The sequence below is a fragment of the Mustelus asterias genome, chromosome 9 (assembly GCF_964213995.1).
Source record: "Mustelus asterias chromosome 9, sMusAst1.hap1.1, whole genome shotgun sequence".
Taxonomy (NCBI): domain Eukaryota; kingdom Metazoa; phylum Chordata; class Chondrichthyes; order Carcharhiniformes; family Triakidae; genus Mustelus; species Mustelus asterias.
In genome coordinates this window covers 97,094,569-97,166,657 of record NC_135809.1, presented here as the reverse complement: position 1 = coordinate 97,166,657, position 72,089 = coordinate 97,094,569, and the positions used below count along the sequence as shown (strand labels likewise).

General features: G+C 43.4%; 2 protein-coding genes across 2 annotated transcripts; both read left to right on the top strand.

The window, feature by feature from the left end:
• Nucleotides 1-36,705: 36,705 nt before the first annotated feature.
• LOC144498856 (ferritin light chain) lies at nucleotides 36,706-50,144 on the top strand. Its single transcript, XM_078220625.1, has 3 exons — nucleotides 36,706-37,156; nucleotides 46,028-46,174; nucleotides 47,942-50,144. Exons 1-3 carry the CDS (start codon nucleotides 36,989-36,991, stop codon nucleotides 48,239-48,241), a joined length of 615 nt encoding a protein of 204 aa, XP_078076751.1. The 5' UTR covers nucleotides 36,706-36,988; the 3' UTR covers nucleotides 48,242-50,144.
• A 1,523-nt stretch (nucleotides 50,145-51,667) lies between these two features.
• myod1 (myogenic differentiation 1) lies at nucleotides 51,668-55,417 on the top strand. The gene is made up of 3 exons (XM_078220624.1): nucleotides 51,668-53,673; nucleotides 54,095-54,170; nucleotides 54,692-55,417. The coding sequence occupies exons 1-3, from the start codon at nucleotides 53,164-53,166 to the stop codon at nucleotides 54,931-54,933; spliced, it is 828 nt and encodes a 275-aa protein (XP_078076750.1). The 5' UTR covers nucleotides 51,668-53,163; the 3' UTR covers nucleotides 54,934-55,417.
• Nucleotides 55,418-72,089: the final 16,672 nt, after the last annotated feature.

Here is a 72,089-nt window from a genome sequence, read left to right as displayed (position 1 = left end):
TGACCTTGACCATTGAAGTCAGACCATCGCCTGAGGACTGAACTCCTACCCTTTGTACCACAACCATTCACCCTGTGTTAGATGAATGGATTGTTAACCTTGATATCAAACTATAACTGCTTCCTCAACCATATGAATAATGTAAAAAGTTTAAAGAGCACACACTGACACAATTCATTTTACATTTAGCCCTTGTTTGGCTTACCAAGGTGGCATTTAAAATATTGAAAAAATATTGAAAGTTATGGAACAGATATAAAAAATGCAATTAAAAGCAATGTAGCCATATCCTGGCACAGAAAAACACAGAAAATATCAATAAAAATTTGAAATAGAGGAAGTCATGAGGCTATGAGGAGCAAATGGGATCAAGTTTGAATTTTAAAAAATTAATTTACAGAATGTGAGTATTCTTGGCTAGGCTGGCATTTGTTGTTCATCCCTAACTGTCCTACATTTCAAAGGAGATTTGAGTGTCAACCACATTGCTTTGCCTCCGGAGCCACATGTAGACCAGACTAGGTAAGAATGGCAGATTTCCTTCCCTAAAGGGCATTAGTGAACCAAATGGGATTTTACAACAATCGACAATGGTTTCATGGTCATCATTTTTATTGAATTCAAATTTCAGTATCTACCGTGGTGGGATTTGAACCTGGATGCACAGAACTTATCCTGGATCTCTGGATTATGAGTCTAGTGATAATACTGCCTCCCCAATTCAAGTGATTGATCATTCCCGCATTGTGAAGATTCTCTTTGTGGTCGATTGATTATTGTTGCAAGGAGGCTCAATTTCTTTTCACACTAAAAAATAAATTGCCAATAAATTGACATCGAGGGGAGCCCAGGCTTTGCCACCTGTGAGCCGGTACACCTGCTCTCACATAGTGTACCGGCCTATCAATGTTCCATGGAACATGACACCCTCCCCTATCTCCAGCAACAGGGTCTTTATATGGACAGACAGAGGCTTTGTGTCAAAGAAGGTCCGTCCAAAATTATCAGAGATAACTGTGATCTTGCATATTTGAGTGCCGGCTTAAATTGGAAACATGCTGCCAGACTATCACCAGCCTTACAGGAAGAGTGTAGAAGCGTTGCACTTTTTGGTACAATATAATGTGAATAATTCCATGCCCTTTCCTGCTCTTAAAAACAATAACCATCCGGTATTTGGAATCAAGCAACATAAATAAATAAACAGAACTGGAAATTTTGTGCTAAAAATTCAAATGTTTGGACGATTTGAATAAAGTAATTTAAATTTAAGAGAACTACACTCCACTGCACTGTAGGCGCAGTTACCATTGCCATCAATGTTTAGTAATTACTGATGATGTATCATGCTTTCTTTTGCTTTATATTTCTGGCTTCCGTTTTAATTTATAACATTTTTTAAACCTTATAGTGACGGTTCCTAATGTCTTTATGGGACGAATTTTCTAGCACAAGTTCCAGGGCAATTCAGGGCCTGAATCTGTCCGAAAGCTTCTGAATATTGTGACAACCAGCCATTTGAAAACTGTATTTGTTTGAAATAAACAGGCAACTCTAACTGTCCTTTGCTCATGGCTCGTACCTCACTTGGTAAACCCGCCACAAAGTGAGCTTCGGTGTGCTGCTAAGCCATACACTTCCAGGTCAAATAAGCAATATGTGCTGAGCAGCCCTCAGCCAAAGCGGCAGTGCAGCCATTACAACTTGACGATGATGATCAACCAGCCTGACTAAACTCACTGCCTGGATTCAAATGTGAAGAAGGGTCATGTGACTGAGGAACCAGCGTGCAACTGCCAGGGATTGCTTGGGAACATGCAATCACCTCAGGACAGCAGAGGAGAAAACCTGGGAATAGGAGAGCGAAACAGTTAGTTTTATTTTGAAGACTTTCAAGATGACTGGAATGACTTATTAATCAATGGCTTATTGAACGAAAGTTCATATTCAAAGTCCTTTTTATTCAAATCAATATTAATTTGTAAACAGAATAATGCATGGCAAATGCGAATTAGCTGCTGGGTCATGACCTCTGATATAAGGACACCCGGAGGCGAGCTATGAAGATAGAGGACATTGACACTGAGAAATGGAAGAGAGTGGCTGACAGCCGTGACCTCTGAAAACTGATTGTTTGGAAGGGCAATCGAAGAGGAAAGCAGAAACAAAAAGATCAAATAGCCATGAAGGGGGCCCAGAGAAATCAGATGCCAGTGGATCATGCACCTTCTCAGCCCACTCTCTTCCTCTGCAGCAACTGTGACAGAGACTGCCATGCCAGAGTGGGGCTCCTGAGTCACACCAGGTAACGTTTAACATGAAGTTCACCACCTTGGCTCAAATTATCATCTTATAAAATGAAAGGCAATATACTTTCCGCACCAATTTGATAGTCTGTGAAAGAGGAGGACTTGTGAAATCCATCGATAGATTTTGCAATATTTTACATTGATTTCAAAAGGAATTGATAAATTCAGCAGGTCCCCGGATCTCCCTGGAACTTCACAAATTCCCTGTCACAAACAAAAAGAAAAATTATTATATTATACCAAATAACATCCCTGCCATTCCAGGGAAAAGCTGTAGAGTGGTAATTTATGATTCATTATGGCACCAGGGGCAGCACGACAGCACAGTGGTTAGCACTGCTGCCTCACAGTGCCAGGGACCCAGATTCGATTCACATCTTGGGTCACTGTTTGTGCGGAGTTTGCACATTCTCCTCGTTTCTGTGTGGGTTTCCTTCAGGTGCTCCAGCTTCCTCCCACAGTCTGAAAGACATGCTGGTTCGGTGTATTGCCATGCTAAATTCTCCCTCAGTGTATCCGAACAGGCGCCGGAATTTGGCGAGTTTTCACAGTAACTTCATTGCAGTGTCAATGTAAGCCTACTTGTGACACTAATAAATAAACTTCAAAACTTTATAAACTTTAAACTTTAAAATATGCTCTAACTATGTATTTGCTGATCATTGAGGAATTATTGAACAGTGACTGAGGTCACAACTTGTCGCAAGAGGGCGGGAATCCAGTCAAGGACAGTTCGGCGCAGTGATGGGGTTGAGAACGGGAAAGAAGGAGCTTGTCCAGTTTGAGAGGGCAAAGAAGGCAATTCAGTGAGAGGCATTTGAGGTAGAAAGTAAATGAGAGAAGAGAGATATAAAAACACGTAATGGTGGGACAGAGACATTTGGGGAGATTATTTGCTTTGATAAAATTAATTTGAAAAGCTGCCAATTAAAACCTCCATATTATGAAATGCATAAATAAATGAAAATATCGACTTTGCTTTTTTAAAAACGAATATTCTTACATTTCAAATATTGTCAAGGAAGCCCACCTCAGAAATGACCACCTCTCCCGGCCAACCCGGTCCAGACCAGATAAATAGTAACGCTGCAGTGTTTCAGTTTCACCAAGAAATATATGCAAAGACTGGAACTGGGTGAGAAAAATGGACAAGATGTCCATTTAAGTGAAACCGATTGGAGCATTTATAAAAGTAAAGCAAGTTCTGCCAAGATCAGTGAAACCATAAACAATTAGTATCTCTTTTGGAAAGATAACTTAGCCCATTTTCAAATCAAAATAAAACTGGAGAGATTAGGAGCTGAATTTTAACAAGCAGGAGCAAATGGGTTTGGGAACAAGGGAAAGATAAAAGGATGGAGATGGGCAGTGTCTCAAGATGCCATCTCCAACCTGCTGCTTTCCCCTTTGACTGTAGCATTTAAGAACATAAGAACTAGAAGCAGGAGTAGGCCATCTGGGCCCTCGAGCCTGCTCTGCCATTTTTGTGGATTCAGCTCCACTTACCCGCTCGCTCACCCTAACCCTTAATTCCTTTACTGTTCAAAAATTTATCTATCCTTGCCTTCAAAACATTCAATGAGGTAGCCTCAACTGCTTCACTGGGCAGGGAATTCCACAGATTCACAACCCTATGGGTGAAGAAGTTTCTCCTCAATTCAGTCCTAAATCTGTTCCCCCTTATTTTGAGGCCATGCCTCCTAGTTCTAGTTTCACCTGCCAGTGGAAACAACTTCCCTGCTTCTATCTTATTTATTCCCTTCATAATCTTATATGTTTCTACATGATCTCCCCTCGTTCTTCTGAATTCCAATGAGTACAGCCCCAGTCTACTCAGTTTCTCCTCATAAGCCAACCCTCTGAACTCTACCTAGTGAATCTCCTCTGTACCCCCGCCAGTGCCAGTATATCCTTTCTCAAGTAAGGAGACCAAAGCTGTACACTGTACTCCAGGTGTGGCCTCACCAGCATCTTATACAGTTGCAACATAACCTCGCTGTTTTTAAACTCCATCCCTCTCGCAGACTGCATGCATGTTACCAATCAGAAAAGGTGGATTGTCAATTTCAATATGTTAAATGCTCAGTTACAGAAAGATTAACATGGCTTTGAATTAACCATGGGTGCGAAGGCTTCCTTGACTTCCTGGAACTCTCCAATGAAAGGAGGGCAAGTACACGCTGGCAATTGAGGGAGTCGAAGACATGACAGGAAAATATGCCGATAAATGCTGAAAACTTGCAGCTGTTTTTTTGCCTGATTGTGTGAAAAGCTTTGTTCACAGTACTTGTGCTGAGAGGTTACTTTCACAACTTCTGTACAGTTGATCTCCACAATGCTGCTTTACTTTCAGCCTCAGATGAGGACCTGGATGACCAGCAGCATCTACAATGCCAGCAGGAGCGACAGGAAGAACACCAGCAGGAGCACCAACATCAATAGGAGCAGCACTAGCCCCAGATGAAGAAATAACAGCTGGCTCCTCACAAGAACTAGTGCTCCACAGTAGAGAGGGGGGTGAGCAGGTGGTTGCTGTTCAGTGGAGGCCATTCTCTTGGCAGGGGCTCCTAAACGATGGGTCATGACTCCACAACGTGTTACAGAGGTCAACATTTGGAGTTACAAGCTGCCGCTCATCTGGAAAGCAATGGCAACTGTGGAGAGGAGACTGCTCCGTCTGGAGGCTCTGGTGGAATAGCCCTGGACCCACTGGATCAATGCCAAATACAGCAAGGCGTGGACAGTGAGCTCCCAGTGCCCTTGAACCTCAGAAAACATTTTTAGCGGTGAGTTAAAATGTGCAGCTGGAGAAAAGCGAGCGTAACTCAGTTACAGACTGAGTGCAGGCAAAACTGGGAGGTTATGCAGCTGAGCTAGGAAGATGCATGATGGATTCAAACTTGATTGTGTTTTTGCTCCTGTCTGCCTGTTGGACAGGCTCCTTACCCCAGGATAGAGGCTCTGCTTCAGAAGCACTGGCAACTAGACCATTGGTGGGGCAAGGGGAGAGGGGCTGGAAAGTGTATTTGTCCTTCCCTAATCTCTTCTCGTCTTGAAGCATGTTTACCAGTGGACCGCTTTAAAGAAACCCAACTAATGAAGCCCAACCAATAAACCCAGGAGCAATACAATTATCGGTATATGATAACCAGATGTGTCACTGACTAAACCATCACTATTCTGAAGATGTTCCAATGTCTAGACTGATCTGGAGGCTTCCTTTGATAAGCATCAGCCAAAAGCTCGTGGTGGACTAAGCTCTGCAGAACACAGCCCAGCAGTAAGTTTTTGTGTAGTATAAAGTGTCAACAGATGGGATATGCTGAAGTATGACGTAGATGATGATGTGCCACTGACATCAACACTCTTCATCAACAGCCACCCAAGATTCAACATCTGGCTGAGCAGAGTTTGGATCATCATTCACCCAGATTCGGCACTGCTTTCTCCATCATCTGTGTTCTCTTGTGATGTGTCAGGGCAAAGCCAACTATCAGTCACTTGGTAGTAAACAACTTGAGTATTGCTGAAAAAGAGGCATGCTGTCAAATCTTTTCATTTGCACTCATCAGGACAGATTTACAAGATTAACAAATCTCAAAGTTATACTTCATGAGAAGAGGGTGCTGATTGGTTGACAAGTGCACTCTGAATATTAAAGATGTTGCCATGGAGAATGCACCAAGGAACAGTTAACTGCCAAGTTTTTGTTTAAATTCAAACCTGGCAAGCATTCTTGCCACATTCTTAGGTCCTGATCAGCGCAAGATGAAAAACTTCGATAGTATGTCTCTTTTTTTCAGCAAAAGCTAACTATCTTCCTCACTGGTGCCACTGAAATATGAGTATCTGGGTTAGTGCACAGTTTACTAAGTCCTGGGATGATGCACCTTAGAACAAAGTGACCTCCAATGATTTGTTTCATTCTCATGCAGTACCTCTTGCAAGGCGCTTGATGGTCCTGTGGGGATTAAAGAGATGGATTAAGATGGTCAAGGGGAAAATGTTATTATTGATCATTGTGCACATGTTCATACCTCACTCACTGTTTATAGCAATTCCACATGAGTGACTGCATTGGGCCATATGGCTGTCTGATATTTAATTCTGTCCCAATCCCTCCACATCCAGCAGCAAAGCTGCTAGTAATGTCCAGCACCACTTCCTCTACAGCTGCCAACTGCAGGATGTTTGGAGTGCCACCTTCAATTCTTTGCCCTTCTCGTATTCTGTGCTCTTTTCTCCCGCGAGGAAAAATAGAGTGAGGGTAATGGTATGTGCTGAACAGATGGATGGAGAGAAATTATTGCGGGACATTGTAAGCAATAGGCATTAAGATGAGGAGGAGTGTCAGTGGAGGTAGACAGATAAGGGTGTGAGGAAATGCACAGTCTGAGAAGGATGGGTTCTCCTGCAAGGTAACAGAGTGTGTGCTGAAGTAGGCTTCTCATGGAAGAGTGAGGGGATTCGCACAAAGCACACAGCAGGATATCATTAAATATGCTGCTGTACTTACCTTTCCTGCTCTGTTTATATCATTAAACCACTTTCTGTATTAAATCCAGGAGAGTGATACTGCACTCTCCCTTCTCTTCTGCTCTATTAGCTTCATGTGTACATTGGTTTCAGTAACAGGTTTCTTTCTCCCTTCCTGCAGGCCTATATCCTTCCTGGGGGCCTATATCCTTCCTGGGAGCCTATATCCTTCATGCAGGCCTATATCCTTCCTGGGAGCCTATATCCTTCATGCAGGCCTATATCCGTCCTGGGAGCCTATATCTGTCCTGGGAGCCTATATCCGTCCTGGGAGCCTATATTCGTCCTGGGAGCCTATATCCGTCCTGGGAGCCTATATTCGTCCTGGGGGCCTATATTCGTCCTGGGAGCCTATATCCTCCCTGGGGGCCTATATCCTTCCTGGGGGCCTATACCCTTCTGGCGGACCTATATCCTTCATGCAGGCCTATATCCTTCCTGGGGGCCTACATCCTTCCTGGGGGCCTACATCCCTCCCGGGGGCCCACATCCCTCCCGGGGGCCCACATCCCTCCCGGGGGCCTACATCCCTCCCAGGGGCCCACATCCCTCCCGGGGGCCTACATCTCTCCCGGGGGCCTACATCCCTCCCGGGGGCCCACATCCCTCCCGGGGGCCCACATCCCTCCCGGGGGCCCACATCCCTCCTGGGGGCCTATCTCCTTCCTGCAGGATTTAATAGCCCCCAAAATCACGCCGAGGCACGTGTTACTAAATTAAAATGAAAGCTGAGGTGATTTTTAATAATGAGACTTTTTATTGAGTGGTATAGAGTGAATGTTTCCTCTTGTGGGAAAGAACATAACTGGACCCCATCATCGTTTGTCACCGTGAGGTCCAAAAGGGAATTCAGAAGAATCATTTTCATTCAAAGTGTGGTAAGAATGTGGATCTCTCAACCACAGGGAGTGGTTGAAGAGGATAGTGTGGGTGCATTTAAGGGGTGACTAAACAATCGTGTGAGAGAGATAGAATAGAGGGCTAAGATAATAGTAATAAAAGAGCAAAATGCTGCAGATGCTGGAGATCGAGCCTAACTACCACTCTACTCATCTGCCATCCTACCACCAGCCCACCTCCCATGTTACCCACCTATCAACCTACCCACCTGATATGTATCCATTCAACACATCCATCTACCCACCAACCCTACCACTATTCACTCATCCATCCACTCACTCATTCACCCATTCACTAACATTCAAACTGGAGGTGGCACAGTGGATAGCACTGCAGCCTCACAGTGCCAGGGATCCGGGTTCGATTCCCAGCTTGGGTCACTGTCTGTGTGGAGTTTGCACGTTCTCCCTGTGTCTGCGTAGGTTTCCTCCAGGTGCTCTGGTTTCCTCCCACAACCTGAAAGACATGCTGGTTAGGTGCATTGGCCACGCTAAATTCTCCCTCGATGTACCCGAACAGGTGTTACAGTGTGGCGACTCGGGGAATTTCGCAGTAACTTCATTGCAGTGCTAATGTAAACCTTACTTGTGACTAATAAATAAACTTTAACTTTAAGCTTAATGTATGGCAGCTAGTGCTGTAAAAAGGAAGTGTGTCTTCTGCACTCTTCCCTTCGCTGTTCCCTGCAAGGATTCCTGTGCTGGTGGCTGCACCAGAAGTTGGAGCCTTTTAAACGTATCCAGGGAGGTGTGCAGTTTTCAGTCCAATCAGCTTCAGAAGCAACGGAATTTTAGCAGGCAGGTTGCGGACAACGTGAAACCCCATTGACTGTCAGGTGGGAATTTCCAGCTTTTGGACTAGCGCGGTTGTAGAATTCCACCCAACATTTCCAATGCTGATCAGAAGATTTAAGCCAATATGTTAATGCAGTGGCTCAATTAAAAAACTACCAACTGACTTAGTTCTGTAATAATGCACCTTTAAAGACTGAATTAGTGAACAACAAAGCATTTATTTCCAAGGATCTACAGGAGCAGCAGCGTGTCTGCAGCGAGTTCTGGAATGCTTCTGCCTAAGAGAACTCCTCCCCCTGGGCTGATTCCCCACTCTGAGTCCCGATTGGTCACCCAGGTAGGTGACTCTTACTCTGCTGTGTTCCCCTTAAACTTAATGACGTGGCTGAATTAAAAATCCACTGACTTATGTGAAATACTTACTTCCAAGTTACACTGCACTACCAAACTCCACCACTGCTCCCAGCATGTTGGGAACTTAAAGTCCACCCCTTCAACTCACCAATTTTGACCATTTTCACAATATTACAGATTTTAAAACTCCATGAGGTTTTATTTATATTATTCTTTCTTGTTCTATGTTTTATTCATCTCCAATTTTCCCCCTAACTCCCTTAGCATGCTAACTCTTTCTGGGGTACAGTTCCATGGACACCCTCTTCATTTATAAGACTGCCTTCATTTGAATTCCATCCATGTGTCATTCACAACAGTGGTCACTGGATATAAATCAGGGTCAGAAGTCTGGGAGCTTTTCCCTCTTCATACCTTAGAGGCACCTGAGGTAAACTGAGATCTCTTGTTGTCCAGTTTTACTCCCATTGAGCACTGACTTTCATTTTCCTATTAACACATCTTGCTAACTTTACTTTTGCCACTATTAGCGCTCTTGGGTCCTTAATAGCATCCTTTGCCTTATGCCCATGACACTTTTGTCAATCTCTTATTAGCTTTGATCAATCCCTGGTCTTCTATTCTGCCCTAGCTCCTCCACCCACCTCTTCACTATATAATTCTTTACATTCCTATCCCTCTTCAGTTCTGTGGAAAGGTCATGTGGACTCAAAACATTGACTGCTCCTCTCTCCACAGATGCTGCCAGACCTGCTGAGTTTATCTGGCATTTTCAGTTTTAATTTCTGATTTCCAGCATCCGCAGTAATTTGCTTTGGTATGATTTGAGATTTGTTTGTTCAGTACAGATGAGGAGGAATCAGGCATAGAAGAGACCTATGTGGCTCAGGTCTACTCTGTGAATTGTCCTTACAACTAAACCATTGAGTGAAGTCCTGCAACCATGTGTTCCACCTTGCATATCTGTATAATAGAAAGATCTTGAATTCATACAATGGGCAGAATTTTCCCGTCCTGCCTGCCACGGACAGGGGGCAGATCATGCAAAGGTCCATTAACCTCGGGCAGGATTTTCCGGTCTTGGGGTGAGTGCGGCCGGAAAATCCCTCCCCAAAGCCTTTTATGACCTTGGGACATCCCAAAGCACTTTATAGCCAATGATGTTATTCTGTAATAAAGTCACTATTACAACATAGGAAGCAACTTATTCAAATCACTGCTAAATTATTTTGAAAAACAAATGGTTTTCATAGAAACCAAGTATTATCAATAATAATGGTGAGAGTGGAGTTTAGGCTTACCAACTAGTCCACAGGTTTAGCAAGGAGTTAAACCACATATCTGCGTACAATGTAGAAGCCATTGAGGGCAAAATGACGACAATTTTTCAAAAGCCTGATTTCTTTTCCAAATGATTGAATAAAGGAGAAGTTAAACATGATTTTAGATTTTTTTAAATTATTCATTCATGGGACATGGGTGTCGCTGGCTGGCCAGCATTTATTGCCTATCCCCAGTTGCTCTGTAAGGCAGCTGAGAGTCAACCACATGTTGGCCAGACCTACGCATGGTCACATGTAAGGATGGCAGATTTCCTTCCCTAAAGGACATCAGTGAACCAGATGGGTTTTCCAACAATCAACAATGGGTTTCATGGTCATCGTAGATTCTTAATTCCCAGTTTTTAAAAAATTGAATTCAAATTCCATCATCTGCCTTGACGGGATTCAAACCTGGGCCCCCAGAATATTAGCTGAGTTTCTGGATTAATAGTCTAGCGATAATACCAGTAGGCCATCACCTCCCCTGTGTACCGGTAAAGATATTGTTTGAAGTCAGAACAAAAAGTCTGAAAGAGACAAAATATCAGACCTGAAATTTGCCGATTCCTGAAACTTGGAAATTCTCATTCACTGCATCCCTCATTTTGTGTTTACAATAACTGTGTCAAATCAATTTGGTTGAATATGATCCCTTTGCAGAAAGAGGCTGAATAAGACTTTCTTAAAATTGGTGATAGGTACTGACTCCAATTGAAGAGTGATTTGATTATTCCCTGTTGATAGAAGAGATTATTCTCACCTCATCTTTGTTCCAGTCTATAATTACATACCGTACTATTCTTTACATTCATCGCTGCTGGAGAAAGCATCAAAGTATAAAGGAGAAAGTAAACTAAAGGGATACCATCTTTTGTAAATTAAACACAGAAAAAGATGACCAAACACATAAGGCCATCATTATAAAAGCAGCTAAAGACATTGCCACCAAATGTAAAGATGGGAGGAGTGCAGGAAAGGTCAGATTGCAAGTTGCATATATTGATGCTGAGGTGTCAGGGATGAGTGAAATTGCAGACGGATTTTGAATGTAGTGGTTTGGAAGATTGGCAGCAAGTGGAGATTGTGAGGACAAAGATAATAAGAGAGTGTGTGAAATGTGTGCAGAATAGCATAGGGTAATGAAGTTTTGGATGAGTCAGAGTTATTTAGCTGGAGCCAGGAGACCAGTGAGGGGGACATTAGGGAAGTTTGGCTGGAAGTGGCAGTAAACATAGATGACAGTTTCAGTGATGGTGAAGATAATGGGGCAGGGACAACAGACACTGCAGAGGTAAAAAGAAAGTCTTACTGAGGCATAGGGTATAAATTTTGAAGCCCAGGGGCAGACTGAACACTAAACTTGTAGATAATGAGCAGCCAGAGGATGATCGGAGTCACTTGGTTGGGAGATTTATTTTTTGGAGGGGAAGGATGTTGGCAGCCAGACAAACAAGATAGCTTCAGTATATTAACCTGAAGAAAGATCTGGTTTATCCACAGAGTTTAATCTGCAGTTGGTTAATGTCTGATAGAAGAGATGAGCCTGATAGTCGCAGGGTTGGAAGATGGAGGAAAAGATACAGTGATATAATACCAAGCCCAGGGTATAGAGAGACCTTCATGGGGTGAGCAGAGGAGGGGGTTGAAGTGGTCAGGTGGATAGTCTCAATATTAAAGATAAAAAACATTCAATTGGTTCCTCCACTTTTTAAGAAAGGTGAGTGGAGGATGTTCTTCTCCATTGAAGAGTTCCTTACTTTTACTCTCCATTGACGAGTTGGATTACCTTTAACTTCTGGTTAATTCTTGAGCACTAAGAGGACGTGTGTATGGAGCAGCAACCAGGTCAGTCACGCATTCAGGCTTGCAGCTCTTGGATATAGAAGTGCAAAGTTGGAACTAAACAGCATGGTTTTGTAAGAGGGAGGTCGTGCCTTACAAATTTGGTGGAGTTTTTTGAGGAAGTGACAAAAACGGTTGACGAAGGAAGGGCCATGGATGTCGTCTATATGGATTTCAGTAAGGCATTTGACAAAGTCCCACATGGCAGGTTGGTTAAGACTCATGGGATACAAGGAGAAGTGGCTAGATGGGTGGAGAACTGGCTTGGCCATAGGAGACAGAGGGTAGCGGTCAAAGGGTCTTTTTCCGACTGGAGGTCTGTGACCAGTGGTGTTCCGCAGGGCTCTGTACTGGGACCTCTGCTATTTGTGATATGTATAAATGATTTGGAAGAAGGTGTAACTGGTGTAATCAGCAAGTTTGCGGATGACATGAAGATGGCTGGACTTGTGGATAGCGATGAGCATTGTCGGGCAATACAGCAGGATATAGATAGGCTGGAAAATTGGACGGAGAGGTGGCAGATGGAATTTAATCCGGATAAATGCGAAGTGATGCATTTTGGAAGAAATAATGTAGGGAGGAGTTATACAATAAATGGCAGAGTCATCAAGAGTATAGAAACACAGAGGGACCTAGGTGTGCAAGTCCACAAATCCTTGAAGGTGGCGACACAGGTGGAGAAGTGGTGAAGAAGGCATATGGTATGCTTGCCTCTATAGGACGGGGTATAGAGTATAAAAGCTAGAGTCTGATGATGTAGCTGTATAGAGCGCTGGTTAGGCCACATTTGGAGTACTGCGTCCAGTTCTGGTTGCCGCACTACCAGAAGGACGTGGAGGCATTAGAGTGCAGAGAAGGTTTACCAGGATATTGCCTGGTATGGAGGGTCTTAGCTATGAGGAGAGATTGGGTAAACTGGGGTTGTTCTCCCTGGAAAGCCGGAGAATGAGGGGAGATCTAATAGAGGTGTACAAGATTATGAAGGGTATAGATAGGGTGAACGGTGGGAAGCTTTTTCCCAGATAAGAAGTGACGATCACGAGGGGTCACGGGCTCAAGGTGAGAGGGGCAAAGTATAACTCAGATATTAGAGGGATGTTTTTTACACAGAGGGTGGTGAGGGCCTGGAACGTGCTGCCTAGTAGGGTGGTGGAGGCAGACACACTGACATCGTTTAAGACTTACCTGGATAGTCACATGAGCAGCCTGGGAATGGAGGGATACAAACGATTGGTCTAGTTGGACCAAGGAGCGGCACAGGCTTGGAGGGCTGAAGGGCCTGTTTCCTGTGCTGTACTGTTCTTTGTTCTTTGTATACCAGAGGCAAGGACAGGGACACCACGGGTGGTATTTAATCAGGGGAAGGGAGAGTGATCTGCCAACTGGAGAGCCAGCAGGAGCTCCATGTCACTAATTTTTGTGAAGGCCCACCCTATTAATTGCCAATCAGGAACTTATCTTGGCAGTGGCAAGCCTTGCCAGGGGTCAAGGAACCTGAGGGTGGTAGTCCCACCTGCTGAGCGCTGCCAACCAGTCAGAGGCAGGCAACTCTGCACTGCTCAGTAGCACTAGTGGGTAGTTGATGGCTGCTGCTGGTACTGCACCCACCCAAGACCCAGGTTCACTGATAGACACAGACACAGGTGGGAGGGTGGCCGTGGGGGTAGGGGTTACAGGGGAGGCCACAGAATTTGGACAAGATCCTAAAGAACTGAGGCAGCTCTAGTAACCAGCCCAACTCGGCACTCAATAGCCCATGTGCCTGCCTCCAAACTATTTCAGGAATCAGTGGGCTGGCCTCCAGCATGCAGCTGCCCGCTATTTATTTCATAACTTATTCACAAGAACACTGATGCATTGATCCCACCGCTCCTGTAAATCACTAAAGCTTCTCCATCCTGCAATGATCAGCGACATTCAACTGGCAGACCATAGCTGAGCTCTTCCCAAACTAGACAGCGAGTGTACATCTCAAACCTTCACTCATGGGGTCTTTGTGATGATGGCTTCTGTCATGATGGACGCATATAAATCCTGTTCCACATTAGATCATAAACAGTAATTAGTGGAAAGGCACAGTGGCACAGTAACTGCTGCCTCACAGTACCAGGGACCCAGGCTCAATGGGCGACTGTCTGTGTGGAGTTTGCACATTCTCCCCATGTCTGTGTGGGTTTCCTCCGGGTGCTCCGGTTTCCTCCCACTGGCTGGAATATGTGCTGGTTAGGTGCATTGGCCATGCTAAATTCTCCCTCAGTGTACCCGAACAGGTGCCGGAGTGTGGCGACAAGGGGATTTTCACAGTAACTTCATTGCAGTGTTAATGTAAGTCTATTTGTGAAACTAATAAATAAACTGAATCTATCTGTTGACCTACATACTTTGCATGTTTGTGATAATAGTGCTCTGGAATGGCTGAAGGTGGGTGTCTCATCTGTATGCACTAAATAAAGAACCTTTGAGCAAGGGTGTCAGATGGACTCTAATTTTCTGTTTCGTGTTGGGTTCAATAAATGGAGGTAGCTTCTGCTTTCAAACCTTCTACAACTGTACACATAGAGTAAACTTACAAATTTCAGGTATTCCAAAAATAGTTTAGGTTTCCCAATGCAAACAAGTTAGGTGACTCAGAGACAGAGATGTACAGAGGCACGGGGTAGCTAAGAAAAGACCAATGTCCACCTTTTAACAGAGGCAGGAAATACACAGAGGTGGGTTTGTAGAAGGAGCACAACTGTATCTTGTAGTAAGTCACAAAAAAGATGTATTGCACCACCTTTGATTGATTGTTTTTCTTAGTAGGAAATCAAAGTGTTTGACCAAACCAATGCCCTGATGTTGAATGGAAGGTATTGGATGCTACAGTAGAAGCTTGCGCTGAAATGTGTTATATTTCAGATTGTCTGCTGAATACATTGCAAATGAGTAATGCCATGCTGCATTCGACAAAATACACACATGCAGCAGTCAATTTTATTACAGAACTTTAACTAATGTATATATTAACCAATCGGATAAAGATGTGTTTGCGTTGGGGGAATCTAATCTATTCAAACCTGGAAGACCACCACGGAAGTCCACTATGTACAATATACTTACATGTTAGCTTTCCAGGATCTGATGCCTTTTGAATCAACTAACTGGTATAGCAATAGGATGCTATCAAAGGGAGCTGTAAAGAAATGTCAGACAAAATAGATCCTGACAAATGCTATGATTGCAAGCCAAAGTCTTGAAATTGTACCGTGGGATACTAAGTTCGTGAACATTAAATGGAGTTTGTATGATATTCTCATCACTGGCATTTTAAGAAATAAACAGGTTAACATCTCTGTTGAAATAGCAGAGAGAGAGATTTGTGGAAAGTCACATTAAGTGCTCATAAGCTAGCATGTTTCAAGGCCCAAGAGATCTTCCACTGGAAAGCCAAACCCAAATCAATCAACTGGCTAAATATGTGATCTATCAACCTTGGGTTAGTAGAAGATAGCTAATTCTGTGTTTAATGTTTTGTGCGCATGGAGGAAGAATACTAAGCAACAACACTCCTTTGGAGAGATTTCATGAGAATTTCATGTGACATTTTGTATTGATTCAGAATCTTGAGGTACAGCTGTAGCAAATCATTCATTTTAGTTTAACCAGCTTTCACAATGCATTTGCACTCCAGATTGGAAACTATAATGCCCAGACTATCTGATGCTTAGACCTTTTATTCAAGAAAGAAAAAGGAAAATCATTTTCTATTTCTCGTTTTTCTTAATGGAAATTAGAAATTCTAAAATCTAAAAATCAGAACGTGTTAAAGTATTTCTTTTTTTCAAAATAATAAATCAGAGTTGTCACTGGGACCGGCTCTGTGGACTTCGTGCCCTACTTAACATAAAGAAAGTTGTTCCAATTGCAGTGCTTTACATTGGTTAGTGTTTGTTTGTATTATATTCACTTTAAATTTGTGCAGACACACAAGATACAGCTGTATTAATAGCTCCATGGGTAATGTACTGTCTGGTATGGCACTCAGCCATACACACTAAGAGGCTTCCAAGCTCAATTCCTGCTCTGTGCTGAGTTAGCTCATTCAGCTGGGGTCAAAAATGGAGTACCACAATTGTTGGAGACAGGATGAAGAGGGTGAAAAAAAAAAATCAGCTAGCGTTCCAGCTCCCCATCGCCATCCAGTGCCACCTGCTCGCGAATGTAATTGTGTGAACTTTGATGTGAGGACATGATCTAGCTCCGGTTTAATAATCAATCAGCCTGCTGACATTCATTCAAATCTCACGTATGAACAATAGCTGATTGCCTCCCTCCAGTATGTTGCTCAAGCATCTGTGGAATCATAGGCAGCAAAGCCCTTGGACAGTGATGAAGAAAATGGTTTGAGGGGGTGCCAACTGTTAGGTGTCAATTGTTAGTCCTCCTGCCTCCAGTCAACAAGCCATGGATTCAAGTGCCACCCCAGAGATTTGAGTGCAACATTTTTGTTTTGCTAAACTGAGATCCCATCTGCCCTCTCAGATGCACATAAAAGATCCCATGGCATTATTTTGAAGAAGAGCGGAAGAGTTCATATTTATCCCTCAATCAAAACCACTTTTTTATTCGTTTGGCAGGAGAAGCAAGTTGAGGTTAACAGTTCATCCAACAGCTTCAGCTGACACAACGTGAATGGTTGTGATGCCACCAGGAGTGGATCGCTCAGGACAACGGTACAGTATATAGGCAAAAACCTGACTTGGATAGCCACAGTCATAGTTTGAGCTGTTGCTCATGTTTCAAGTGGCCACATCTGGCTTACCCTCGAGCAGTTGAGGGGTGTCCAGATTTTTGAAACCTGCGACTTCACCACTCAGATCAGTTACCTGATAATGGCTGGTCATGTCTGCAGTCAACCAGGAGGTGCACCAACTTGCCAACTAATACTGTCAAGAAGGCAACTTAATCCCAGTCATCAGGTTCCCAGACCAAGCGGGATGGCACAATCGTTAGCACTGCTGCCTCAGTGCCATGGACCCAGGTTCAATTCCTGGCTTGGGTCAATGTCTGTGTGGAGTTTGCACATTCTCCCCATGTCTGCATGGGGAGAATGTCTCCGGGTGCTCCGGTTTCTTCCCACAGTCTAAAGATGTGCGGGTTAGGTTGATTGGCCATGCTAAATTGCCCCTTAGTATCAGGTGGACTGGGAATGTAAATATGTGGGGTTACAGGGATAGCACCTGGGTAGGATTGTTGTCGGTGCAGGCTCGATGGGCCAAGTGGTCTCCTTATGCACTGTAGATTCTATGATTCTATAAATATCCATCAGAAAATGGATTTTATTCAGGATCAGCACCCCCAAAACAGATTAATAGGTCTTTATCACATTGCAGTTTGTGGGACCTTGCTGTGCACAGCTTGGCCACATGTTTCCTACATTACAATACTAATTAAATGGCTGTAATGCAGTTTAGGAAGATGCAACGTAAATGCAAATCTTCTTTTCTTTGTTGACTAAATGCTTGGGACCGAAACTCATGGTGCTGATCATAATTTACACTGAAATGGCCAGACCAACCTCTGAGTACAAATGATGTGTTTTGTCATCCTTCCATTTACAGAAGGTGATGGACAAACAGCAAACAAATCCATTTCAGGTGAGGTGCCTTCATAGAGCGCACCTTTGCTGATGACTTCAAAGGCAGGCTGTGCCACAAGTGCCACACATGAAGCTATCGAACATTGTTGTGGGTTGATTCTTTTTGGCATTAGCAGCGGCAAAGTATATATCAGAGGTCATAATGGAGCCTCTATGGATTGTGAGAGCGTAGGGTTGCTGCACAAGGTTTCGCTGACACATTTTATACAGCATTGACAATGCCCAAATGAAGGTCAGTGCATCACTTCCACATCTTCCAAATTATATCTTTTCCAACAGCACATTTTATATAGTGCTTCAATAACGTACCTAAATATAGTTGGATAGACTGAACCCGAAAGGTCACATTCCCCAGAGTGCAGCCAGAACATAAATACCATTGCACAATATCAGCACACGTACCAACTGCACTCTGCAATTTCATGTTCTCTATTCTCAACAAGTGCTGTTTATTGAACACATTCATCAGAATGGTTGCTTTATTTTATCAGTTTCATTTCACGTTCTTTTTACTTCCCCTTTCTCTCCTACTTTTAAATGCTTCCTCCTCACATCCTGCGGTGCATCCCAGCTGAAAGGCAGCTGATCACCAGTGCTGCTCTGGGCTAGGGCATCTCTGAGACAGGTTTGTGGTTTCATGTTCCAATCCAGTGACACTTCACTGTAGGACTGTGGGACTGCTACACGGTTGGAGATGCCATTAAACCAAATCCCTTTTTGCCCTTTCAATGGGGATATACAAGATCATAACAATGTGTTCTGGCCAATATCTATCTCCTAACAACAGCAAAAGAACAGACTGTCTAGTCATATATCTTATTGGTGTTTGTGGAACTTGCTGCACAAGGAGTGGCTGCCACATTTTATACAATACAGCAATGCCTACAGTTCCAAAAATATTTCTTTGGCTGTAAAGTCATGCAAGTTCCGACAAAGCACAAGCTGTATTATCTCCGGAGCCATTATATCATTATAATGCTTCTGACTAGGCAGGAAAAAAAAACAACCAGTGTCTCTGCTTTTGGTAACTGTCCAGCCATCCTGCCAAAAATTCACCTGTGCAAGCATGGGGTGCAAACATGCTTTATAGTCATTCACGCTGATGCCAAGACTTGCTGCCTATGTCACGTATCACATGATAGAATGGGGCCATTCAGCCCATCTTGTCTGTGCCGGGTCTCTGAAGGAGCAATTCACCTTGTGCCACTCTTTTCCCAAAAGTCCAGCAATTTTGTTCCTTTTCAGATAATGATGCAATTCCCTTTGGAAACCTTCAGCTGACACTGTCTCCATCACACCCTCAGGCAGTGCATTCCAGATCCTAACCATTCACTGCATGAAGAGCTTTTTCCTCATGTTGCCATTGCTATTTTGACAATTACCTTAAATCTCCACCCGCTACTTATCGATCCTGCCACCAATGGGGACATTTTCTCCTCATTTATTCCATCTAGACCCCTCATGATTTTGAAAAGCTCTATCAAATCTCCCCTAAAGATGTTCTCCCCCAAGGAAACAGCTCTAACTTCTCCAGTCTTTCCATATAACTTAAGTTCCTCATCCCTAAAACCATGTTCGTGAATATTTTCTGCAAATTCTCTAATGCCTCCACATTCTTTGCAAAGAATGCTTCTGACCTCTCCACCTGATCTTTTTGGGCTCCAATCTTTCTATTCTCCCCCATCCAGCTTCAGATTTCCAATCCCCCAACACCAGCCTTTGCAATCTCACCCCATTCCCCACTCCACTCAGTGGCTGTGGCCTGGTATCAAAGGCCTACCTGCTCACAAGCAGCCTCCTCAACCTGGTTGGCTGCAGCCAGGAAACAAAGGCAAAAGAATGTCAATCGTGTATTGCCATTAATTCCAACAGGCCTTAAGGAAAACCCAATTTTTACTGGTTTCCCAAATACAAGGCTGCAACTACCATGCCAGGAAACCTCTCAGTTCCCTCCCACCTCCCTATAATATACCCAGGGCCCTGATGTCTGTTGAAGCACTGTGAACATAAGGAAAGCAAAATGAAGCACTGTTGCAACCATTCTTCCTTTTCTTGTCTGCAGTGAAAGAATGTTACTGAAGGATTAATCCATGTGCAATCTGATCTGTGCTGAGGTAGTGTCACAGTTTAATATTTGGCTTACAATGCATTGGGTTAGAGTCAGCATGACACCACTGTACTCCAAAGCAGATGTAAAGAATTTCACTCACTGTTCTCATTTATTACTGAATGCTCACCATTTATTCTTGCATTGGATTTACTTACCATCGGCTGTATAAAATATATCAGAATTAATTTTTGAGCCCTGCATAATGTGGAAAACTTTGCTCTTCTGTTCTTGTAACATGAGTTTTCTTTTGAAAGGCTGAAGAATTTTAGTACTGACGAATGGAACATTTTTCCATTTCAGATTCCCAGAGCCCGCAGCCCCTACTCCCAGGTCAGGGTACAGCATGATTAGATCCAACGATGCTTCCTCAGATCACCCTCAGGTTAAGGATAATCCCCTCCCCCTCACCTCCACTAAACCATTTTCCCATTTCTGTCACGAGTGCTGAATATGTGAAGAGAATTTATTGTATGGTGTACTTGTCGCCTGACAGTGCAAAGGAGCTTCATTGACATCAATCGAGGAAATGTCAATTATCAAAGTTGTTTTTATACTCACACTTGTTTTATTTAGATTATGTGAGATCCACATCTGAGAGACAGATGCCCATGTTTACCAAATCTGTTCTTTTTTTAAACCATAATGTCAGAATCATGGCCTGGTAAACTGGTAAAGTTTTTTCAAGGATTTGCAAGTGACCAGTTTCCCAGAATTCACATAAGTGCCAGTGGAAAAGCAGGCTGGTGGCTGGGAGGAGTTACCAAGTCTCACATTACCAAGTCTCAAGCACGATACAGTCGGTAATGTGGGCTGGAGTTACAGAACCTTCTAGCACAAAACAGATCTTGTGTCCCACTTCAGTGATTGAAACAACTTTACTTCAACGCGACACAATGTCACAAGTAGGCTTACATTAAATTGCAATGAAGTTAGTGTGAAAATCCCCGAGTCACTGTACTCCAGCACCTGTTTGGGTACACTAAGAGAGAATTTAGCATGGTCAATGCACCTAACTAGCACATCTTTCGGATTGTGGGAGGAAACCATATTGGCTAGAGGAAACCCACACTGACACCGGGAGAACATGCAGACTACACACAGATAGTGACCCAAGCCAGGAATCAAACTCAGGTCCCTGGTGCTGTGAGGCAGTCGTGTTAATCACTGTGCCACCGTGCCACTCATACAGCATAATTGATTTGAACATTCACATGATTGTGAAATAGAAAAAAAATCCAGGATGGCGTTGTGTCCTGTTAAGCTTGAAAATGCTGAAGTCTGGGCACAAATTTGTTCCTGTAATTCTGAGCACTGCAGGTAGTCAAATCCCATTCTGGGGCCTAATTTGAGATAAAAGGCAGAAGGTGGGCCACACTTCGAAAGACAGAAAATCCCACACTTGATTACTTCAAGAACTGGCCTCACAAAGCTTCTGACTGCCAAGGCCAGATAGCAGATATACCACTAAACCAGAGATGGTATGCAGCACAGACAGTGGATATACATCTGAATCTGAGCATAGGCAGCAGGTATTCTCCTGCAACACAGATTGTTCACAGCATAAACAGCAGATACACAACTGAATCTGAGATGGTACACAGCACAGACAACAGGTTATATCACTGAAACAGAGATGGTTCAGTGTGCAGGCAGAAGATAAACTGCTGAACCAGAGAGGGTATACAGCATGTAAAGAATACACAAATCGTTTGGGATAATTTTCAGCCAACAATTCATCAACATAAAATATTATTTTAACCAATTTGCACTTTTACATAATGGCTGGAATTCTCCAGCTGTTCACACCCTGCCGCTGCTGCCAGCAAGAATGGAGAATTTGGCACACAGTCAGATCTCTGTTCACTGCAGCGGGACTGGAGAATCCGAGCTGCCAACGGATCCGGCCCAATGTTAGGTTTGTGTCAATCAGTGCAGTGATAAAACCAGCACAGTGTGGAAAACATATAGCTCTAGCTAGAAGACACATAACACGTATTTTGGTTTGGTTTCACCAGCATCTATTTATAAAGTAGTGACTTATCATCATCAACCAGCTTAAATGTCCTTAATAAACTTATTATGACTTTTAATACGAGAACAGTACTCTACCAGTGTGGTCTAACCAAAGTTTTATGTTCATGTCCAAATGCAGCACGACCTGGAAAATTTCCAGGCATTTTTATTGCACCAAATCAACCACACAATCACCCCAGAATTTCAGAACCAATTTACTTTCATTCCTCTGAAACAACAATTTGACTTCCACTTTTAAAATCATTCTGAAGCTTCTGCAAATTGCAACGTCATGATGAATATACAATGACGCTGTAACATTTCCGGTACATATGGGTCAGGAAGAGGAGGTCTGTTATTCAGAGAACTGCTACAGTCAAACCCAAATATTGCAAGAAAGAAAGCAAAAAGGCCACAGACTCCAACAAGAGTTATCTGAATCCAAAAAAGCTGTACCGTATTGGGGAAAATACTTTGCCATGGAGTTTAGAAATTGGACAACACAAATTTTTCAGGTAATAAATGGGCAGTGAAGGAATCAATACTTCATGAGGCATGCACGTATTCATTCCACCCCAGGTGTGTGTCATGCACCCTGGAGTCATCCAGAGCCCGTGGCCCATGCAAATTGGCAGTCTAACGGCTATTTCAGCTTCCTTTTTGATACTGCTTCACAATTAAGCAGCACACACCAAGCATCATCATGTTATATTCAGGTTGCTCACAATGAAACAATGAACTTGGATTTATTTCCTGGGGGATAGAATTGAAAAGCAAAGAAATTAGCTTGCTTAAAACCTTGGATAGATCATACATGTAGAGTATTGTGCACTGTTCTAGACTCCCCTAGCATGATCAAAACAACTTACAAAGATGAGTACAATAACTTTTTAAAAATTCATTTATAAGGACCAGCATTTATTGCTCATCCCAAATTGCCCTTGAACTGAGTGGCTTGCTAGGCTATTCAAGAGGACAGTTAATAGTCAGTCACATTGCTGTGGGTCTGGAATCACATGTAGGCCAGACCAGGTAAGGATGGCAGATTTCCTTGCGTCGAGGCCATTAGTGAAACCAATGGGTTTTTACGAGTAAACAATTGTTTCATGGTCATGATCAAACTTTTAATTCTAGATTTTTATTGAATTCAAATTGCACCATCTGCCATGGTGGGATTTGAACCTGCATCCTGAGAACATTACCCTGTATTACTGTATTATTAGTCCAGTGACAATACCAGTACATCACCACCTCCCGTAAACTCAGCAATAACCGGCTCATGGGTGCCCAATTTGGGTTTCACCAGGATCACTTAGCTCCTGACCTCATTATAGCTTTGGTTCAAACATGGACAAAAGAGCTGAACGCCAGAGGTGAGGTGAGGTGACTGCCCTTGACGTCAAGGCTCCATTTGACTGAGTGTGGCATCAAGGAGCCCTAGTAAAATTGGAGTAAATGGAAATCAGAGGGAAAATGCTTCACTGATTCAGGTTATACCTGGCACAAAGGAAGATGGTTGTGGTAGTTGGAGGTCAATCATTTCGGCTCCAGGACATCACTGCAGGATTTCCGAGGCCCAACCATCTTCAGCTGTTTCATCAATGATCTTCCTTCCATCATAAGGTTAGAAGTGGGGATGTTCACAGATGACTGCACAATATTCAGCACCATTCACAACTCCTCAGATACTGAAGCAGTTCATGTCCAAATGCACCAAGACCTGGACAAAAACCAGGCTTCGGCTGACAAGTAGTAAGTAACATTCATGCTGCACAAGTGCCAGGCAATGGCCGTCTCCAGCAAGAGAGGATCTAACCATCGGCCCTTGATATTCAATGGCATTATCATCACTGAATCCCCCACTATGAACATCCTGAGGTTACCATTGACCAGAAACTGAACTGGACTGGCCATATAAATACTATGGTTACCAGAACAGGCCAAAGGCTAGGAATCCTGCAGAGAGTAACTCACCTCCTGATTCCCCAGAGTCTGTCCACCATCTCCCAGCACCAGCTGGAATACTCTCCACTTGCCTGGATGAGTGCAGCTCCAAAAGCACTCAAGAAGTTCAACACCACCCAGGACAAAGCAGCCCACTTGATTGCTATTCTTTTCACAAACATTCAATCCCTCCACCATTGACACCGTGGCAGCCGTATGTACCATCGACAAGATGCACTACAGGAACTCACCAAGGTTCCTTAGGTAGCATCTTCCAAACTGACAACCAATACTAACTAGAAGGACAAGGGCAGCAGGTACCTGGGAACACCACCACCTGGAAGTTCCCCTCCAAGCCACCATCCTGACTTGGAAATATACAATCGTTCCTCCACTGTAGCTGGGTCAAAATCCAGGAATTCCCTCCCTTACAGCATTGTGGGTGTACCTACACCTGAGGGACTGCAGCAGTTTAAGAATGCAGCTCACCGCCACTTTCTCAAGGGCAACTAGGGATGAGCAATAAATGCTGGCCTAGCCAGTGACACCCGCATCCCACAAAATGAATTTTTAAAAACAGTGATGCACTGGGCGGATTTTTCTCCCTCTCTATGTGTTTGGCAGCGTTTCACCATTTATGGCTGCAGGATCTTACGGTCCCACTGTTGTCAATGGGGTTTCCCGTTCATCCCACGCCACCAGGAAACCTGCAGGGAGACATAAGATCCCACTGCCATGATCGGAACAAGATTTAGCCGACTCTGTTTCCGGATGAAGTCGCAGAAGGGGTAGATGTAGATGAAAAGTAGGAGGGGCCAACTGAGGGGATAACTGAGGTAATGCAGGAGTGGGGAGAGAAGCTGTTGCAAATGATACACTGGGTGGGAGTCTCCGGCCATTCACGCCAGCTTGTCCCGCTGCAGTGAATGGAGATTTGGCTGAGCGCCAAATTCTCCGTCCCTGCTGGCAGGAGCAGCGGGGCGTGAACGGCGAGAGAATTCTGGCCACTGTCTATGACAGAATAGATAAGAATGGAACTGGGTAAGTGCAGTCACACCCAGCTAGGTGATGGTGAGTTGAGGTACTATAAGAGGTTGTTGAGGCAAATAGTATAAATCGAGAGGGATAAAGGAGTGGGACATTAATCTGATAGTGATAAATGAAGAAGGGTGGGAGGAGGCTTGTGTGGAGCATAAACACCAGCATGAACCAGTTAGGTTGAATGGCCTATTTTCCTGCAACATATGACAGTAAGATGCCATAGGATGAGGAATGCAGGAAAAGAAACAAATGTCACGTGGATCTGGAATCTGATAAACTGATGTTCTTCTGAGCTTGGAGCTCAGCCACATAGCTGGATTAAACCCAAAGGACCTTCACTCTGTACCTCACACTGTCTAAGATAAAGTGAGAGATTTTGCCCTTGGCATTTGACTGTGAGTGACATTGAAGTGCTCTTGCAGAATTAAAGTCAATGGAAGTCGGGGAAAACTCTCCATTTATGGATTACCACTGAGCACAAAGAAAGATGGCTGTGGTTTTTGGAGGTCAATAGGCTCAACTGAAGAAGAGCCTTGCAGGATTTCCTCAGAGTAATGACCTAGCCCAACCATCTTCAGCTGCTTCAGCAATGAAGTCTGCCTCCAAAAAAAGGTCAGAAGTGGGATGTTTGCTGGTGATTGCATAGTGCTCAGCACCCTTCACAACTCCTCAGATACTGAAGCAGTCCACATATGCTCACATATAGCAAGAACTGGACAACACTCAGGTTTGGACTGATAAGTGGCAAGTAACATTCAGGACACACAACTGTCAGACAATGACCATCTCCAACAAGACAGAGTCTAAACATCTCAAGGACGTTACCATTGCTAAATCCCCCACCATCAACATCCTGGGCATACCATTGACCAAAAGCTTTCCTCGACCAACCATATAAATACCGTGGCTACAAGAGCAGGTTGGGAATCCTTTAGTGACCAACTCACCTTCTGATTCCCCAAAGCCTGTCCACCATCTACAAGGCACAAGTCAAGATTGTGATAGAATACTGTTTACCTGCCTAGATGAATTCAGATCCGAGATCACTCCAGAAGCTCAACAACATCCAAGATAAAGCAGACCACTTGTTTGACACACCACCCTTAATCATTCACTCCCTCCACCACCAGCACACAACACCTTTCTACAAGGTGCAGGACAGCAACTCACCAAGGCTCCTTCAATTACATTGATTTTGATATTTATTCATTTATAAAATGTGGGCATCACTGCCTACGTCAGTATTTATTGTCCATCCCTAATTGCCCTTGGGAATGTGGTGGTGAGTCACCATCTTAAACCGCTGCTGTCCATGTGGTGTACATGCACCCCCATTGGTGTTAAGAAAGGAAATCCTGGATTTTGATGCAGTTGAAGCTCAGTTTGGGTTCCACCAGCGACACGCAGTTTCTGGCTTCATTTTGACTTGCCAATTAAGGAGACGGTGCCATAGTGATAATATCACTGGGCTAATAATCCAGGGACCCAGACTAATAGTCTGGGGACATGGGTTCAAATTCCACCACAGCAGTTGGTGGAATTTAAATTCAGTTAATAAAATCTGGAATATAAAATGAATCTCATTAATGGTGACCATGAAACTATCTTTGATTGATAGGTTCACTAATGTCCTTTAGGGAAGGAAATTGCCATCCTTACCTGGCTTACCTGTGACTCCATTGCTGACTCTTAACTGTGCTCTGAAATGACCAGGCAAGCCATTCAGTTCAAGGGCAATTAGGGATGGGCCACAAATTGCCCTTGACCAAACAAATTTCAAGAACAACACAAAACGTACCAAGAGGAAAAAATGACTCACAATTCTATAGTTGGCAAATCAAAGCAGGAATTGAAAAAAGCAAAACCTGATGCACAGACACAGTTGCAAGCATATACGCTCAACTACTGAAGTTCCGCCTTTATAGCAATAGGCTGGACAAGGAGAGGGAATTTAACAAGCTGTACTGAGTATTGGATAACTATCAGTCCCTGAGGTCCACAAGTCCCCAGCAACCTCAACGGAACAACAAGAGTCATCAAGGCAACAAGGACCACAGGAATGCCATTGTCCAAACAATGAACATCACCCAGGCAAATAGCCAATGTCAACATGCATTTGTTCCAGTAAAAGATCTGCGCAGTGCAAAGACTATTAGTGGGATTCTCTGGCCCCCCCTGCAGCATGTTTCCCCACAGCAGGAAGAAGCCTGCCGTTGGCTGGCAGTAGGATGTTCTGGTCCCACTAGTGTCAATAGGATTTCCCACCCCATGCTACCTGGAAACCCACAGCTGGGGTGTGCCGTTGGCATGACCAGAAGATCTTGCTGGTGGGAAGGGCGGTATGTGTGCCCATTCATCTAGTCTATCAATATCCCTTTGTAATTCTATGCTATCATCACGGTCCACAATGCTGCTAATCTTGTGTCTTCAGCAAATTTAGATATATGACTTTCTTCGCCATTCTCCAGGTTGTTAATAAATAATGTGAACAATTGAGGCCCCAACACAGATCCTTGTGGGACACCACTGGTCACATTCCACCAATTTAAATACCTACCCACGAGTCCTATTTTCTGTCACCTACCACTCAACCAATTTCTTAGCCATGTCAGAAATTTTCCCTCAATTCTGTGGACTTCTACCTTAGTTAACAATCTCTCATGTGGGATTTTATCAAAGGCCATCTGGAAAACAAATTATATTTAAAAAGCTTTTATGGCAATAATCTCATGTTGTGGCAAGAAAATGATAGTAAATGTAACCATCTTCACTCTCATGATATGAATTTCAAATGAATTAGCGTCTATTAAACATTGTCAAGTGCCAACTATGCCAGGACTTCCCAAACTTTTTCCTGGCATGACTCCATGTTAATGCCTTTGTATGATTCCAAAATGAAAACTTCACGGGAGAATTGTTAAGTTATGGATTGGGAGTGTGGGGTGTGGTTCAGTTGTTTGGAGAGAGGTTGGCTTCAATTGTTATGGGGCCAAAGGGGTTGATCGTGCCCCACCTCTGGTAACTTCACTTCCTCACCTCCCCCTGCTTCAACCTCCCCATTGCCCTATCCTTCAACGCCATCTCTTAATTCTTCATCCCCCAATCTCTCTCTGGGAAGGAGATTGATGAAAAGGCAAGTTTTATCCGGGAAAAAAAACGATTTTCTATCTATTCACAAGGCTTTTTGCAGTAGCAGCAGCCACCAGCCTCAGAGAGCAGTCCATTAGGCCACACCCTCTAACAAAACGATTGGAGGATTTTAAAGGGAGTCTCACAATTCTCAGAAAGCAGTCTCAGCTTCACAGCAGCCATTGCTGCCTCAGAGCTCACAACACCACTGGGGTTTGGGAGATTGTGTATTATGGTATATATTTATATTATATATCTACAGATAATATTAACACCCTGACCTGCTGAGAATTTCCAGTATTTTTGTTTTTATTTCACATTTCCAGCATCTGTCGTATTTTGTCCTTGTTGTAAAATTTTGCTGTAGTGGTTAACCGATTTAATTCCAATATCATCTCTGGTTATTTACATGGCATATAATCAAGAATCAAATATGTTGCTGTAATAAGTCCCTGAAATGCGTTCAACTAGAAGATGGACAGAACGTGGGAATGGCCAATAACTTGCTTTATTTATACATCATGCTGTCTGCAGCATGCTTGGACATGGGATTGCAAGCTAGAGTTGAAATGATCTTGTTTGACTACTTGAACTCTGGCCAGTTGTCCAAGTCTAATTTTCAAGATGGTCCATTCTGTACATCTCAAAGTGACTCCATTCACTGCAATGGAACCCAGCATTTCAGAATCTGAATTTGAGAATCAATCTGGAACTCACTTAGTGCTTTCTCATTTACACAAAAGCGACATTCGTCAGTAAATTAGTCAGTCATTCAAGATTAATTCCCTAGTTGGCAGAATGTATATGTTACATTTGAAAATGATTGCAGTTGTTTTGAGATAAGCATGGGTTGTTACAAAAAGTAAAGTTTATTTATTAGTCACAAGTAAGGCTTACATTAACACTGCAATGAAGTTACTGTGAAATTCTCTTAGTCGCCATAGTCAGGCGCCTGTTCAGGTCAATGCACCTAACCAGCACGTCTTTCAGAATGTGGGAGGAAACCGGAGCACCCGGAGGAAACCCATGCAGATACAGGGAGAACATGCAAACTCCACACAGACAATGACCCAAGCGGGAATCGAACCTGGGTCTGACAATATGTTTATATTTTTTTCCTTCAAAGCGGAGGAAACATAGCAGTCAACTCACACACAGCGAGGTCACACAAACAGCAGTTTGATAATGAGCAGGTAGTCTATCTTTGTGGTGTTGATTGAGGGATAAATATTGATAAATAACTATCCTGCTGTTTGTTGAAATAGTGCTCTGGGATATTTTAACATTCACCAAGAGATGGCAAATGGGGCCTTAGTTTAACATTTCATCCAACACTGCAACGCTCTCTCAGTATTGTATTGGATTATCAGCCTTGGTTTTTAGGCTCAGGTTCTGGAGTGGGAACTTGAACGCACAACCTTCTGATTTAGAGGTAAGTGTGCTACCAATCGTACCACAATTGGCTATGAAAGTGAAGGCTCCGCCATTTCACACAAAGAAGCAGTTGCTTACCAATAGACTGATGAAGCACATTTTTGGGAAAAAGTGTAATATTAAACCCTTGTGGACGTAACAAATACTACTGTTGTGATATTTGGCATCCTGCTTTGTCTGTTTGCTTCTGTATAGTGTTTAATCCCTAAATAAATGTAATGAAGTAATTTTAGTGCATGCTACTTAGTTTTCTTTTGTCTTCTGGGGTGGTAGAAAAAGCTGGTGGATAATTTCCCAGTGTTCTGGGTCAATGACTAAAATACTATCACATACTCAATATCCTGAATGGCCTCCCACCTTCCGCTCTTCATAAACTTAATCTCCTCCAAAACGCTGCTCCCCACATCCTAACTCAGGCCAAGTCCCTGTTCACAGCCACCCTGGTGCTGCTGACATTGGCACCCAGTCCGGCAATACCACAATTTCAAAATTTTCATCCTTGCTTTCAAATTCCTCAATGGCTTTGTTCCTCCCTCTCTTGGTAACCTCCTTCAGTCTCACAATCCTTCAGGATCTCAGCAGGACACAGAATTCAGGGCCACCAGAGAGTGAGATGCGATGGACAGAGAAGTGATTTCCTGCAATTGTGGAATCTTGTGCAATCTGGATTTTAATCACTCCACCAGGGGCAGCCATGCTTTCAGTTGCCTCACCCCTAAGCCCCAAAATTCCTCTTCCCGTCTACCACTCACACCTCATTTAAGATATTATTTGAAACTTGATCCTTTGAGCACGCTTTTGGTCATCTGCCATAATTTCTCCTACTGTGGTTCTGTGCTTTTTTTTTGTTGGATAATACTTATGTGAAGTGCATTAGGATGCTTTACTGCAAGTGGACATTGTTTCTTAATGGTGAATAAAGACTTTCTTTAGTACTTTAGGGACTTGACTGCTTAGGGAAATAGTAATCCAGTTCTGAGCACAAGGAAAGTTTTCAGAAACAGATATCGAAGTGCTGTAAATGGACAGATGATTTCAAGTGCAATCCCTTCTCTGTACCGAATCCATAAGAAAGACAATAAGGGTGCCAGAATTGTCTTCAACATTCTGAACAAAGGAGGACACAATTATACACAGTTCCAAGCCTTGATGTCTCGCCATTGACCCTTATTAGAAAATTTTGATGTCCAATGTCACATTTCAGCATGCTATAACCACTTTTCACAGAAAAGATTTGAAAATATCAATTTTTTTAAATTTAAAAAGCAAAGCACACTCACAGGTTAAAGTTCCAAGATGAAAAGGCATTTTCCCCAAAGACTTAGCAGGAAGAAATTTGTTAGCTTGCTCAGTATTCAAAACAAACCACACATAGGATTGTTGGAAACTCTTTGTTTCCTCTCTGTGCATACAGTGGCACAAGACCAGCACAGGGAAAAAGAGACAACTAGAGTATTCTCAGCTAAAAGTTATTTTAGTTATCTCTATAACTTAATTACAGAGAACTATTGATATGGGAAAGCATGATATGTTGATAATGTTAGATTATTACATGTAGACATATTGCATTGATTGAAATAAGTGAACATATCAATCCTCATCTTGCCAAGTATTCACTTGGTTTGCCTTCAGATAGATTGAATGTAAATGACACAAGTACCTGGTTTAGATTGTTATTGTTGCTTCTTTGGGTAATCCTAGCAGGGTATGATGCAATCCCTGTAAGAGATAAATGCTTCAATTCCTAACAAGATTCATAAGCAGCAGACTGCAAAATTGGAACATCAGGTGGAGACTTAGTTTATCTGGTCCTAGACTCCGCCATCAGCGTCAGTCCATTGCAATTCTTTCGCTCCAGTCCTGGTAGTGTGCCAATCCTAAAGGTGCTCCTTAAATGTATTTTGCCAGGAATGCCCAGGTCAGCCTGTCCTCTTCTACCATCTGGTGGTGTTGATTCTACTGCCACTCTGGTGGTGTCTATTCTACTGTCACTCTAGTGGTGCCCATTCAACTCTTTCACTCTGGCTGTGTCCATTCTACTGTCACTGCTTGATTTGATTCGATTTGATTTATTATTGTCACATGTATTAACATACAGTATTGTTTCATGTGCGCTATACAGACAAAGCATACTGTTCATAGAGAAGAAAACGACAGAGTGCAAAATGTAGTGTTACAGTCATAGCTAGGGTGTAAAGAAAGATCAACTTAATGCAAGGTAAGTCCATTTAAAAGTCTGACAGCAGCAGGGAAGAAGCTGTTCTTGAGTTGGTTGGTACGTGACCTCAGGCTTTTGTATCTTTTTCCCGACGGAAGAAGGTGTGGAGTCCTTAATAATGGTGGCTGCCTGCCGAGGCAGCGGGAAGTGTAGATAGAGTCAATGGATGGGAGGCTGGTTTGCCTGATGGATTGGGCTATATTCACGACCTTTTGTAGTTCCTTGCAGTCTTGGGCAGAGCAGGAGCCATACCAAGCTGTGATACAACCTAAAAGAATGCTTTCTATGGTGCACCTGTAAAAGTTGGTGAGAGTTGTAGCTGACATCCAAATTTCCTTGGTCTTCTGAGAAATTAGAGGCATTGGTGGGCTTTCTTAACTATAGTGTCGGCATGGGGGGGACCAGGACAGGTTGTTGGTGATCTGGACACCTAAAAAATTGAAGCTCTCGATCCTTTCTGCTTTGTCCCTGTTTGATGTAGACAGGATGTGGAGATGCCGGCGTTGGACTGGGGTGAACACAGTAAGAGTTTAAACAACACCAGGTTAAAGTCCAACAGGTTTATTTGGTAGAAAACACCATTAGCTTTCGGAGCGCTGCTCCTTCGTCAGATGGAGTGGAAATGTGCTCTCAAACAGGGCACAGAGACACAAAATCAAGTTACAGAATACTGATTAGAATGCGAATCCCTACAGCCAACCAGATCTTAAAGATACAGACAATGTGGGTGGAGGGAGCATTAAGCACAGGTTAAAGAGATGTGTATTGTCTCCAGACAGGACAGCCCGCAAGTCCAGGAGGCAAGCTGTGGGGGTTACTGATAATGTGACATAAATCCAACATCCCAGTTTAGGCCGTCCTCATGTCTGCAGAATTTGGCTATCAGTTTCTGCTCAGCGACTCTGCGCTGTCGTGTGTCATGAAGGCCGCCTTGGAGAACGCTTACCTGAAGATCAGAGGCTGAATGCCTGTGACTGCTGAAGTGCTCCCCCACAGGAAGAGAACAGTCTTGCCTGGTGATTGTCGAGCGGTGTTCATTCATCCGTTGTCGTAGCGTCTGCATTTTTTCCCCAATGTACCATGCCTCGGGACATCCTTTCCTGCAGCGTATCAGGTAGACAACGTTGGCCGAGTTGCAAGAGTAGGTACCGTGTACCTGGTAGATGGTGTTCTCACGTGAGATGATGGCATCCGTGTCGATGATCCGGCATGTCTTGCAGAGGTTGCTGTGGCAGGGTTGTGTGGTGTCGTGGTCACTGTTCTCCTGAAGGCTGGGTAGTTCGCTACGGACAATGGTCTGTTTGAGGTTGTGCGGTTGTTTGAAGGCAAGAAGTGGGGGTGTGGGGATGGCCTTGGCGAGATGTTCGTCTTCATCAATGACATATTGAAGGCTCCGGAGGAGATGCCATAGCTTCTCCGCTCCGGGGAAGTACTGGACGACGAAGGGTACTCTGTCCACCGTGTCCCGTGTTTGTCTTCTGAGGAGGTCAGTGCGGTTTTTCGCTGTGGTGCGTCGGAACTGTTGATCGACTGTTGGTTGTAGGGATTCGCATTCTAATCAGTATTCTGTAACTTGATTTTGTGTCTCTGTGCCCTGTTTGAGAGCACATTTCCACTCCATCTGACGAAGGAGCAGCGCTCCAAAAGCTAATGGTATTTGCTACCAAATAAACCTGTTGGACTCTCACCAATCTTTAACCTGGGTGTTGTTAAAACTCTTACGATGTAGACAGGGGCATGTTCTCCACTATGCTTCCTGAAGGCGATGACAATCTCCTTCGTTTTGTTGACATTGAGGGAGAGATTATTGTTGCCACACCAGTTCACCAGATTCTCTGTCTCATCCTGTACTCTGTCTTGTTATTGTTTGAGATCTGACCCACTACGGTGGTGTCATCAGCAAACTTGAAAATCGAATTGGAGGGGAATTTGGCCACATAGGTGTATAGGGGGTATAGTAGGGGGCTGAGAACACAGCTTTGTGGGACACCGGTGTTGAGGATGATCGTGGAGGAGGTGTTGTTGCCTATCCTTACTGATTGTGGTCTGTAAGTTAGGAAGTTCAGGATCCAGTCATAGAGGGAGGTGCCGAGGCCCAGACCACGGCGTTTGGAGATGAGTTTCGTGGGAATAATGGTGTTGAAGGCTGAGCTGTAGTCAATAAATAGGAGTCTGACATAGGTGTCCTTGTTATCTAGGTGTTCCAGGGTTGAGTGTAGGCCAGGGAGATGGCTTCTGCTGTGGACCTGTTGAGGCGATAGGCAAACTATAGTGGATCCAGGTAGTCAGGGAGGCTGGAATTGCTTCATGCCATGACTAGCCTTTCAAAGCATTTCATAATGATGGATGTCAGAGCCACCAGCCAATAGTCATTAAGGCGCGCTGCTTGGTTTTTCTCAGGTACCGGGATGTTGGTCGTCTTCTTGAAGCAGATAGGGACCTCAGGTTGTTATAAAGAGAATTTGAAGATGTCTGCGAATGCTCCCGCCAGCTGATCCGCACGGCATCTGAGTGCACATCCGGGTGCTCCATCCGTGCCAGTCGCTTTCCGAGGGTTTAGCTTCAAGAAAGCTGCTCTGACATCTGCAATGGTGACCCCAGATACAGGTTCATCCAGGGCTTCCAGGATGGAGGGCATGCTCTCGCTGACCTCTTGCTCAAAACGGGCGTAGAATGCATTGAGCTCATCAGGGAGGGGTGCATTGGAGCCGGCGATTTTGCATGCCTTCATCTTGTAGCCTGTTATGTTTTGCAGAACTTGCCATAGTCGGCAGGGGTCGGTGTGGCTAGCCTGAGACATTAGTTTGGTCCGGTACTGTCTTTTGGCATTTTTGATGGATCTCCTTAGATTGTATGTGGCTTTCTTGAAGAGGTCACTGACACCTGACATGAACGCCTCAGACCTGGACTTCAGCAAGCAGTGGATATTCCTGTTCATCCATGGTTACTGGTTGGGGAACACATGGATTTGCTTCTTTGCACACAGTCTCCTACACACTTACTAATGAAGTCAGTTACTATAGTGGCGTACTCATTCAGGCTGGTCGCAGAGTTTTTAAATACTGACCAGTCCACTGACTCCAAGCAGCCCCGCAGGTGATCATCTGATTCCTCAGACCAACATTACACGACTTTCTTTGGTGGATTCTCCCGCTTCAGTTTTTGCTTGTAAACCGGGAGCAGGAGCAGAGCCTTGTGGTCTGATTTGCCAAAGTGTGGACGGGTGATAGAGCAGTAGGCATGTTTAATATTTGCATAGCAGTGGTCTAGGATGTTTCGGCCTCTGGTGAAACAGGAGACGTGTTGTTGGTAACTTGGTAGTACGCTCTTGAGCTTGGCCTGATTGAAGTCCCCGGCCATGATGAACAAGGCCTTGGGATGTTTTGTCTCAAGGCTATTCGTTGTGGTGTATATTTTGTCCAGCGCAATCTTCACGTCCGCATGGGGTGGGATGTAAACTATCATCAGGATAATGGAGGTGAACCCCCACGGAGGGGAATAGGGGCAGCATTTTAGCATCAGGTATTCTAGGTCTGGGGAGCAGGAAGTTGCCAGTGTTGCTACTTAAAGGCACCACGAGGTGTTGATTAGGAAGCAGACCCCACCTCCCGCAGCCTTGCCTGAGGCCGCTGTGCGGTCCATTTGATGGATTGAGAAGCCTTCTGGTTGTAGGGCACTGTCCGGTGAAGCAGGAGTGAGCCACGTCTCCGTGAAACAGAGTACACAGCAGTCATTCTGTTCTCTTTGGAAAGTGAGTCTGGCTCGAAGGTCATCCAGCCTGTTTTCCAGACCTCCAGAGTGACAGTAGAATGGACACCTCCAGAGTGACAGTGGAATGGACACCTCCAGAGTGACAACAGAATGGCCACGGCAAGAGTGACAGTAGAATGGACACAGCCAGAGTGACAGTAGAATGGACACCTCCAGAGTGACAACAGAATGGCCACGGCGAGAGTGACAGTAGAATGGACACCTCCAGAGTGACAGTAAAGTGGACACCTCCAGAGTGACAGTAGGATGGACACAGCCAGAGTGACAGTAAAATGGACACCTCCAGAGTGACAGTAAAATGGACACCTCCAGAGTGTCATTCTGGCCGTGTCCATTGTACTGTCACTCTGGAGGTGTCCATTCTACTGTCACTCTGGCCATGTCCATTCTACTGTCACTCTGGCCATGTCCATTCTACTGTCACTCTGGAAGTGACCATTCGACACTTTAGTGAGATGTATGTCCTGGAGGCAAAATTTGCATCTTGCCAGACTCACTCATCTCTGTCACAACATCCCACAGGTAGCTCTGACCAGTCTCTGTATTACTTTTTTGCTGGTGTTGCTGTTTCTCCATGTCATGCACAGGGTCCGATGTAGACGATGCTGGTGAAAGACGTCCAACGTTTGTGACTCCTTTGCTGTTCTCTTCCATGTCTTGCTTGTGGTTGGTATTACTGCAGAGTAATGTAGAGTTGCAGCTTCATGGCCCAGACTGTGTGGAGCTGATGGAAGACCAATATTGGTATGCCAATTCTTGTGTGGATAACGATCACTACCCCACCTTGCCTGAAGATGTGGCTTTCTAGCACAGCTACTCTCAGCACTGATGCTCATGTCTTGCAGTGCATGATTCTTTGGCTGGTAAGGTAGGGACAGACAAAATCTAACTAACATGTCCCTTTCAGTGTCAAAGAGGTAGCCAACACCTATCTGGGGGATTGAGTGATAGTTGGCTAGTTGAATGTCCAAAAGAGGAGGGATTGAGGAAAAGAGGATAAATGGAAAAAAGTTGGATTAAAAAAAACATAAGTCTAGAAATTTGGATTAAATCCAACAGTTACTGGAGTTTTGCCCACTACTGACAACTCAGTATTCGAGTTTTACTGCAATAATCTGCTGATTGTCACAGAAGTGTGACAGAGTAGTTTTAAATCAAGAAATCAAGGGAGGGTACATTTCGTGTTTCAATTGCTAAGCAAAAGTTATCAGAAGGGTGTTGTAGATGTGCCTTGTTCTATCTGTCAAGTCAGGTTTCTTTCACTTCGATTAGGGCTGTCCTGTACAATCTCTGTGGATGTGTTCAGTGGACCAGCTACTTACGTGTTATATTGATGACTCAAAGCAGATTAAGCAACAACCTTGCCAAGTGGTGGGAAATGTGTGATCATCTTTTAAATTGCAATCCCCTCCCTCCCTGACAAGCTGCCCGTCAGTCGCAATCTATTTCATGCCAGGCTTGTGATCTCTAAGCTTCCTGACCCTTGAGGCCTCGTCATCCGGATGAAGCTCGGTTTGAACTGGAAGAGGAAAGTACATGTTCTACGGCTGCCTGTGATCAGCTCTTGCTGTCACTTCTTCTTTTCATTTAGTTGTTTTATTATTATTTCCCTCTCTCTCTCTGGGTGCAAATGGCAGAGCCGAAGTGGAAGCGACAGAAAACCTGCCTTCCCATTTGCTCCTTTCATCAGCCGGTGCCTGGGACCCAGGTGAAGCAGAATTACCCTGCGAGTGTGGAGGAGGCGGTGTGCGGGCTCATCACCCTCTTCTACCAGGTTTCCTACCGCTTCCAGGTTCTGGTAAGGCGGCTTGAAATGCGCTGGGGCTGAGCTCCTGAGACAAGGGGAAGAGGTTGCGATGGAGCCGGACAAAAGTGGGGGGCAGCGGACCCGGCTCCCCTGATCAAAATCCAGGAGTGTTGGGAGAGGTGTCTTATTTCCTCCACATCATTATTTCCTCCCTCCAGACTTTGCCTGATTACTCAGTACTAAACTGCTGTTTTAATCCTTGTAACTGGAGTCATCCCTGCCAGACCGTGGGCAATGCCCTGCAAGGGGACCTGGTCAGTACATGATCCTGACGCACGGAATTGCAGTTTGAGGGAGTTTCTGCTGAGAATGAGCACAAAGATTCCTTTACAATCGGGCTGCCAGGACTAGGAATAAATGTTAGTGGGGGGGTCAAGACACTTGACCCAGTGAAGCAAAACGCTTTTATTGCAAAGTCAATTTTAAAATGTGGACCTTTTTTTAAATTCAGCGAGTTTTTGAAAACAAGCTAATTTCATTTTTAAACCAAAATGGATAAATAATGAAAAAATTTGTATTCTGCACAGTTTTGAGGATGCCTCGTCAGCAGTAAAACAGCCCTTCCCCAAATTAGTTTTATTTATTAAGCTTCTAGGTCAAGCAAGCATTTTTTTCCTGCAATTTTAATAGCATTGATTCCAGGGGAGATTGATATGAGAAGCTTGACCTCTGCCTGAGATATAATCTCAATGCTAAAATCAGGGTTTACAAAGTGCCTAGGATGGTCTTTTAAGCTTCCTGCAAACTATAAAACTATTCATTATTTTAGAGAAAGTGGATCCTCTCTCATGTCATCTCAAAGCATCCTTGCAGTGAAAGAAATTCATATAAGAGGCAAGGGTGTGGGGATGTTTGTGTGGGGATGGGTCGGGGAAGTGGGGTGGGGGGTGGCAAACCACATGTGAAAGATGCTACTTGGCTCCAAAGTATACTGGAGTGACCAGTCTCAGACTTAGCTACAGTATAAACACACCTCAATGAGATGAAGTGTTATCAGCATTTTTCATTTGTTAAGTTCTGTGATTACTTTTATTCAGAATTGGATTGTAATACAACAAAAGAGCCCCTGGGCTCAACGTACACTTTAACTTGAACTTCAATCATTGTACTGAAAACAAAGACAAGCTTTCATTGGGGGCGGTAGGTGCACTGAATTGAAAATAATTGGAGGTGGTTGGAAAAATGTATCTACAGCAGCATTCCGGATTGCCAATACAGGATTGGCCAGAATTTCATTTGAAAATATGCTGCACACAGCAACTATTGTGCACAGGGGAGGAGTTTATCAAGGAATAGTCAAACATAAAGAGCCTAACTCTGTGAATCATAAAGCCATTTACACACAAAAGGAGGCCATTCGGCCCATTGAGTCTATGTCGACTCTCTGGGGAACGATCCAGTCTGTCCCATTCTCCTACTTTATCTCCATAGCCCTGCTAGTTATTTTTTAAAATTTTCCCTGCAAGTGTCCATTCCAATTTCCTTTTGAAATCATTAATCATCTCAGCTTCATTCACGGGCAGCAAGTTCCAGGAAATTAAATTACCACTTGTGCTTAAAGATTTTCCCTGGTGTGTACATAGGTACTAATTTTGGGAGAAAAAAATCATAGTTGATTCAAAAGTTAATGTTTGACTACAGATATTATCCAGAGGCTGGTAGATGCATATGATAATAGTTAGTTGGCAGATCTAAGTTAAACTGACTTATTCATCACACGGTGCTCAGTTATGAGAAGGTTTGCTTATTTTTAATGTATAGGGAGATGGAAGCAATTGAGTTTAAAAAAGTGTCCAGGCAGATCTTGAGATTTGTAGCATACAGTGCCAGTGTTGTGTGACTAATCACTGAAGTATGATTCTTGAGTATCAATGCATACTCATTTAAATTAGAACAGAATATAACTTTATTGTCCATGTGGAAATTTGTCTCTTCCAGTGTAACATAAAATCATACAGTAATTAGTTTAAAAAACAATGACTATTTCATGTATACTTACATCCGTACATTTATGCATTTATAGCATACGTGTTATATATACATATATGCTCCTAATATTTCCTAGTTGATAAATGCAATGGACAGTTTAGTATAGAACATAGAACATTACAGCGCAGTACAGGCCCTTCGGCCCTCTTTGTTGCGTCGACCAGTGAAACCAATCTAAAGCCCCTCTAACCTACAGTATTCCAATATCATCCATATGTTTATTCAATAACCATTTGAATGCTCTTAATGTTGACGAGTCCACTACTGCTGCAGGCAGGGCATTCCTCGCCCTTACTACTCTCTGAGTGAAGAACCTACCTCTAACATCTGTCCTATATCTCTCACCCCTCAATTTAAAGCTGTGTCCCCTCGTGTTAGCCATCACCATCTGAGGAAAAAGGCTCTCACTATCCACCCTATCTAATCCTCTGATCATCTTGTATGCCTCTATTAAGTCACCTCTTAACCTTCTTCTCTCTAACGAAAACAACCTCAAGGCCTCAGCCTTTCCTCATACGATCTTCCCACCATACCAGGCAACATCCTGGTAAATCTCCTCTGCACCCTTTCCAATGCTTCCACATCTTTCCTATAATGCGGCGACCAGAACTGTACGCAATACTCCAAGTGCGGCCGCACCAGAGTTTTGTACAGTTGCAGCATGACCTCATGGCTCCGAAACTCAATCCCTCTACCAATAAAAGCTAACACACCGTAAGCCTTCTTAACAACCCTATCAACCTGGGTGCCAACTTTCAGGGATCTATGCACATGGACACCCAGATCCCTCTGTTCACCTACACTACCAAGTATCTTACCATTAGCCCAGTACTCTGTACTCCTGTTACTCCTTCCAAAGTGAATCACCTCACACTTGTCCGCATTAAACTCCATTTGCCACCTCTCAGCCCAGCTCTGCAGCTTATCTATGTCCCTCTGCAACCTGCCACTTCCCTCTGCACTGTCTACAAATCCACTGACTTTAGTGTCGTCTGCAAATTTACTAATCCATCCTTCTACGCCCTCATCCAGATCATTTATAAAAATGACAAACAGCAGTGGCCCCAAAACAGATGCTTGCGGTACACCACTAGTAACTGAACTCCAGGATGAATATTTCCCATCAACCACCACCCTCTGTTTTCTTACAGCTAGCCAATTCCTGATCCAAACCACTAAATCACCCTCAATCCCATGTGTCCGTATTTTCTGCAATATTAAATCATACATAGGAGAAGACCTTTTTTTTTCTCCTTTAAGAAATGCCTAAAGCCTCTTTGACCAAACTTTTGGTCACCTGCGCTAATATCTCCATTAGTGGCTCAGTGTCTAACATTTTGATTTATAATGCCCTGTGAAGTGTCTCTGAATATTTTAATACATTAAAGGCACCATATAAATACAAGTTGTTGTTCTGTGCTGTGCATCAGTTGTAGGATTCCAGTTGGGCACTTGTGAGAGAAGGGCCATTTACCCCGCTTCAGATCGCTATCCTGGTGTTCTAGCTGAAAGCTTCTCTTGTATTCTGACCTCACATGGAAGTGAGATTGTGCTAATTAAGTTGTGTGTGGACCATCCTTGGCTCAACAAAATGAAGAATAGCAACTTGGGCAAGGTACTGGAATGCTGTTGAGATCATCAAACTGCACCGTAGCAAGCATTAGGACCTTCAGAATGGGAGGAAAGTTAAAGGCAAGATTAGGAATGGATATCAAGAATTATTGATAGTTTTCTGCAAAGACCTTTGCTCCGTATGTCACTACAATTGGTCATCTCAATATCACTACGTCAATAGTGAACTAAAAAGTAGCACTCTATGTTGTTGAGGCTCTACAGGAGATCTGACAAACTGTATTGTTACCATGACTGACAGATTTCCACTGTTACAACATTAATGTAACAGTGTCAAACATAGCAGAAACTCACATTTCTTGACAATTGGGAGTCAGAGCTAAGCAGGAATCGGAGGGAAATTGGAGAAGTGGTAAAATATGCTGCCCAAAAAATCATGGAATTATAGAATCCTACAGTGCCGAAGGAGGCCATTTGGCCCATCGAGTCAGCACCAACCACCATCCCGCCCAGGCCCTATCCCCATAACCCCATGCATTTGCCCTAGCTAGTCCCCCTGACACTAAGGGGCAATTTAGCATGGCCAATCCACCTAACCCGCACATCTTTGAACTGTGGGAGGAAACCAGAGCATCCGGAGAAAACCCATGCAGACACAGGGAGAATGTGCAAACTCCACACAGACAGTAACTCAAGCCAGGTCCCTGGAGTTAACCACTGTGCCGCCCTAAAGGTGGGTTTTAAGGTGAATATGAAGGAGGGAAAGGGACAAGCTGAAGCCGAAAACATAGTGATGAAAGAAGGTACTCCACTCACATAATGTGTATGGAGGGAGAAACAGCTTAGGCCAGAGTCAAAGAGTAGAGGAAACAAACAATGAGGTAGGGCTGACGGAAACAGCAAGTATACAGAGGGATGTGTAGACATCGGGGAGGATTTTGAAATTAATGCATTTGAGAATGGGAGCCAATGGGGCTTAGCAAGGACAGGACCTGCTGGTGAAAGGAACTTCATCTGGGATAGGAATCAAGCAGTAGAATTATTGGATGAGTCAGAGTTTAAGAAGAGTAGAAGTTCCGAGACCTATTCAGGAAGTTATTAGAAAAGTTGAGTAAGAAAGTAGTAAAATAGGGATGAGCAGTTTAACAGAAATGAGGACTTGATAGGATAAGAACAGACATTTCAGAGGTGGATGTTAGCAATCTGGACAGGCTGAATGCAAAATTTGAAACTCAACTCAAGATAGAACTGAACACAAAGCGAAATAGACCATCAATTTGAACATATGCAGAGGTCCAGAAAGGAGGATGCAATCAGGAGTTATGACCAGTGTGGTTGGGTCAAGGCAGTGTAGATAAATGAATGGTCATATTAAATAGGTCGGGAGTCAAAACATCAGGGCTTCATGGAAATACTGAGTTTGGTAAGGGTAGGGTTGGAAATGGGAAGCAAACTAAAGTATTGTGAGACAAAAACAGAAAATGCTGGATAATCTCAGCAGGTCTGACAGCATCCGTGGAGAGAGAATAGCACTAAGGTTTCAAGTCTGGATAACCCTTTGGCAGAGCTGATGAAGGGTCATCCAGACTTGAAACCTTTGTGCTATTCTCTCCAAAGATTCTGTCAGACCTGCTGCGATTATGCAGCATTTTCTGTTTTGGTTTCAGATTCCAGCATCTGCAGTAATTTGCTTTGCTTAAAGTGTGAGGTTGGAGCTAGAGTTGGGGGTAAGAAGGGTGTGGTCAGGAAGGCTATAGAGACTGGGGAAGGCCCGTATTCCATCTTGTATTTTGGCCCAGTTTTTACCTCAGCCCTTGCTTGCACATATTGCTTCCAGTGCCCTAAATGTTTAGAGATTAAAGTCTTCAATCTTTTCTAAAATCCTTCCTCAGCATCGCTTCACCTAATCTCTGAAACCTCCTTCAGCCATATATTCCTTGTTGCATCCATCTATTCTTTGACTGGTATTTTAATCAGCCTTTCTTTCTGTAATGACTTCAATCAGGCCATTGAGGTTGGCCTATTGGAACATGAACTCCCTGGTTAAGGAGTCAATTGATGAGCCAATCAGGGAGCCTTTTCCTCGTATTTAACCGGGAGTGTCAGTTCCTCTGGCACTCCCGAAGGTAGACTGCTGACTGATGGCACTCTGCGTACTGCTGTTGGAATTGTGAATAAAGGGATTTTGGTGAAGGGACTTTTGCCTCCGAAGACTTATTACACTTTCCTTTGTACCAACATCTCAGCCCTGATAGCCCTCCCTAAACCCCTTCCACTTTTGACCATTTAAAGACCCATCTTTTCAACCAAGCTTTTAATTCATAATTCTTTTCTTTTTTTATTTTAATCCTTGCATTATAATTTGGGATAGCTTCTACATAGCGAGGTCTAATTTATGCTGTTAGTTTAGGAGTTGTGAGATAATGTTGCAGCTATATAAGACCCTGGTCAGACCACACTTGGAGTATTATGCTCAGTTCTGGTCGCCTCATTACAGGAAGGATGTGGAAGCCATAGAAAGGGTGCAGAGGAGATTTACAAGGATGTTGCCTGGGTTGGGGAGCATGCCTTATGAGGATAGGTTGAGTGAACTCGGCTGTTTCTCCTTGGAGGGACGAAGGACGAGGGATGACCTGATAGTGGTGTATAAGATGTTGAGAGGTATTGATCGAGTGGATAATCAGAGGCTTTTTCCCAGGGCTGAAATGGTTGCCACAAGAGGACACAGGTTTAAGGTGCTGGGGAGTAGGTACAGAGATGTCAGGGGTACGTTTTTCACTCAGAGGGTGGTGGGTGTGTGGAATTAGCTGCCAGCAACGGTGTTGAGGCGGATTCGATAGGGTCTTTTAAGAGACTTTTAGATAAGTACATGGAACTTAGTAAGATAGAGGGTTATAGGTAAGCCTAGTAATCGCTAAGGTAGGGACATGTTCAGCACGACTTTGTGGGCTGAAGGGCCTGTATTGTGCTGTAGTTTTTCTATGTTTCTAATATTATTAGAAGTTTCATTCTTTCGACACATTGTTAAACCAAGGTCCTGTCTGGCTGTTCTGGAGGTTTGGAGAAGGATAAATGATCCCAGGGTAGAAGTCAAAGAGAACAGATTTCTTTTGGATAATATTTGTCCCTCAATTAGCACCACTAGAAACAGATTATGGGTCTTTTGCTTCATTGGCATTTCTTAGGCCTTGTGCAAAATAGCTCCTGCACTGGCCTATATAACAAGAATTACCACCTTCAAAATAATTGTTGTGCATGTCATACATTAATATATAAATACAAGAATTCCTTTTTCTTTGTACCTAGCAGATCCTCTGTGACATTTTTCTTTGCATGGAGGAGAGAATGTATGTGATATATAGCTTCAAAAATGTATGTATAAAATGGTATGCCACTTTAAGCCCAAAGTTCAAATATATCCACAAAGGAAGCATCCGAATGGCAAGATAACAGAACCAAATGCTTTCTCAGGTACCTATAACACAGGCATCTGCCTGATTATATAAAAAGTCATTTAGATCATCCCAAAAATACAAATCAAATCAACTTATTCCTGCCCTATCAACCTCCACCCAATCAGCAGCAAAGTAATGAAAGCAGCCATGAATGGTGTGATCAGCTGGCATCTAGTGACCAAGAACATGCTCAGTGATGGTCACCTTGCATTCTGCCAGGGAACAAAACCTCATCACAGCATTGATTCAGATGTGTACAGAGGAGCTGAATGCCAGAGGGGAAGCCATTGAGGTAGCACTTAATTGAATATCGCACTAAGGCAAAATTGAGGTCAATGTGCCTCCAGTGGCTAGTGTCATAGTTAACACAAGAAAATTGTATGGTTGTTGAAAACCCAATATTGCAGCCCAAAATACCACTTCCTTCAGGAAGTGTCCTGAGCCCAAACCACTTCCGCGATTTCATCTGGAGCCTCTCCATCATAGGATCAGGAGTGGAGCTGTTCACTAATCATTAGGCGGTATTTATAAAATTAATGCAGCCCACATTACCATATAATTGGACTTGAAGAACATCCACACGTAGGCAGATAAATGGCAGGTAACATTTGTACAACCTAATTCAGTGCCTGTTCATGGCCATTTCCAATAATGAATGGACCAAGGATAGATTCTTTGGGCACACGGAGGCAACAGTGCTCTGGCTATGACTGAGTAGGTGAGGGTGCAAACTATTTCTGGGCTGTTGGTCCCTCTTTTCGCTCATGTCCTTCAGGATCTGAAGAGATTAGCCACACACTGAGGACCATTTCCCCTCGTCCTGCATGCTTCCGACAGTGGCGATATTTACAATTCTTCACTGTTCATTTCTGCACAGCTCCCTGCTGGTCCGAGTCACTTCACATATTCAAACTTTAGCCACGGCTGTAATTTTGAATTCTCCAAAAGCTTTCACTCTGGGAACAATCACACAATAATCACATGCTGCACCCAAACACATTGTAAACACTAAGTGCCTCTTCTTCCCAAGTGCACACAGCTCTCCGTGTATGTACTCTTAAGTTAGTCATCGGGCAACACTATCAGAATTTGAAATGCCCTATAGTATGAAATACCTTACGTAGGCGTAAGGACAAGTTTAAATCCGCCCGAACTGAACAAGCAGCTAAAAAGGTAAAAATTTCCGCCTCAAGTGCCTTTCAATTTTTGAATTCATCATAACAGTGTATGGGGGTAAAAAAAGAAACAGCGTCGATTGCCACTGGATTCTCGGCTCTGCTGTAGAGAGACTGAACTGTTAACCATTCCTAGTAAATGAATCATCCGTCAAGCCTCTGGATCTAGGTCAGTGCTGAGATTATCTCTTCCTCCGGCTGTGGCCAACCAGGCACATGAGAGGACAAGACCCACCCAGTCCTCACTCCTAAACTCCATTGGCGAATCCGTATTCATAAACTCCAAGAAACTAATAGGAAAAACAAGTCCTTTAGAATTGTGTATTTTGTTTTTGGAGCTAAGCTTTTTGTATTTTCCAATATTTATATTTTATATTTAGTATATCACAGCAATGATACACTTCAAAAACACTTCATCGACTGTAAGACGCTTCGAGACGTCCAATGGTCGTGAAAGGCGCTACATAAATGCAAGTCTTTCTTTATTAGCAGCTGATTGATCCCCAGAAGGTTCTATTTTCTGTGTGCCTTGGTTCTGTCAATGTTATAAAATCACTGTCGATGAAATAATGGCGCCACAGCTGGAGTCCAGACTTGGCCTCTAGCTGGTGGTCAGTTGACTTGTTTGGTGATCGCCGCTCACTCTTTGCTGTTTTCTCCTTCATTGCCAGGCGGAGATCTTCGAACAAAATGATGTGGCTTTGCCCAGAGTTTCTGGCTATTTCCGGCAAGCAGCGGAAAAGGAGGAGCGGAACGCCGAGATCTTATTGGAGTACCAGAAGGAACGGGGGGGTCACTACTGCGCCAAGGACATTAAGGTATTGGCAAGTGTTCGGCCAGCATATAGGCGAGCTGGCAGATCATGTAGCCGATCTGCCGGTACCATAGTAGCTCATGTAGAGAAGAATGCACTGATCCCAAAGCGGCCAGATCCGATATAGATTGCCCAACATGGAATGTAACTTTTCTGATACATTCGATTATCACAGTATCACCCAATTCAATACTATGTGTAGCTGAAGAATCTTTAGTAATCTTGGAATAAGGGTGGCACAGTGGTTAACACTGCTGCCTCACAGTGCCAGGGATCCGAGTTCGATTCCCTGCTTGGGTCACTGTCTATGTGGGTTTCCCCGTGTCTGCGTGGGTTTCCTTCGGGTGCTCCGGTTTCCTCCCAGGGTCCAAAGATGTGCGGGTTAGGCGGATTGGCCATTCTAAATTGCCCCTTAGTGTCAAGGGGACTAGCTGGGATAAACACATGGGGTTATGGGGATAGGGTTTGGGTGAGATTGTGCTTGGTGCAGACTCGATGGACCGAATGGTGTTCTATGTTATAAATGGTATGCTGCAAAGAACAAGCAGTGAATCTGAGGTCATTCATAAAAAACCCATTAGCTATGGTCAGATTGTGGTCCTTCACTTATTCTAAGTCATCAACCAGTATTAGATGTTTTTTTTCCTTGAGTACATAGAGCAATGAATTGTTTTTCACCCTTACGTTATCATGTCAGTGAATTGGTGGGAGGAAGATTCAAGACCTGTTTGCTGGCCATTAGATCAAATACAAAAATAAATTACAAAAATAAGGCAAGGGAAAGGAAGAGAATGATTTTGTGGCTCCATATCCCATCTGAAATTGCTGTCTTATTCAATACTGAGAAGTTATATATATAAAATACTTATATATATATATTATATATATTATGTACATAATATCCTAGAAGTTGATGCTTTTAAAAAAAATACAAGCAACCATAAATTTGATAAAAGCACAAAAACTTCAACATGCAATGCATGTAAAGAGAAGCTACAATGGTTATTTTACCCGGCTATTTACTAATACTGAGCTGCAAACAATGGTTCCAAAGGTTCAAAGGATGTCAAAAGAATGACAATTACACAGGACATTGGTGAGATCACATCTGGAGAACCGTTTGCAGTATTCCTCCTTATTTAAGGATGTAAATGCATTAGGAGCAGTTCAGAAAAGTTTTACTAGACTTATACCTGGAATGGGCGGGTTGTCTTCTGAGGAAAGGTTGGAGATCCCAGATAATGCTTTGGGGAGCTGGGTTTGAATCCTACCAGGGAATGGTGAAATTTGAATCCACTAAAAGCTGAAATTAAATGGATAATGGAAGCCATTGTCATAAAACCCTCATCTGGTTCACTAATAGGGAAGGAAATCTGCAGTCCTTACGTGATCTGGCCTACATGTGACACTGGATCCACAGCATGTAGTTGACTCAAAAATGACCTAGCAAGTCACTCAGTTCAAGAGCAATTAGGGGTGGACAATAATCCCATTAATGAATATTGTCCACACACCTAAAGTACTTTGGGAAAAGTGCCTTGGTGCACTAAATGTGACACTTCTGCACTCCCTCGGTAATATATTGGAGTGTTAAAATTATTGCAATGTTAACATCGCCTTGGGATTGTACCGATGGTCCGCCTCAGAAAACTCCAAGAAGTGGGCTTCCTTGACTTTGCCGAAATTAGGGCGGGCCAGCGGGAAGATCCCACACATCCGAATTAATCTCCCTTACACGACTTTGTTTCTGTTTTTTTCTGTTTCCTTGCAGAAACCCGGGACCGAGTCGGTGCAGAACATTCGCCAAGCGCTGGATCAGACAATCCAGCAGTGGAAAACGGTGGCCACCTTCTTGGAAGAACTCTGTGCGCTGGGCAAGAGCTGCACGGACCCTCACACCACCAGCTTCATCCGGAAACGTCTACTCGTCCCCAAAATCCAACAGATCAAAGTAGCCGGCGACCTGATCACCAACGCTAACCGGCTGGGTTGTACAGATGAAGGGCAAGTTAGCTTTGGGGAATACCTCATTGACCGGCTGCAGGAAGAGTTGCAGAAGTCACCTGCCTGAAAACGGTCACCGTTCTTCTTACGTCCCATAAAATGCCAAAGATCACAACTTTTCTATCTGCATTGCATCCAGCTCACTCCTTTAGAGAGATTCCCCCTTCTAGGCTAATGATTTAAAAGAAATATTTTATAGCGTTTTCTAGTGTTCCGTAAGATTTGATTTTTAAATGTGAACATTGATAAATCACGGAGATTAAAGGTTGTTCTCAGTAAATTCTGCACGCTGCATTGGGGCCCCAGGTAATCCACACTTTTGGTTGAAGTGTATTATCACAAACAGCTAGCAGGATAGGGACCCACTCAAAGTATTTAGGTACAAAGTCTCCAAGTTACTATTTTTAGATTTAATTATAAAGAATGACTAGAGACGAGAACGGGATTTTGTTTCATATATGCCCCTATCCCTTTTTACCTAAGTACATCGGTTAATGTTATCTTCCTCCAATTAATCTTATCCTCGATAATGGCCCATATCCTAACACGGGAGCATCACTAAAGAGATTCTCCTCAGGCTTTGGAAGGGACGCCTTTTTCTCCATATATGCAATGTGGGTAATCCCAATGAAACCGCTCCATCAGAGATCGGTCTTTACTTCCAGATTCCTGCAACTGCACACAATTACAAAACCAAGACAGTTACAAAGTCTGTATTATCTACAAGCTTTGGTTGCGTGAAGTCCCTGCAATTAGTCTCTGGAAGGGACCAGCAGTTGTCAGCCTGTATGTTTGATGTATCCAGTATATATCCTCCGCGTGGGCCAACCTCTCACTGCATTTATGTCGCTTCCTCCTTTATCTGAAAAACGTTATGTATCCACTTAATTCAGAAGTCGAGCCTTTTATTTTTGTCATTTTAGATTAGGGCAATTTGACAATCGAGATGTGTTAAATGCTACGGCCGCACCTTTGATAAACGAGTTTGCTAACTGTTCTTGTGCTCGGTATAGCAGTGTATAGCTGGACTGTATTGCTTTGAGCTATTCCATTGCAGTAATTACATTTCGGTTCAGAGCGGGGGTCTTACAGCTAAAAAACAGTGTTAAATACACTCTGCAGATGGGGGCTGCGTCACAATCAGGTGGGGTAGCTTACTAGGGAAGGTATGAAATCATTTTATATAGCTAAGGGATATGGCGGTGTTATTCTGTTTTACGCTATAAGCGGGTTCTCGATTTGTACCAACTCAGGGGATTAAGGTACAATAGTTTTTTTGATTCCGTGTAGTGAGGACCTTTGATGACGTCTGGATCCTCTCATTTTCTCCTCCTCATTCGCCTCCCCCTCCAGAAGCGAGGAAGGGATTTTAAAATGACGGGGTGGGGTATTCGAGCAAGGTTCCAGTAGGGGATAATGTACTCTTCAACAGCTTCCCTGTACCCCTTCACGTCCCCCCCGCAGGACCTTTGTCTGTCTTCTCTTGACACCCTAGAGGCACCGACAGCAATGACAAGTGCGGGCAAGGACTTGCAATGTCATCCAGTCAACACTACAAATATGTTAGCACTAAAATTCAAGTACGGTTCTTCCACCTATTAAGAAGTCGAACGATTCTATCGCAGTATATATTTTCTGAAAGCAGAGTTTTTTGAAAGCTATTTTCTAAATATTTTTCATACAGCTCCTTTTTAAAAGTCTCGCTTAACACTCCATCCGAGGAGGGGTTTACAATTGGTTCGGTAAACTGTATTGTGGAACTGGGTCACAAACTGCCCCTCTCCTATCTCACTGACCCCTGTCAGAGTCCAATCGCCATGTGCCAGCGACGAGATGAATTGTGTTTCTAGGGTTGTTCTGGGTGGGTTTTTATATATATGCGTTTATATCGGTGGAATTCATCTCCCTGTTTTACAATGAGATACCCTATACTTGTTTGTGCCCAGAATCAAATAAAGAGTCTGAGAAAAGCAGTGCCTGGTTTAATTTGTGTCCTAAAATCGGCAGGTGCCGCGCGTTAACTCGTAATGGGTTAAAATTCATATCGCAGAATGTTTTCATAAACATTCCATGGTTGTCTACCTCAGTCATGGACAGAATCAACATAACCCCCTTAAAAACACACTATTCGCATTATTGGCGAAAAATGAATAACTGGGTTACGATTCAGTGAAGACAAGTTGTGTAGAGTTGCCTCCACAGTTACAATTCCAACTCGCAGCCCCGGCCATTCCCAAGTTACTGCAGCCACTCAGCCTGACAGCTATCTCTCAAACGTGCTGCGCAAGTCCCACTAAATACCTGTAGCAGCAGGAGGTTCTAACTGGCAGTGCCAATTTGAGTTGGCCGGTTGAATGGTGACTTCTGACGGGGAGATAGTTAACACGGGAGGGTAATCGCTCCATTATCTTGGGAAATCGAAGTTCTTTCCTGGGCTTTTGGGAAGATACGATTAAAGATACCGGAGCTAGCCATGGGGAGGAAAACAATCCCACGAAGTGTCAAGCAGACAAGTGGGAATTCGCAAACGTTCCTCTTCATTGAGTGGGAGCCCTGGCAGACTGTCCCAGTGTCGTTGTATAGCTGATATTGTCGGGTATAGTTCCATTGCCAGGGTCGCGCGATAATAATGACAATCATTATTTATACATTAGTGTATATTAGAAAAACGTCCTTCACGCGGGCGCCAAGAAAATTGGTCCCCAAACCGAAGGAGGGGTTAGAAGTGACCGACAATCGGAAGGAAAAGCTGAAACCTCCAGCTGGAACTTTGGAGAGTGAGATCCGGGCGCCACTAACGGCCGGTGAAGGGAGGGGGCCAGAGAGATTGGATTGAAGTAGGTTACAGATTGGCGATGCCTTGAGCGCATTAAAAGGGGAAGATTAAAATATGAGGTTGAGGATGGAACTAGGGAAAGATATGGGGAGCGGGCTTTTGGATGACCCGAAGAGCAATCCAGGAGAGCATTGGAGTCAGCGGATTTGGGGGTGATGTGGGGATGGGTAGGACTGTATTGATGCCCTGTCACCGCTGCCGGGTTCTAACCAGCTGGCGGCTTCTGTACTAGCTCACTCTCCCACATCAGTTACCAAGCTTGGGGAGTGTCCTTCATTGAATGTGCATCTTCAGGTAAAATCCCAGAAGGTGTGAAAAGGAGTAACAGGTCCGCACAAAACAGCCGGTTAATAAAAGCAGAATTGGATTCATGATAAAACGAGATCAAGGATCTCACTCAGTTCCTCCACACAGTGGATAAGGGCAACGCGAGTGGTACAGCCGAGCACACCGCATCATGTAAACACCGACAGAGCAACAGAGGGAGATGGATTCGGACACACAACCCTATATGAGCAGAGGAAAGACATGTCTTCATTTACCAAAGAAATAAAATACGCCATTTCATTAGAACAGCGCGTGGAAGGCACCCATTTACAATTCAGCCGATCGGTAAAAGCTAGCCCTCAAAGAGTGGGTGATAGTTATTCACACACATTAGTGTGGGGAAAAACCTTATGGAGATTCGAAGCGGAGCGCACAAGCCTGCTTTTATTGGTGAGCGGTGCTAGACTGTGATTATGGACAGATCAGTCATTGGACAGTTAACTCCATCTACCGGATTTACCCAACATCTCCAGTGTTGCTGGCGGCAAAGGGTCCCGACGAAAGGGTTTCACATTGCTACACATAACGGAAAAGCGGCCCAGCAAGCAACCTGTCAGGCTATATCCTGCACCTGGGATTGGGACATGGGAGGTGATGGGGAGGCGGGTGTAGTGATTTCTCCGCTTGGATTGAAGGCACCGCTTCTGGAAGGCGGCATTCTTGCTTTTCATACACCTCTTTGAATCAGACCCCCAGGATGTCGTGTTATCCTCATGCCATCGATTACAAAGATTTTTTAAATGTGCAAAATCACCCTGTTTTCTTTCACTCTTCTGTATATCTGGTTGTAAATTGGATGTCAGCGTTCAAAAGCATCTCAAATTCTTCAGATAAGTGGAAAATACAGTTCTCTAGTCTTCACACAATGCGTCTGCATTTTAGAATTAAAATGTAAACACCTACATTTAATTTAATAATCCGATAATCTCGTTCCGCAAGATTAAAAGATACTTTTTTTTAAAAAAAAATAATATTCTAAATTAATGACAACGCCGTCTATTTGACTGAGTAGAATCCTTTAAATACTGAATTCCAGTTGCAGCAAACGCAATTGCTTCGTGAGAACGGGCCATGTAACCACAAAATAATTTACCTCTCCATCCACCAGTTCACATCGAAGAAACGGACTGCACAGGAGTTGCCCTGTTTAATTGAGTTCGTTTGAAAGTGTTAGTTAGTGTTGAAACAACGCCGAGTTCCGGGACTCTTTGATACTGCTCATTTCGTTCGCGTCTTTTAACGGAAACATGCGAAAAAACTTATTTTTTAAAAATGAGCAAAGCGATGCCGGCGATGTTTAAAATAGAAATGGAACAATGTTAGAATTTAACCTTTCGAAATATTAAATAAAATCAACGGATGCACGCAAGTGGTTAACATAAGTTGTTTTTAATAAACGCTCAGGGAAATTGCACTTGTTATCCTGGCAGGAGGAGAAGTAGGAAAGTATTTTTTTGCAGAGGGGGCTTTATGTTGAATGGTCTAACACAAAGCAGACTGGCTGAGTGACCCAGCCACAGAGAGCCAGGGCCAATGGGGAAGGTGGAAGCCCCGGACCCTGAATAAGGCAGCCGCCCCCCACAGCTATCTGATTGGTTAATGGGAGATTTTGGGCGTTCGAGGATTCAGCTCCACAACCCCCAGAGTTGGGAATAAATAGGGCAAACCTTTCACTGCACTGAGCACAGGTACCGACCGGTACGAGCGACACAGCCAAAGGCAACACAATCAAAACACTATCAAAGAGGAAACGAGAAAATAAAGGGGGACAGACAGATCCTTTTAAAGAGAAGTTTATTAGGATCCCAGATCGCCACCCTCCCATCATGGAGATAACGGACACTTCCCTGTGCTCTTTCTCGTCTGCCGATGACTTCTACGATGATCCCTGCTTCTCCACTTCGGACATCCACTTTTTCGAGGACTTGGACCCCAGGTTAGTCCACGTCGGGCTCCTCAAACCCGACCAGGGGCCGGCCGAGGACGAGCACATTCGAGCCCCGAGTGGGCACCACCAAGCCGGCCGCTGCTTGCTCTGGGCTTGCAAGGCTTGCAAGAGGAAAACGACCAACGCCGACCGCAGGAAAGCGGCCACCATGAGGGAGAGGAGGCGCCTCAGCAAAGTGAACGAGGCGTTTGAGACGCTCAAGAGGTGCACGTCCACCAACCCCAACCAGAGGCTGCCCAAAGTGGAGATTCTGAGAAATGCCATCAGGTACATCGAGAGCCTGCAAGCCCTCCTGAGAGAGCAGGATGAGAACTACTTCTCAGTTATGGATCAATACAGTGTGGACTCAGATGCTTCCAGCCCGCGATCCAATTGCTCAGATGGAATGGTAAGAAATGTCTGATGGATATCTGGACAGTTATGTCCACAATATCAATATTGAATGGGATAGGGTCAATGAAGGGCAAAGTGTTAACTCAATTCCTTCTTTAACATTTGAACAATTGATCTCTGCCGACTAAAAGTGTTTTCAAGGTTTTGTTTGCCACGATTTATTGTGAACAGACGCCACCAAAGTAAAAATATAAACATTAACACTCCTTGTATCTAAGGAATGTTGCCTGGCAGATTTCCAGACTGTTTTGTCTGTATTTAAAAACCAGATGCAAGAATGCGGTTTAATTCCCATCTCATACGAACCGTTTTAAACCTCTCAGCTGCCGGACATCACACGAGTCGCTGGACACATCAGTTCAGGGGTACACTGTGACTGACCCTTGTCTGCTTTTCCTTGTGTTTTGTTTCTGCAGTTGGATTACAGCGGCCCCACGTGCAGCAGGAGACGCGGTCACCTCGACAACACCTACTTCTCGGAAACGCCAAACGGTGAGTTAATGTGATTGTGTGGGTGTGTGGGTGGCAGGGTGAGGGGGACAAAACAACAAAATAAATCAAACAAATCACACGCAGCGGGATCCCACCCTGAGAAAGAAGCTGCATTAACCATCCGCTGATCAATTCCAGCCAAATGTTCAGTGTAAATCCTGTGTATGGGGTTGTGTTTGAGAACATTACATTTAGTGGGGGGTGGGGAGGAGAGAGAGAAAAGCAAAACGCTCTCAATTTGATACATCTGGCAAGTGGTGTGGAGGTTTCGAAACCATGAAAGATTGTTTGGTTTTCAGAGGTTCCTCCCACACTGCATTTATATTTTCTGCCTCCAATATGAAGCAGGAATAATTTTGCCTAGTGTCAATATTTTATCTTTATTCCCTCTGTATTGGTTGGGAAGTTGTCAGCGGTGGATTCGATTCGATAGTTACGAAATTATGTGCTGTTTCTATAGCTCTTTGGCTAGTGAGCTCCGTTCAGTCGAGTCCTTGACCATCTCATTGTCATATGTTTAGATTCGAGAACGGGCAAAAGTTCCGTTATTTCAAGCCTGGACTGTCTCTCCAACATCGTCGAAAGGATTTGCACGGATCGACCGACGTGTCCGGTGATGATAGTCCCCGGTGGCACGATGGGGAGTCCCACATCTCCCCGGGAAGGGGCCACTTTGAATGACCCCACAGGTATGATACCATCGCCCGACAGCGGCACCCGCACCGAGATTCCCACTGACAACCCCATCTACCAGGTGTTATAGAGGGCTGAGGACAACCGCCAACCCCGGCTCTGTACATCGACGGTGAGGATTGAACCCGGCTGAAGAGAAGCCGGCACTGGAGAGAATGTTTCCTAACCAAAAAGGGGGGCAAGTCGTCCAAGAACCGACTGAGAACCTCCAACTACATGTACTAAAATCTAATCGATCACACGTTTAATACTTGTCTGCATTTAGGAACAAAAACGTGTTTCTTTTTTTTCCTTATTTTTCCTTCTTGAAATGCATCCCAAGAAAAAAAATCAAAATATACAAAACACGACGTGGACCACTTTTTGTAAAGCTTTGTGTATACTTGTAAATAAGAGTTGCCTTTTGCCAACCATTGAAATATTTAATGTCGCTTGTTTATAGAAATGCTTGGTTTGATGTGCCAAACTAAATTTATATATTTATATATATTATCTGTGTGAATGCCAAGACTGTTTCAAGAAATACGAAATAAAAAGGTATTTATAAAAAAAAGTTTTCCCTTTTCTGCACTAATTCTAGTACTCCTGCCGGTGACTTGTAACCGTGAGAAGTTTAACTGTGAGTGTTTAAGTCACATGGAAAAAAGCAGAGGTTTAATTCAGAGGAGTGTTTGGCCCATTGTATGACTGTGCCTCAGATTGAGGTGGAGATGCCGGCGTTGGACTGGGGTAAACACAGTAAGAAGTTTAACAACACCAGGTTAAAGTCCAACAGGTTTATTTGGTAGCAAAAGCCACACAAGCTTTCGAGCCTCGAAAGCTTGTGTGTCCTCAGATTGAGAGCATTTTGAGTTGGCCTCCACCACCCCCCCTCAGAACTTCTAATTGAGACTGGCCTGTCACTGAGGGAGAGTGCTGTACTGTCAGCGGTGCCAGCTGATATTACAAGCCCTTGCCTTGTTTTCAGTGGATAAAATATCAATATCCAATGGAATTTTCCTGGTGTCCTGGTCCCCATTTAACCTTCAAGTCAAAACTTGTTTTTACACCGCCAGTGGCTCGCTTTGGAATGCACTGCCTGGAATTGTGGTGGAGGCAGGTTCAATGGAGACATTCAAGCGGACATTGGATGATTACTTGAATAGAAACAATGTGCAGGGGTACGGGGAAAAGGTAGGGGAATGGCACTGAGCCATAATGTTCGTTTGGATAGCCGGTGCAGGCACGATGGGCCAAATGGCCTCCTTCTGCACCGCAATAATTCTGTGAACACAATCCAAAACACATCAGTTGTCCCAGGCTCAAATTTGTCGGCAACCTTACATTTCAATAAAACACTTCGGTGGCTGTCAGACGTCCTGTGGATGTGCGAGAGACCAGAAGTGAAAATGGTTTCTATTCTTTCAAGTGGCAGTGGCCACTGAATTCGTTTTATAATGAAAAAGAATACGGCCACCAAACCAACAGGGGAGCGAAATAAACCGATGTTAAAATAAAACCCGGCTTAAGTCCCATGTTCCTATTCCGAACACTCTGAAATTGACAAAAAAGTTGTCGCTCTCGAACTGTCTTTATCTCATCTACCGCTCACAATCGGTCGGACATGTGAAACGAAAGCCTTCAGTCTGAAGTCCCCCACACCTTAAAAAAACCCCAAGCTCCAGAGACCAGGCTTAGCAGCAGGAATTCATCAAGTCCAAGGTCGCTGAAATGTGCCTTTCAAAGCAGAATGGATAGATTGGCGCAACGTGATCTCCAAAACATTGCTAAGGATCCCAAAATAATGGCACACTGTAAACCGCAGGGCTCCAATTTAATTCATCCTCATCAATATTACAAAGACCAGAGAGGCAGACGAACAAGTCAAGTGTCCGAGTAAAAGCAACAGGTTATTAGCAACCCCCCCCCCCCCCCCCCACAAAAAAAGCGTGTTTTAGCCAAATTGAAATGTAGTTGGAAAGAGGACATTGAGCCCGGGAACAGTGAGCAACCTTCATTCAAATTCACACACAATCCCGAGGAACGGATTTAATGCTGGTTTAAGTAGCTCTTGTAACGACTACTTTCATAATTGTGTTATTAGAGGACGGACTCGGGGTTACAACGGCTTGGGGATTTTGTGCGTGCCATTTTTAATATAGTTTTTAAACAAAAGTGAATAATTTGTTATCTTAAACCGCGGGGACTTTAGGCCTTCTGTGAATGACATTAGCCGCAAGCCAACAGAAATAGCCAGAGATCAAAGCTCAGCATAAGGGAATGGGGGGGGGAATCTTTATCCCAATCTTCATTCAGCGTTATTTAACTCCACTCGGTCCCACAGCCGGGTGTAAAGATGTCACTCACAACCGCAAACACTTTGAACAGTGCATTTCCTGATTCTGTACAAAACCTCCCCGTTTGCAAAATTGATTCAAGTAATTTCGCGGGCGAGATGGTACAACGCTCGTTTTTAAATATTACACGCGTCGATCATTTATTAATATTGGGACAGGTAAGTTGCCTCCGACTACATCTGGTCGAAAAGCTTATTCCAACAAGTCCTTCACCCACTCGGTTTCTTTCTCAATCTGCTGCCTGTTTGCTGAGGCAGGTTCCAGCCTCACTACCCACTGCTGCAACCGTTCAAGAGGTCATTCGAAATGAAGTGTTACACTATGTGGAGTACTATGCAGAACAGGACCGGGCCAGGCAGTCCAACAATCTATGTAGCCGTTAGAGCTCATCTGGGACCTCCTCCCAACCTCTTGTCATCTAACTCTCCCAGCATAGCCCTCTATTCCGTTCCCCCGCCTCCCCCCCCCCCTCCCCCCGCTTATCCAATTTTCCCTTTTATGCATCAAGATATTAGCCTCATTTTAGCAACCAGATCCACACTCCCGCCACTCAATTAGTGCAGAGTTTTCCTCGGTATTCTGCGGTCGATTTCTGACTTTCGTAGCTTACATTAACGGCATTTAATTTTGCTCTTCCCAACTATTGGGAACTCACTCTCTGCGTCTACTCTACGAAATATATTTTATACTTTTTAAAACTTTCACTGGGTCAACCCTCAGCTTTCTCATTTCAGTCTGTTCACCCTTTCCTGACAGGTTTAACCTCACATTTCTTGGATTATGCCGGTAAAAATGTTTTTGCACACTCTCCAGTGAGTGTCTGAACGTTAGTACATAATAACATATGGTGTATACAATGTATTAAAACTCTTTTTTTTACATAACATAGCGAGCAAGACGTGTACTCAGCGCTTCAGCTATTATCTGCCGAGTTCTAGAATTTGTGAAACGTTTAAAGACGTCTCCGGTTCCCACAAGAGATCGGGAGAACGAAGAATCTTTTTCTCTGCTGTCACAACCATTACCTTGAGTTGAGGTCAAGCAGTTCGACAGAGATCGGGAATTGAATCTAGGGTTAACTTCCACTGTTTTTCCATCACCCACCATAACTTTAGCAGAAGTGCAAGGTAGGTCCTACATAAATGGAGGAAGTGGCTGTTTAAGCAGGTTTTCGGGCGGGGAATCGGGAAAAGTCCTTGCAATGTCAACATCCATATATCTCAACAAGACCAACAGAGCCTTCATTCAAGTCAGCCACCAGGGGGTGCTTATATTATTCACCCACGTTTTGCTCAGGAGCTGACACCCGAGCACATAATTTCTCTTAATCTATTGCAAAACATTGAATGACACGCTTTCAATCACATGGTTGTATTTTGCAGATAGAATATCACATGGGATGTTTATCTTATGATCTCAGTGTGCAGCACTTCTCACTAATACATATGTACCAATCTTGTTTTTGAAGTACTCGTAAGATTGAAATAATTCTCATCCTCGCACTGGTTTGATTTCATTAATCAAAACAAATTCAAGAACATTTGACACCGAACGAACAGGAACACATACGTAACCATATACACCCAATTATTTGGAATAAACATTTAACTATATACAAAAAAACCCAGAGGGATAGACAATTATCTATATACATTATTGTATACATACTATATTGTAGTTTCACCTCAAAAATTATAACGGGCTTTTTAAAAATGTGGGATAGATTATATAATTACAATGCAACTTAGTTGATAATGTAATGTGATATAAATGATGCTGAGAAATTCAGCACCTGAGACCATTATTTGTTTTCTCTGAGGAATCAATCATGAAATCTAATATATATATATATGAAAGATACATAGATTGATGCTGTTGTATACACTGCTGCCATTGTGCGTCGGTGGTGAAGAGAGTGAATGTTAAAGGTTGGATTCTCTTCTGTTAGAGATGATCATTGCCTGGCGCTTGCATGGCATGAATGTTAATTGCCACTTATCAACCCAACCCGAGATATTGTCCTGGTCTTACTGCATGTGGACATGAATTGTTTCAGTATCTGAGGAGTCATGAATGGTGCTGAACATTACGCAATCATCCACAATCCCCACTTCTGACCTTACAAAGAAGAAAAGCTCACTGATGAAGCATTTGAAGATGATTGGGCACAGAATTCAGAGGAACTCCTGCAGTGATGTTCCAGGGCTTAGATGATTGATCTCAAACAACCATCTTCCTTTGTGCTAGGTATGATTCCAACCACCAGAAAACAATTTTCCCTCTGGTTCTCATTTATTCAGTTTTTCTAGGGCTCCTTGATCAAATGTAGTTTTGATGTCAAGGGTGATTATTCTCACCTAACCTCTTGAATTCAGCTCTTATGCCCATGTTTGGACTAAGGTTAAGGTCGCTGCTGACTGATCTTGTTTGAATCCAAACTGAGCATCTGTGAGCTGTTTATTGCTGTGCAAGTGTCACTTGATAGCATTGTCGACAACACCTTCCATCACTATGCTGATGATCGAGTGCACACCAATAAAACATTAATTGGTCAGATTGTGTTTGTCCTGCTTTTTATGGACAGGACATACCAGAGCAATTTTCCACATTGCCAGGAGATGACAATGCTATAGCTGCATTTGAACAGCTTGACTGGGCATGGCAAATTCTGGAGCGCAATTCTTCAGTGCTATTGCTGGAACATTGTCAGCCTTTGCAGCTTCCAGTGCCTTCAGCATCTCCTTGGCTGAAGACTGGCATCTGTGATACTGGAACCTCCAGAGGAGGCTAAATGGATCATTCACCAGAAGATGGTTGCAAATGCTTCAGCCTTACCTTTTGCATTGATGGGCTGGGCTCTTCCATCATTCAAGATGGGAATATCTGTGGAGCCTCCTTCTCCTGTTTGGTGTTTATTATGCACCACCATTCATTCAGGACAGGATAATTGCACAATGTTCCGGACCACAGAACATAGAGCTGATCTGTTGGTTGTAGAATTGCTTTGTTCTTTCAAGTGTATGCTGATTCTGCAGCTTGGCAAACAAGTAGTTCTGTGTTGCAGCTTCATCAGGTTGACACCTCATTTGTAGGTGTGCAGATGCTGCTCCTGGCATCCATTCTTTAACTCTTCATTGAAGCAGTATTGATGGTTGAACTAAGGTTCATGGTAATGGAAGAGTGGAGGATATACCAGACCAGGAGGTTACAGATTGTGGTTGAGTACAATTCTGTTGCTGCTCATGGCCCACAGTACTCATTGGTACCCAGTTTTCAGCTGCTAGATCTATTCAAAATCTAACCTATTTAACATTTTGGGAGTGCCACACAACGCAATAGAGGGTATTGAAAAATATTCAAAATAGTAATCCTGCCATGGACAGATGCATCAGTGACAGATAAATTGGGGAGAATGAAGTCAGATAGGTTTTTTTCTCTTTTGTTGGTTCCATCACCACTAACTGAACACTCCTTTTCTTTTGTACCAACTGCAGACTAAATGCATCCAAAACAAATGTTGGGAGGTTTTCGACACTGGTCCAAATTTTCCATCTCTGGATAGCCAGAGACCAGATGCATGATGGAGGATGTGTGTTAGCTCTCTGTGGAAATCCAAACGTGTGAGCCAATGTGGGAATTGCCTGGGAAGTTTACACTTATAACGGGCAATTCCTCTGCCACCTCAGAACCTGCATGAATGTCCAACTCTGGGCTAGACTTGAAGACTTTGGCTAAGTCTACAGCCCTTACCTGGATAGTTACCCAGGAAATGCTAGACAGTTTGAAACCTATTATAACACCTGGGTAACTTCACAACCGACTACCCTGAAAGGAATGTACAGTAGCGTCGGGTTGGGAAAATCTTTACACGCAGCGGCAAAATTCAGGCCAATGGGTGAGAGTTTATGGTCTCGCCCATCCCAAAACCATAAAATCCTGCCTGAGGTCAATGGACTATTCCATGTTCCGCCTCTCGCCTGCTCTGATTTCTTTGGCGGGTGAGGTGGTAAAGCTCAGGCCATTATGTTTTCACTTTTTCAAACATTTTCAAACTGTAATTGTCCTGTCAGCCTTTTATTGAACATAAACAATCAAACCAAAATTTACATTCTTGGTAGCAGGTCTCTGCACATTCCCTGATGAGAATAGCTTGCAGAACTGACAGTGCAATTGCAAATAGCTACCCAACTAAAATTGATATCTGCAATGTGAGAACTCTTCTGCAATAAAACCACCTGTCCAGAAAACACCACACTATTCTTGTTTTAATAGGCAGTCCCTTTCATCACTGTAATCTACTAAATCAGGTGAGATAATTACTGGAGCATTCACATTGGTAGCTTGGGCCATTCATTATACTCCTTAGAACTCAAAGAACTTAGTAGCTGCCATTCCTCAAGAGGGTCCTTTCCCTTTGGTGATCTTCTGTGCACATTTCAATAAGCTCTTTCATAACTGAAGATTGTTAGGGTTTTCAGCTTTGCATTAAATGTCCTTTTGGATTTAGTATCAGCAATCACTCTTAACATGAAATTTTCACTCCCCATGACTGGAAAACACAGTTATCACCCAATATCTGGGTGCATGATAACATGGCCTGGTGTTAAGACCCTTCAGAGTACAGGAATGAGATAGAAAATCTGGTGAACTGATGCGGCAACAATAATCTCTCCCTCAATGTCAACACAACAAAGGAGATTGTCATCGTCTTCAGGAGGCATAAAGGAGAACATGTCCCTGTCTACATCATCAGGGATAAAGTAGAAAGGGTCGGGAGCTTCAAGTTTTTAGGTGAGCAGATCACCAACAACCTGTCCTGGTCCCCCCATGCCGACACTATAAGAAAGTCTTCAACGCCTCTACTTTCTCAGAAGACTAAGGAAATTTGGCATGTCAGGTATGACACTCACCAACTTTTATAGATGCACCATAGAAAGCATTCTTTCTGGTTGTATCACAGCTTGGTATGGCTCCTGCTCTGCCCAAGACCGCAAGGAACTACAAAAGGTTTTGAATGTAGCCCAATCCATGATGCAAACCAGCCTCCCATCCATTGACTCTGTCTACACTTCCTGCTGCCTCAGCAAAGCAGCCAGCATAATTAAGGACCCCACACACTCCGGACATCCTCTCTTCCACCTTCTTCCATCGGGAAAAAGATACAGAAGTCCGAGGTCACGTACTAACCGACTCAAGAACAGCTTCTTCCTTGCTGCTGTCAGACTTTTGAATGGAACTACCTTGCATTAAGTTGATCTTTCTCTACACCCGAGCTATGACTGTAACACTACATTTTGCACTCTCTCATTTCTTTCTCTATGAACGGTATGCTTTTTCTGTATAGCTCACAAGAAACAATACTTTTCACTGTATGTCAATACATGTGACAATAATAAATCAAATCAAATTCAATCATTGGTAAATGAGATTGGTGAGTTACAGCTGCAGTCATGGCTATAACAAAGATCTGGCTTAAAGCATGGCAGGACTGAGTGACTAAAGGGGGTGCAGGAACGGAGGGACTTGGGTGTATATGTATATAACTAATTAAAGGTAGCAGGACATGTTGAGAACGTGTTTTATAAAGCATACAGTATCCTAGGCTTTATTAATAGAGACACAGCGCGCAAAAGAAAAAAGGTAGCTTGGACAATAGTTCAGACTCAGCTGGAGTATTGCATGCAGTTCTGATGCCACACTTTAGTTAGGTGTCTAAAAAGGAAGATTGTGCAGTATTACAGGATGAAGGCAGGACAATGGCATTAAGGGAATTGCTCATTTGAAAAGCTGGTGCAAACATGATGAGCTGAATGGCCTCCTTCTGCACTGTAACATTACTCTCTGTGTTTTTTATACAAGCTCTGTGATTTAGCATGTTGTATTGCATGATATTTTTCTGTCTGTCAGCAGGTTATCTACAGTACTCCAGTGAAAGAATACCAATTGTAAACTAATAAATGGATTTATTTCCCATGATGTACATGAATGAGCTGAGTGCAGTCTTCTAGTGTATTACAGTCTATTTCATAGGGCTCACAGTAAATCAACAAAACTCAATCCTTTTTAACAGAATACAAAGTGGCTATCCTTGAATCTAGCCAACATGAATTTTTTCCAATTCCAGGCACTATATAATCAAACTACATTCCCCCTGGCTGGAAAAAACTTGAGGCTTGCCATCTGATTTTTTTGAAGTTAAAATCTCCCCATTAAGAAAGAAGAGAAGTGTTCCTATGTTCCAAAGAGAAAATAAACAACTCCTATGTGAGAACTGCCACCTTGAATGAGGAACCTTCCTTATTTAGCTCCATCTGCAATTATGCTCAATGATTGGAGACTATTCTAATAATACAGACAGAGTCATTCTGAACTACTTCAATTATCTCAAAGTAATTCATATTTTAGAAACACATTTTGTTTACTATTGCATTTGGTACTCCAATTAATAGACATCTCATTCCAGACAACTTGTGCATTGCTGTAGACTAACTCCTTGTGGATTGAATTAATTAACAGCATCATAATACAAGCTTGATATCCTACCAAGACAAAATATGTAACAATCTCAAAATGTGACAACTCACTTTGCTAAAGTGGAACTATCTGCATGTACATAATATTACTCATATGCACCTGAAAATAGGCATCTGAAATGTGTCCCCTTTAAACTGCTACAGCCTGTAAGTTTTTCGGGCAACTCAGGCCTTTTTATGAGCTGGGAAAAGGACTTGAACCCTAAAGAACTGTGAAAGTGGCCACATTTGGCTGCAGGACTTGACCAAAAATTTCCGAGGGAGCTCAGCCAGCCTGTGTGTGTGTGTGCGTGTGCGTGTGCGTGTGTGAAGGGGCCCAGTCCAAAAATTGCAAGCAGCCAGAAACCAGACGGACTGCTGATTAGGTTATCAGCAGCACAAAAAGGATCTGACGACATCACCAGACTAGGCCGGCAGCAAGACAATACACCTGGTCTGGACTCAATACAGGTGATAATGGCCTTGTCCCAGAGCGAGGAGGAGCCCATTTCCATAATGGGAAAACAATTAAACGATCTCCGATGGAACAATAAAGGACAGCAAGAGACCTATCACCTGGGATAGGATCATCTGGTCTCTATGGACTGTAAGATCGCAGCTGCAAATAACACTAGCAAGCCTTTGTCTGTGGAACTGCCGGTTGGAAGGGGGCGGAGTTGGCAGGAAAAAAATTCAAGTTTTACAACATAAAAGGATGGTCAGGCCGGCCATCTCTTTCTTTTCTCTTCGGACCAGCATGACAGCACTCTTCACTCTCTTCTCCTGTTCCTGCCTCTCGTTCGTCTCCAGCACGCAGCCCGAAGCCCACTGAGCAATTTAAACTAGGATTGTGAGTATCCCCTGGTAATTCACGAAGTTCCTGAGATCATCATAGTGGATGAGGCTTTGGGGAAAGGGGGGGCTTTTGCATGCATCTTTCATAGTTTAAGACACTGGTAAACTTGTGTAAAGTAAGCATTCCGTCGTGTCCGTTTTAGTATTCCTTCCATAGCTATAGTCTTATAGAGCATAAGGCATTGTGTGTTGTTTTCCTGGTGTTTGGTGATTGACCGTGAGGTTTTGACAAATATATATATATATATATATCTTTGACTTCCATTGGAGTCCGTTTTGATCTTTTCAATTTCTCACCAACGATCTCTGACCAAATCACAATATTAAATATTCCTTACCATAATTCCGGAGTCTAGAACTGAGGGTACCCTGGACGCTTCGAAACCGCCCACTCAGGAAAGGCTGCCAGGTAGTGGATAGGCAGCAGTTTCCTTTTCTCTCTCTTGGGAGCGCTACTCTAGTGAAGTAGACGCAAGGTGGCTGTTGTTCCATCGGCGAGAGAGAGAATCACTCGGGCATTGGTGGGGTTTGGGTAATGGAGAACCAAACCTAAAATAAGCCCAGTGGAGTTAAAAAGAGGGATCCCGCTACAAGCCTTTGCAGTCCTCCAACAGCATGCTATTTCAGCCCCTTATAGTATGGCTCACTCCCATCAGTAATAAGGTATTAGAGGAACAAGCATCAATTGATTTAATGGACTTCTTTGGTCTTTCATCATTTTTATGCTCTTCAGACAAGAAAGATAGTGTTGTCTCAGGAAATACTTGTTGGGGCATTGATCGTGTTTAGCCTGCTGTACATCTTTTTTTAAATGAGAAAATTGCTTTCAAGAAGCCAATCTTGAATAGTTTCAGAAACAAGTCGCATCATTACTTATTTAAGTTTTGGAAACTCAATCCATTCCATCAATTTTGCAAAATGTGTTGTTGAGGGAATTTATTTAACTGTTAATATTATCTGTCAACCATAACTTTATGATATCTATCTCTTATACTGCTTTGGGAAAGAAGGGGTGTTAGGCAGTAGTGATATTGCCTCAGGCATTCAAAACAAGTCAGTCTTGCACTTTTATTTTCAGCCTGTTATTTCGGTCCGTTGCTTCAGTTGGTCACTGTGTTAAAAAACTTGGTAAGAAGTCTCACAACACCAAATTAAAGTCCAACAGGTTTATTTGATAGCACAAGCCACAAGCTTTCGGAGCGCTGCTCCTTCATCAGGTGAGTGGGAGTCGTGTTCACAAACAGGGCATATAAAGACACAAACTCAATTTACAAGATAATGGTTGGAATGCGAGTCTTTACAGGTAATCAAGTCTTAAAGGTACAGACAATGTGAGTGGAAAGAGGGTTAAGCACAGGTTAAGGAGATGTGTATTGTCTCCAGCCAGGACAGTTAGTGAGATTTTGCAAGCCCAGGCAAGTCGTGAGAGTTACAGATAGTGTGTACAATATCTGTAACCCCCATGACTTGCCTGGGCTTGCAAAATCTCACTAACTGTCCTGGCTGGAGACAATACACCTCTCTTTAGCCTGTGCTTAACCCTCTCTCCACTCACAATGTCTGTACCTTTAAGACTTGATTACCTGTAAAGACTCGCATTCCAACCATTATCTTGTAAATTAAGTTTGTGTCTTTATATACCCTGTTTGTGAACACGACTCAAACTCACCTGATGAAGGAACAGCGCTCTGAAAGCTTATGGCTTGTACTATCAAATAAGCCTGTTGGACTTTAACCTGGTGTTGTGAGACTTCTTACTGTGCTTACCCTAGTCCAACGCTGGCATCTCCACATCTTAAAAAATTGATCAGCAATGTGCCTTCCCTTTTCTTAACTTCCCCTCCAGCAACACACAATGCCTTGGGTCCCTAAAGGTGCAGGAGTAGGCTATGTAATTAGCAGGCGCCCATTGGTGACTGACTCTGCTTGAACTTTGAGGGCTCTAACTAATTTACTTCAAACAGCAAGCAACAACATTTTAAAGGCCCCCAATAGCTCTACAAATCTGATTCCACAAATCGAGCTGATATCTGAGTAAATTAAATGTTGAGAATCTCTATTTTGGGATTACTTTTCACTGGTTTAAAATTTACAACTTAATCTATTGAGGAACAACTTGCATTCATACAGCTTCTAACACAATAAAATGTCCAAACATTCTTCCCAGGAGCATTAATAAAAGTTGAGAGAGAGTCACATAAGAAGTTATTAAGGCAAATGATCAAATACTCGGCAAAAGATAGGATTTAAGGATTAGAGAACAGTTGAGAGATTGGAGAAATTTAGGCCCATGGCACGGCTGTCAATGGTGGGGCAAAGAAAATCAGAGATGCACAAGTTGTCAAAATTAGAGAAAAGCAAAAGATCTAAGAGGGTCTTGGGGCAGATGGAACAAGACAAGATTAAAAATGTGAAAATAAAGATGAGAATTTTAAAATTAAGACAATACTTTGAAGCTATATTCCACATTCAGCTTTAGTTAGTGGATGTATGAAGTAATAAGGTTCATGAATTGTTTTAAAACGGTAGGTTATAAAGAATGTTATTCAAACGTACAAATTTAGTGGGAAGTATACAGAGAACAGTTTAATTAGGATTGTACTGGTGGACAGAATGAAGATATTTGGCAATAGTCAGCCAAAGTAGGCATATCCCTTTGTGAATTTTGAATATGTTTAATCCAGACAATGACAAAATAATCTAAATTAATCATAGCTAACACAAAGTAAGAATTCTGTGATGCAAAGAAAATGAACTATCAAGCTACTTAAAAATAGGCTGCATTTGGAAATCACTGCCTCACTTGGAAATTGCAATTCTCATGGAAAAAAATGCCGAAATCAAGATCTTTCTGGGCATTTTCTGTGGGTATGGAAAAATCAATATTACAAGATGCTAGAAGAACTCTCCATTCTTCTTAAAGGGTGTTGTGGGACCTTCAATGTCCAACTGAACAGGCAGGCAGATTAAAGGATGAACTAATTCACCCATGCAACAAATTGAGGCAAAGGAAATAAAACATTGCATGACGATATATTTCAGTGTAAGCAATGCTACATATCCAGGCACATAAAATATTTAGTAGCAAAGCAACAGAGATTGAAGAAATGTTGAATCTTAGTTCCAATGATCCCCACAATGGGTGGCACAGTGGCACAGTGGTTAGCACTGCTGCCTCACGGCACCAACGACCCAGGTTCAATTCCCTGCTTGGGTCACTGTCTGTGCGAAGTCTTCACATTCTCCCCGTGTCTGCGTGGGTTTCCTCTGGGTGTTCCGGTGTCCTCCCACAGTCCAAAAGACGTGCTGGCTCGATGCATTGGCCATGCTAAATTCTCCCTCAGTGTACCCGAACAGGCGCCAGAGTGTGGCGACTGCGGGATTTTCACAGTAACTTCATTCCAGTGTTAATGTAAGTCTATTTGTGACACCAATAAATATAAATAAATAAAATAAAACTTGGTGGGGATTCAAAAATGAAAATTATTCACAAACCAAAGGAAATCCTGCTTCTGGATAAGATACGTTCTCCATTTGCTTCTACAAACACAATGTACAATGACAAATGGGCAAAACTGATGATGGCAGCAGGTTATTATTAAACTGTTATTAAATTGAGATGTGGTCACCCTGCTCACATTTCACACTACACTGCAGCAGCACAAGCTTATTTCCCAATCTACCAATACAAATTCTTCTCTGATGGCTTCACTGCAAGTTTATGACAAACTTTAACAGTACATTGGCCATCGGTATAACCACCAAGTTGCTCAATTCTCACAAAGAAGCATACAAAACAATAAAAACACCTTCTAAGATTCAAGGCATACAAAATTATTCTAACTAATCCCCAAATTAGGATTCCATTCTGTAAAACATTCCTAGGTTGCCATTATTCTCACTAGGAGAGCACAACCGGAACATTTATTTGGGGATCTGCATGCATAAATCACAAAAAGCTGGCATGCAAGTTCAGCAGGTAATGGGGAAGGCAAATGGAATGTTGGCTTTTGTTTCAAAGGGCATGGAGAAGAGAGGTTGCGTAGATAGGGCCTGTGGTCATTGGAGCTTAGAAGAATGAGAGGTGACCATATTGAGACAAATAGGATTCTAAGGGGACTTGACAAGATAGATGCTGAGAGATTGTTTCCCCTTGTGATAGAGTCTAGGACCAGAGGGCATATTCTCAGAATAAGGGGTTGCTCATTTAAGAGAAAGATGAGGAGGAATTTCTTCTCTCAGACGGTAGTGAATCTATGGAATTCTTTACCGCAGAGGGCTGTAGAGGCCGGGTTATTAAATATGTTCAAGGCTAAGATAGATAAGTTTTTAATCAATAAGGGAACCACAGGTTATGGGGATAAGGCAAGAAAGTTGAGTTGAGGATTATTTATCAGATCAGTCATGATTTTGTTGAATAGTGGGGCAGACTCGATGGGCTGAATGGCTTACCTCTGCTCCTACATCTTATGGTCTATCACCACCTACTCTGAAAAACAGAAGATCTTTGAAAATAAAATGTAATTTTTAAAAATTGACCATCCAGTACATGAGGCAATCAGTCATTTCAACTCAGAATCCAGGGGTGAAAATGTTGTACCATGCAGCACCACTTCATAGGGGGAAGCGGTGGCATTGGTCACTGGACTAATAAACTGTGGTAATGCTCTGGGAACCTGGGTTTGAAACTCACCACAGCAGATGTTGAAATTTGAATTTAATAAAAATCTGGAAATAAAAGTCTAATGGCAACCATGAAACATTTTTCAATTGTTGTAAAAGCCAATCTGGTTCACTAATGTCCTTTAGGGAAGGAAATCTGCTGTCCTTACCAGTCTGGCTTATATGTGATTTCAGAATCACAATGTAGTTGACTCTTAAAAAATGCCTTCTGAAATGGCCTAACAAGCCATTCAGTTCCAGGGCAATCACGGATGAGCAACAAATGTTGGATCGGCCAGAGACGCCTGGATCAACAAATAAAAAAAAGAACATGCCTTTCCCAGGAAATTCCCATGTCGGTCGGCATGTCAGGACTTCCACAGGGTTCCAGCATGCATTTCAGTTATACTTCTGATGATACAGAAACTGGAAGATTTGGTCCAATATGTCTCTAATGGGGTGTCACGGTGGCACAGTGGTAAGCACTGCTGCCTCACAGCACCAGGGACCCGGGTTCAATTCCGGGTCACTGTCTGTGTGGAGTTTGCACATTCTCCCTGTGTCTGCGTGGGTTTCCTCCGCATGTTCCGGTTTCCTCCCACAGTCCTAAAATGTGTGGGTTAGGTTGATTGGCCATGCTACATTGACCCTATATCAGGGGGATTAGCAGGGTAGATATGTGGGATTATAAATATGTTATTTATAACATACAGGAATTACGGGAATAGGGCCCGAGTGGGATTGTGGTTGGTGCAGACTCGATGGGCCAAATGGCCTCCTTCTGCACTGTAGGGACTCTATGATTCTATGATTAAAGTTACGGTGACCAGAATGTCTCTTGATACTTCAGATGTGGTCTAAGCAGGGCTTTGTATGGCCGTAGCATGATTTCTACCCACTTACATTCGAATCCTCTAGTTTATAACGGTCAGCATTTCATTAGCCTTTTCCATTATTTCCTGCACCCGTTGGTGACATTTTAATGAGTTGTGTACCTGGATCTCCAAATACCTTTTGGGCTTTACACTTATAGCTTTGCAACATTTAAAAATTACCCTATTCTATCTTTTTTCAAATCCAAAATAGATGATCTCATATTTTCCTATACTTAACCCATTTGCCAATTCATTTAATTTTTACATCTACATTACCGCCTACCTTTGTGTCATCAGTAAATTTGGATACGAGGCTTTTTAGCTGATCATTTAGGCCATTAACAAACACATTGACTAACTGCGGGCTCAAAACAGAGCCCTGAGAGACTCCACAAGTCAGATCTTGCCAATTAGAGCACCGACCCTCGGTCCATCTCTCAGGCAATTTCCCAGCCTGGTCAATAATTGGTCTCCAACTCCATGAGCTTTAACTTAACTAACAGTCTCTTGAGGGACTTTATCAAATGCCTTCTGGAAGTCTATATAAATATATATTTTATATACCTAATGAATATGATTTATGACAATTATTTGTAGAAAATAGGATTAGGCTTCTATAATTCTACATTTTAGATGTCAAAGATAATTTTTTTAAAAAACGCTGGCATTTGTTGAACACCTTTCACAAAATGGGACATCCCAAAGTATTTTAAAGTCAGCGAAATACCTTTGAAGGCAGCAACATGACAACTGTATTGCTCACAGCAAGATGCCACAAACAGCAGTGTGATAAATATTCATTTGTTTAAGAGAAAGCCTGCACATAAGAGGGCATGATGTGGAGTTGCCAGTGTTGGACTGGGGTGGGCACAGTAAGTTGTCTCACAACACCAGGTTAACGTCCAACAGGTTTATTTGGTAGCACGAGCTTTTGGAGCGCTGCTCCTTCATCAGGTGATGAAGGAGCAGTGCTCCAAAAGCTCGTGCTACCAAATAAACCTATAAGAGGGCGAACAAGGGTTTAGTTAAAATTTCACCCAAAAGCCAGCAATTTAACAGTGCAGCACGCCCTCAGTACTAAACTGATGTGCCAGCCTGGATGATGTTTGTAGTTTATTTATTAGTGTCACAAGTAGGCTTACATTAACACTGCAATGAAGTTACTGTGAAAATCCCCTAGTCGCCACACTCTGGCGCCTGTTCGGGTACACTGAGGGAGAATTTAGCACGGCCAATGCACCTAACCTGCACTTCATTCTGACTGTGGGAGGAAACTGGAGCACCCGGAGGAAACCCATGCAGACATGGGTAGAACGGGCAGACTCCACACAGAGTGACCCAAGCCGGGAATCGAACCCGGTTCGCTGGAGCTGTGAGGTAGCAGTGCTAACCACTGTGCCACCGCGATGTGCTCAAGTCTCTGGAATTGGTGTTGAACCTAAATCCTTCTGATTTGGGTGAAGGAGTGTTACCAGAACCATGGCTGGTAGAAGTGGAATCAATTACAAAATAGAGAGAGAAAAAAGTTACACAATACTTCATGGTAGCTGCATTAAACCTCTCAGCCATGAGCTGGCACCGATAGCTTGGAACATTCAGAAGCGGAATCATTTTACAAGACTCTGTGTACATCAGTATCAAATTGCCTAGCACACGTCACATGATGTATCATCACTTTCTGACAGATGATTAACGTGACAATCACTCTGCAGAATCTCTTCGGCCTCTCGCTTTGACCTTCTCCCCGCACCCTCTGCCACCATGACAAGTTTCTCTTTCCCTCATCGACCCCGGATTTTGCAACAGCAAAAACTGTCAGTGTTCGCCACTGTTACTACTCGGAAACTGGTGGCCAACTTCTGAACGTCTGCATACTTGCAGTTGTGATGTGGACTCCATCTGACGAAGGAGCAGTGCTCCGAAAGCTAATGGCATTTGCTACCAAATAAACCTGTTGGACTTTAACCTGGTGTTGTTAAAACTCTT

Excerpts from the sequence above, each read along its gene's own strand:
- LOC144498856 (XM_078220625.1), top strand. The coding sequence starts at position 36,989 with ATGGCAGAGCCGAAGTGGAAGCGACAGAAAACCTGCCTTCCCATTTGC. Across the intron at positions 37,157-46,027 it reads CCTACCGCTTCCAGGTTCTG|GCGGAGATCTTCGAACAAAA; the intron begins GTAAGGCGGCTT and ends CTTCATTGCCAG. Across the intron at positions 46,175-47,941 it reads ACTGCGCCAAGGACATTAAG|AAACCCGGGACCGAGTCGGT; the intron begins GTATTGGCAAGT and ends GTTTCCTTGCAG.
- myod1 (XM_078220624.1), top strand. The coding sequence starts at position 53,164 with ATGGAGATAACGGACACTTCCCTGTGCTCTTTCTCGTCTGCCGATGAC. Across the intron at positions 53,674-54,094 it reads CCAATTGCTCAGATGGAATG|TTGGATTACAGCGGCCCCAC; the intron begins GTAAGAAATGTC and ends TTGTTTCTGCAG. Across the intron at positions 54,171-54,691 it reads CTTCTCGGAAACGCCAAACG|ATTCGAGAACGGGCAAAAGT; the intron begins GTGAGTTAATGT and ends TCATATGTTTAG.